General features: G+C 43.4%; 1 protein-coding gene across 1 annotated transcript; it reads right to left on the bottom strand.

Moving 5' to 3' along the window:
- Nucleotides 1-24,580: 24,580 nt before the first annotated feature.
- LOC126188418 (quinone oxidoreductase-like) lies at nucleotides 24,581-46,732 on the bottom strand. The gene is made up of 5 exons (XM_049930022.1): nucleotides 46,688-46,732; nucleotides 46,065-46,256; nucleotides 45,772-45,982; nucleotides 24,837-25,081; nucleotides 24,581-24,763 (listed from the first exon to the last, which is right to left on the bottom strand). The coding sequence occupies exons 1-5, from the start codon at nucleotides 46,730-46,732 to the stop codon at nucleotides 24,581-24,583; spliced, it is 876 nt and encodes a 291-aa protein (XP_049785979.1).
- Between the last annotated feature and the right edge of the window lie 25,357 nt (nucleotides 46,733-72,089).

The raw sequence follows: 72,089 nt of genomic DNA, 5'->3' as shown, positions 1-72,089 counted from the left end.
TTTATTGTGGTTCAACCTAACGTCTACTTGGTAGAGAAGGAATATAATGTTCAATGTGAATTTCAGACCACAATGCCATTTTTGCTTCTTCACTTGGTGTAGCCAGAAGTGAATAGAATCTGTCTCCCCTATGAAAAACCATCGGCAGAACTTGAAATCGAATCCAGAATATAGGAACATATCATCAATCCAACAGACCACCTAATCCTTTTTCTGTGACTCATTTTTCTATCATAACACCATTGCGGCACACTCGATGAGAATTCTGACACACAGGCTCCCTGTAGTGGTTTGCAGTATGTTCAGTACATTCATTTACTTGGTTGTCCGAATCGCCATGAAGTAGTTGCCTCTGCTACCCGGTGCATACATTTGAATCTATTTTGTAGTCACCGAAGTAAAATAACGTAACTGCCACCTACACAGAACTGCCAACAATGTTGGATGCAGAAATTTAAATAGGAAATGTTTCTTTCCAATTGAGCTTCTCTATTGCGCTATCTGTTTGTTGAAACCGTCGAGCAGTGCAAAAGAAAAGTTGTAAATGTATGTCTCTCAGAAGTCTAGAACCGGCCATATGCATTAACGCACAGCACTGTGGAATGCAGACGTTCTGGAGGAAGTGTTGTTGACTTTTGGACATGTTGCAGCTACGTGACAGCTAGTAGTGTAACGGTAAGCATGGCGCACTGTAGCTAAGACGTCACGAGTCCTATTATATTTGCTGCTACATTTTTTAACACGCAATTCTGCTGTCTGCTGAAGTTATCACTTTAATGCAACTTTGAATATAATTTCCTTCACTTCTCAACCCAAAATTGTCGCATGTGGAAAAGGGCTAACTTCTTCGACATTTTGTTATTTCAAGTTTAATAGACGGCCAGGCAGCAGATGCATCTCGAAGCTTTTGTATTATGTATGGGGAGAGCTCATCGTGCCAAAATAGTCAGAAAAGTTTTTTTGTACATTATCTATCGTCTGGAAGTGGCATTTTATTCTTCCTCAAACCTTTTTGAACAGATTTAACTCTGAACAAGTTTTTACATGCTTGTAATCAATTAACTGCATGTGCATTGTCAGACTGTTATAGATAACATCAGAGAATTCACATATATCGTGGATGGTTAATTTCTCTCTCATGTGTAGTATTGTTTTAACAACACTAAAGGAAACCTTACGAAAATTGTGCCCTGTATTATAAGAAATTAAATAAAACTACCCACGATAACCTTTCGACGAAAGTCTGTTTTAATAGAACTGAGTATCTGTACACAAGCGTGCCTCTATCGAAAAGAATTAGTAATATACTACTCACTTAGATTTCTACTGCGTCTGTGTTTAATTGGTATGGTGTGTCATACTCAAGAGTCATGTAAATATGGCATTTCATAAATACAGTTATGTATTACTAGAAACCCAAAATTTATTTGTCAGCAGCGGAAAGAGGCGTTACCTGTTGTGTAGCATTGTAAGGTTTTCACCGTTGCACTATGAGCTGAAAATATTTTCTTGCAATTTGTTTATCAATTCGTTTCCTTCACACTTATCACCCTGGCATGTGAGCCTTAAGTGAAGAACAATATTGAATTTCATATCGTTGACTGTCGATTCGAATTTCTTCAGAGACGATTGTATTGTGAAGCAGCTTGACTGTCAGAAAGCAGAGACCTGTGACCATTTACACAACTTACTGAGTCGAGCAACCAAGACGATTTGTTGTGTAAAGGTTTTCTTCTGATTTCATCATCATCATCATTTAAGACTGATTATGCCTTTCAGCGTTCAGTCTGGAGCATAGCCCCCCTTATACAGTTCCTCCATGATCCCCTATTCAGTGCTAACATTGGTGCCTCTTCTGATGTTAAACCTATTACTTCAAAATCATTCTTAACCGAATCCAGGTACCTTCTCCTCGGTCTGCCCCGACTCCTCCTACCCTCTACTGCGAATCCATGAGTCTCTTGGGTAACCTTGCTTCTCCCATGCGTGTAACATGACCCCACCATCTAAGGCTGTTCGCCCTGACTGCTACATCTATAGAGTTCATTCACAGTTTTTCTTTGATTTCTTCATTGTGGACACCCTCCTGCCATTGTTCCCATCTACTAGTACCTGCGATCATCCTAGCTACTTTCATATCCGTAACCTCAACCTTGTTGATAAGGTAACCTGAATCCACCCAGCTTTCGCTCCCATACAACGAAGTTGCTCGAAAGATCGAACGGTGCACAGCTAACTTAGTCTTGGTACTGACTTCCTTCTTGCAGAAGAGAGTAGATCGTAGCTGAGCGCTCACTGCATTAGCTTTGCTACACCTCGCTTCCAGTTCTTTCACTATGTTGCCATCCTGTGAGAATATGCATCCTAAGTACTTGAAACCGTCCACCTGTTCTAACTTTGTTCCTCCTATTTGGCACTCAATCCGTTTATATTTCTTTCCCACTGACATTACTTTCGTTTTGGAGATGCTAATCTTCATACCATAGTCCTTACATTTCTGATCTAGCTCTCAAATATTACTTTGCAAACTTTCAATCGAATCTGCCATCACAACTAAGTCATCCGCATAAGCAAGACTGCTTATTTTGTGTTCACATATCTTAATCTCACCCAGCCAGTCTATTGTTTTCAACATATGATCCATAAATAATATGAACAACAGTGGAGACAGGTTGCAGCCTTGTCTTACCCCTGAAACTACTCTGAACCATGAACTCAATTTACCGTCAACTCTAACTGCTGCCTGACTATCCATGTAAAGACCTTTAATTGCTTGCAAAAGTTTGCCTCCTATTCCATAATCTTGTAGAACAGACAATAACTTCCTCCTAGGAACCCGGTCATATGCCTTTTCTAGATCTATAAAGCATAGATACAATTCCCTGTTCCACTCATAACACATCTCCATTATTTGCCGTAAGCTAAAGATCTGGTCCTGACAACCTCTAAGAGGCCTAAACCCACACTGATTTTCATCCAATTGGTCCTCAACTAATACTCGCACTTTCCTTTCAACAATACCTGAGAAGATTTTACCCACAACGCTGATGAAAGAGATACCTCTGTAGTTGTTACAATCTTTTCTGTTTCCATGTTTAAAGATTGGTGTGATTACTGCTTTTGTCCAGTCTGATGGAACCTGTCCCGACTCCCAGGCCATTTCAATTATCCTGTGTAGCCATTTAAGACCTGACATTCTACTGTATTTGATGAGTTCCGACTTAATTTCATCCACCCCAGCCGCTTTATTGCACTGCAATCTATTGACCATTTTTTCCACTTCCTCAAATGTGATCCTATTTCCATCATCATTCCTATCCCATTCTACCTCTAAATCTGAAACATTACTGGTCGTATTTTCACCTACATTGAGCAACTCTTCAAAATATTCCCTCCATCTGCCCAAGGCATCCACCGGATTCACCAGCAGTTTTCCTGACCCGTCCAAAATGCTTGTCATTTCCTTCTTACCTCCCTTTCGAAGACTGCTAATTACACTCCAGAATGGTTTTCCAGCAGCTGGACCCATAGTCTCCAACCTGTTTCCAAAGTCTTCCCACAATTTCTTCTTGGATGCTGCAATTATCTGTTTGGCTTTGTTTCTTTCTTCAACATAACTTTCTCTGTCTACCTGGGTTCTGGTATGTAGCCATTTTTGATACGCCTTCTTTTTCCTTTTACAGGCTGCCTTTACTGTATCATTCCACCAAGCTGTTTGCTTCATCCTACTTTTACACACTACTGTTCCAAGACATTCTTTAGCCACTTCTACTACTGTGTCCCTGTACCTTGTCCATTCCTTTTCCAATGACTGTAATTGACTACATTCAACTACCTGGTACCTTTCTGAGATCGCTGTTATGTACTTGTGCCTGATTTCCTTATCCTGAAGTTTCTCCACTCTTATCCTCCTACATATGGACCTGACCTCCTGCACTTTCGGCCTCACAATCCCAATTTCACTGCAGATTAAATGATGATCAGTGTCATCAAAGAATCCCCTGAATACACGTGTGTCCCTCACAGCCTTCCTGAATTCCTGATCTGTTATTATATAGTCAATGACAGATCTGGTTCCCCTGCCTTCCCAAGTATACCGGTGAATGTTCTTATGTTTAAAAAAGGAGTTTGTGATTACTAAGCCCATACTGGCACAGAAATCCAAGAGTTGTTTCCCGTTGCTGTTGGCCTCCATATCCTCTCCAAATTTACCCATAACCTTTTCATACCCTTCTGTTCTATTTCCAATCCTGGCGTTAAAATCACCCATGAGCAGAACACTGTCCTTGTCCTTTACTCTAACAACTACATCACTGAGTGCGTCATAAAAACTATCCATCTTATCTTGATCTGTCCCTTCACAATGCGAATATACTGACACAATCCTAATTTTCTTGCTAGACACTGTCAAATCTATCCACATCAGTCGTTCGTTTACATACCTTATTGCAACTACGCTGGGTTCCATTTCTTTCCTGATGTAAAGCCCTACACCCCATTGTGCTATTCCTGCTTTGACTCCTGACAGGTAGACCTTGTATTCTCCCACTTCCTCTTCTTTCTCAGCCCTTACCCGAATGTCACTAACAGCTAAAACGTCCCGCCCCATCTTACTTGCAGCCTCTGCCAGCTCTACCTTCTTCCCAGAGTAGCCCCCATTGATATTAATAGCTCCCCATCTCATTACCATTTGTTTGCCAAGTCGTATCTTAGGAGTCCCTGGTTTGTCAGTTAGAGGTGGGACTCCGTCACCTCCAAATGTCCGAGGCATTTTGCTCTGATTGTTGCCAGCATCATATTTAAAGTACCAGGGAAGCAGGTTGCTAGCCTTACTTGCCCCGAGTCCCATTGGGTTTTACCCCTAACGGCTGAGGGACTAACCGGTGGATTTGATAGTCTTTGCCGTATGAGCACAAAGGTGACCACGACTCAGAATATGTTCGAGATGCCCAGCCTTATTCCAAAGTAACTGGTATCCCGACTGTCGGGACCACTTACTTGGCCACTCTTCTGATTTGGTGACAGAATTTTTTCTGGAAAATCGCAGCTCCATAAAATATACCACAAAAAAAGCTTTCATACGCTGGTCCCTACTATGGTTGGAACTGACGACTCCTTGAACCGTTGCAACACGAGACACTGGAGGTACCACAGGGCTACGGACACACTGCTGCTATCATGCCACTCTCATCATGGTATTGGTCGCTCAGCCTCATTACGCATCGTGAAAGATAATAAAAGTTGTCACTTATGTCAAGAATAGCATTTCTTTAGCCAAAAAACTGAATTTACCGTCTCAGTGTCTTAGTTTACATGAGTATTATATAGCACGAGTCATTCAAATGGAAAGGGAATATCAAGAGAATTTAGCGAGTCAATTCAGTACGTACGATACGCGGAAGTGATTGCACTGTCACAGTGTTGCCAAATGTTTGTGACGATATTGCCAATTCTCTGCAGTGCTAGGAACAGCTCTGTAGCGTTATAGGAGGAGAATAACGCGCTCGTGTTATAGGAGAATACGGAGAGGAGCGCGAGGTTTGGTTAGTATGCAACGTTTTCTCCTACCAGTTGTGTCAAACATTCAAGTGTGTAATCTTCCATCACGATTACAGTTTCCCACAAAATATATACGAATAAAGCAATTTCCTTGTTACTTTGTGACAAAAGATTATTTCAGTACAATAAAAAGTCTTTGGAAATCAACTTTGCCCCCCTGTCATGAAAACTAATATAACAAACACTTTGAACCGCGAAATCGATTGCATCTATGCGCAGTCTTGTGATCATACAAGTACAATTTCATGAATTGCACGAGACTGTAGAAAACTGGTGGTGCTAATGGAAGCTGTAAGAAACACAGTTAACTAATTATTCTGTACCACGTAAAAATCAATTCATTTGAAAATTCAGAAGAGAAGAAACTAAAAATTATGCCCATTAAGACAGAAACTAAAGGGCAGATGCGGGCACTGTGCAGATCTGCGTTTTTTCATCTTCAGATCTACACAAATAATGTATACTAACCAGAGTATTCATTGCTTTCGTAATGTTTCCCTCTTGTTTAGTCTTCTAATGATGAACTGGATCCACACCCATGAGTCTGATTATTTCTTCGTATCCTTCCATCTACTATCTTTGTGTGTTATTGTTCGGTGGTAAAAAAGCAAAATATTATGCCTGCTCCCACGAGGTATTAGAACGAGGTCGCAAGAAGGCTAACGAAATATAATCAAAATAAAGAGAGACGTCAATTTGTCTGTCGTCATGGTGTTAAGTCGACAGAAATAGTTGGGTGTTATTGCCTACATAACCGGCATCCCGTTGTCATCTTCTCTTACTGAGATTTTCATATTACTATGAACACAAGACGCCGAGATAATTGTGTATATTCTCCGTGACGAAACATCCCGCACTCCATTCATATTGATCCATTCGTTACGTGCATCGGCAGCAATGAGTGATAGGAAAACTGTTGTGAGGTGCCGAATAACAATAATAGTGGTAATATATAACAAATCAATAATCAAGAATGTTTACTGCATTACAGACGATTAACAAAATAACCAAGAAAAGCTGAGTGTTTAATTGGCGCACTGGGTAGGTGTTCTTACCGCTTTGTTACTGAATTCTGTTCTGGTTGTTTACAGAGAGAACAGAAAGAACCCTGTAGCCATAGATATCGTTAGTACAACGAGGTATTACCTATCAACTATCCATGCTTTACATCACGAGACTAACATGACGTCACTGAGGTGATATTTGAAATACATTTCTGTTTTCTCTCTCTGTCTCTACCTTTCTTTTTCTTTTTCTTTATATTTTTTGAGAAACGCTTTGAGAAGCGCGAATAAGAAGCATGTAGGCATATAACCTGTTTAATGTTATTTTCAAAAATGGCTCTGAGCACTATGGGACCTGACTGCTGAGGTCATCAGTCTCCTAGAACTTAGAACTAATTAAACCTAACTAACCTAAGAACATCACACACATCCATGGAAGAGGCAGGATTCGAAACTGCGTTGCGGTCGCGCCACCCGTCCGGCACAGTTATTTTCATCAGGATACATAATGCAAAAATACAAGTTTTAAATGTATTATTGCGTAATTCCAGTTATTGACAGTCTATTCGTGAGCTTTCTCGCATTCAGTGGGGTGAAACCTGTCACAGAAGCAAGCAAAACACAAATATTTCTTGCACCATGCACAACACACAAACGAAGTCTCGCTGCACTGACGTGTTGACCGATATATTGGACGGAAAACGTATCTGATTCATGTTGCTAAATACAGCTCTATCAGACATCAATTTGAATGCGTACCAAGTGTATATAAGTATATCTTCAAATACGCAGAAAGGCACATAGAGGTATTCGACTGAAACATAGCCAAGAACAAGACTGTAAATTGGGTCGACAGCGTCGTCGTCTACCACCTTGACAACTCGAACGGTGACAGTGCTCGGCCGGTTACTTACGTTTACTGGTATCAAAGCTACAGCATGAAAACACAAAAATGTTAACAACCCGAAGATCATTAATTTTGGAACCCATAGAAAGTAAAGCAGTCATCAGTCGGAAGAGTGGCTTGAACACCACAGTGCTTTAATAGGCACGGTCTATTTGGAGGTGGTATGCCGTTGCTTTCCTTCGACCTTTGAGTTGACTTACTTAGCCAGTTAATAGGGGAACCTAAAATTTAACGTGGCTTTCGGACCAGAGTGCAACTCGGCATTTTTCACATCAACAAACACTGCCCGAGGGGAAATAAGTGTAAAATGGCACATAAAAATCGTGGGACTGACGAGGGATCGAACCTGAGACCTTTGTACCCGTAGTCTTGCTCTTTATCACCTTCCCTCGACGCAGCGAACACTGTGGATCATGTTAGGCATTAAAATTAAGGATCTCTCGTTTGTGAATGCGTTGGCACTTGCGTGTCCCTTAGGAGACCTTTCCTTTGGGATTACCCTCGTATAGGTGTGTGTAAACGCTTTCCATTGCCCACTCAACGAAGACTAGGATACACGGTCTAGCTTCAATATTATAAATACGCCTCAGTTTGTGGATGAACTTAGACTTAGGTTGATATATTGATAATAATTTTGAATATTTAGCAGTGCTATACCCATTGGTGTTAAACTCGTTTAGAACCAATGATTCCAACAGCTACAAAAAAATGGCTCTGAGCACTATGGGACTCAACTGCTGAGGTTAGCAGTCTCCTAGAACTTAGAACTACTTAAACCTAACTAACCTAATGACATCACACACATCCATGCCCGAGGCAGGATTCGAACCTGCGACCGTAGCGGTCACGCGGTTCCAGACTGTAGCGCCCAGAACCGCTCGGCCACTCTGGTCGGCCCAACAGCTACAGGAACACTAATTGTGATACCTCTTGGACAAAATACTTACACAGTGCTATCAGACGAAAAGATAGACCTGACAAAAAAATGTGGGAAGTTTGTTTTACAACTTTCGTACCTGGATAAAGAGCTTTTCCTATTTGAGATATCTGTGAACGTTGCTGCTTAAGACGATTTCAGAAGAAAGTAAATTCCTTAAGTTACGCCAGTGTTTAAAGAAATCGTCTTAACAGCACTAAATCGTGCTGTATGACTCGTTAACCGGACGTACTCTGCCGAATTTCGCTGGTTGGAAGGCCAAAAGCTTACTGACAAATTTCACAGAAGGAAAAGGGGGATGAAATGTCTCCCACTCGAAGGTCATGTTGTTTTCTTTAAATGAGTACAAAAGCAGGTAAAACGAACTGTGAGGTTGTCAGTATAAGCACATTGCTGTTGTCAACATGATGTTGCACCGCCCAGGGCCTGTAATGATAGTGGGCCCGTTTAGGTCAAGCAAATTGTATACAGAAATGGAAGAGAGAGCACCACTAAATTCTGCAATCCGTATGCATTGCATACACATAGAAATTACTGCTACAGTTTGCTTATGGAGTGCAATGAGTGAATTGCGTATTTTCCAATGGGAAAGAGCATTGGCAAACAGTCTTCGCTACATTAGGTTACTTAAACTTGTGTCACTCTGAGCTAGAATTTATGGTCAGCGACTAAGTGTAAGGACAATGAGTCCAATACGGGTTTTGCAACTGTGAAATACTTTCCTACATTATAGAAGCGAATATTAAATTTGAAATAACATTGCGAAAATTTTGGATTTGGATAGCTTAGAATGAAAATCTTTCTGTCTATTGCAAAGGAAAACAATTGATTTTCTAAAACATTCTGTCATACACAACTTGAAACAGGTCATGTTGACCAAATCATATGGATGAACTGGCAGTGACGTATATCGGAAGGCAGTAAGAACCCTTGGCTTTTGGCTTGGCAGTATTCGACAGCCATTTCTAGGCGCAAGTAAATGAAGAAAGGCAGAGCGTTTTTGTTATCAACTAACGTCTTCATCAATTACTTTAATTTTAATGTGATCTACGAGTAATTGCTGATGTTTAATATTAACATGAAACGGATTTCGTAGACAGGGAAAGACCCTGTTCATGGGCAACTACTTCTATAATGACCAAAAGGCCTTAAATGATCTTCAAAGAAATGTGGTCCAGCAGCGGTATGAAGAAAATGATAGTATTAATGACGATAATAATCGAATTATCCGGTAACTTCACACTTCACAGTGGGTTTTCTCGAACTAAGACATTTCCTGAATTAGTGTAAATTTCAAAATGGCTTCACATCGAGGCTATGATGCCTGGAAGAGTCTTTACATCCAGCTAACATGAGAATCGCATAATCTCCGAGTCAGAAGCTTGCTTCTACTTAACCATTTAATAGACTCGCATTTTTTTCCACCGTTACTAATTTTGTAAGCTAAGTACATCATTCGTTATAGCACATTTATGGGGCTGGGAAATGGGGTCACATTGGTTTGGTGGAACAACTATCACAAGTGCAATGCGTGGGTTCAGGCATTTACTTTTAAGGGGCACAAACCTTTGGTAACCTCAAGAGTCCGCATTAAACATCACGTTCCTTCATTACCAACTGGGCAGAGCCGATTTACGTTGAGGAATGACATAGGCGGAAGTCATGGTAAACAGAAATACTGTCGCCAGTAAACTTACTTACATTTAAAAAAAATTATTTTATTTGATGAACCGATAGCCATTTAAAGGAACAAGGCTCTTATTTTACTTGTACTTGATTGAACTAGAGACGTTGAAAAATTTGGTGTTGGACGGTGATTCGAATTCGTATCTCCTCTTTCGAGGATCTGGATATCTCGGAACAGTATAGTTCAATCATTTCGTTCCTTTTTCCAAGATGCAATCTTCTCCAGGTCGCCTCCAAAGGTAATTACGTGGGTCTGAATCCAGTACAAAAATATTCATAATTTCATTTCAAGCCCTATCACGTGCACACCGGCGTGCTAGTGAAAATTAACGTGCATTTTTAATGTCTGTTCATGTGTTGCAAATAATTTCTAATCAAACACCCACACATCTTACTGTTGGTGAGTAAGCAATTGATACTTAAGCTATATTCGTGGACGATAAAGAAGAACGACAGGAGTGCGGTTCGCTGAGGCCAAAATTTTGTATCCTTATTTTAGATTCAAACACTTAGCAGCTGGTAAGAAAAACCGATACGTAACATTTGATTTTACTTAGCTAACAATCCGATTACGTGTTGGGTTCGTATCTCCGTCACAGAACTTCACACAATACGCTTCGTCTTTACAATCATACACACTTTGTTACTTCTGATTGGTTGTATATCAAACATCTTTCGTGGTTAGTTAACAGGGGTGAAAGGGTCTTGATAGGAGTCCCGGTTTATTACAAAAAGTGTCTTCTTTTATTCTCAAGTTAAGGTTTGGTTACGGACATTGGCGAAAATTTCGGTAATTCATGACACTTCAAGGCTAGTCAGCAATATGATATGATTAGATTAGATAAATACTTGTTCCGTAGATCAAGAATACGACATTTCTTAACGATGTGGAACGTGTCATTTTAATGAAAGATTTCTTTACATACCAGTATTTAATTTCTTTAAAAAAAGAGACAGCATTGGTCGTATATTTTTTACTATCGCAAAATCGATTTTCTGTCACTGAGTGACCATCTTCAGTGCTATATTGTATAACTTAAATTAGGATGCACTGTTGTCACTAAGCTTACGGCAATCTATGAGTCTATGTGATTGCCGTAAGCTTAGTGACAACAGTGCACCCTAATTTAAGTTATACAATATAGCACTGAAGATGGTCACTCAGTGACAGAAAATCGATTTTGCGATAGTAAAAAATATACGACCAATGCTGTCTCTTTTTTCAAGTATACCTGTTATCTTGTCGTAATGCACAAGACAACATGGAGTCGCCAATCAATTTAATTTCTTTACAACAATTTTTTGCCCCCTCTCTCATATTTTTTATTTTATCTCTCCCCCTCCCTCTCTCTCTCTGTCTCTCTCTCTCTCTCTCTCTCTCTCTCTCTCTCTCTCTCTCTCTCTCTCTCTCTCTCTCTCACACACACACACACACACACACACACACACACACCTCTCTTTATTTTTATTTGTTTGTTGTGCTCGACTATCGGCGAGGCATGAAAACGTCCTTGAATGAGTTTCCTAGTTTTGAGTACAGTTACGAAATAAATATAAAAACAACTATGAGAGTTACTTATTTATGATGCTTAGTTTACAGTCAGTTCTGAGTATTATTAGTAACTACGCTCCAGTGCCTAAACCTACTTACAGAAATTCTAACCAGACGCGTTACGTATTCCAGGCCGTAGCAGCCGCGTCTTTGAGACGCCAGCTATGGTCACTTCTCAGCCCGCTGTAGGATCACATCGGTTCGTCTTCTTCCTGTTGATACTGTAACTGAGATTTGGCAACAAGGCAAGGCTTGGTTGGAAACTCTGTGATCGACGAGTTACTTCCTGGTGTGCATGGAATTAAACCTCAAATTTCACTTGATTTTTCTTGTGATATACATTGAATAATCTGAGTTATTACCGCTTGAGGTGTAACAGAAGATTGTAAAGTTACGGTTTTCAGCCCAGGACAGTCGTTGCACGTGGAAATCGCAACTAATCTCGTCCTTTAAACAGCAGTTTACGAGTTCTAACCACTATTAGCCGCGCAGGAGGAAAGCACAACACATACCTCTTCGCTAGCTCTGTGGTGACGTGCTGACCTGTGAAAAACTGTCTGTTGTGGTTAGCGGTTCCAGTCTTGCTGACTGAAGTTTTTATTCCTTCTGTGAAAGAGCTACAACCAGTCAGATCAAACATCGATAAGCAAATCGCAAGAAACTACTTTCAGCTCATAGTGCAATGGAGAAAAACTTTAAAAGCTGCACAACAGGTAACGCCTCTTTCCGCTGGTGAAAAGCAAATCTTGGGTTTCTAGGAATACATAACTGTATTTATGAAATGCCATATTTGCATGCCTCTTGAGTATGACACACCATACCAATTATACACAGACGCAATAGAAATCTAAGTGAGTAGTATTTTACTAATTCTTTTCGATAGAGGCACGCTTGTGTACAGATACTCAGTTCTATTAAAACAGACTTTCGTCGTAAGGTTATCGTGGGTAGTTTTATTTAATTTCTTATAATACAGGGCACAATTTTCGTAAGGTTTCATTTAGTGTTGTTAAAACAATACTACACATGAGAGAGAAATTAACCATCAACGATATATGCGAATTCTCTTACGTTATCTGTAACAGTCTGACAATGCACATGCAGTTAATTGATTACAAGCATGTAAAAACTTGTTCAGAGTTGAATCTGTTAAAAAAGGTTTGATGAAGAATAAAATGTCACTACCAGACGACAAATAATGTAGAAAAATCTTTTCTGACTTTTTGGCACGATGCGCTCTCCCCATACATAATACAAAAGCTTCGAGATGCATCTGCTGCCTGGCCGTCTATTAAACTTGAAATAACAAAATTTCGAAGAAGTTAGCCTTTTACCACATGCGACAATTTTGGGTTGAGAAGTGAAGGGAATTATGTTCACAGTTGCATTAAACTGATAACTTCAAGTTAGCCTTTTACCACATGCGACAATTTTGGGTTGAGAAGTGAAGGGAATTATGTTCACAGTTGCATTAAACTGATAACTTCAGCAGACAGCAGAATTGCGTGTTAAAAAATGTAGCAGCAAATATAATAGAACTCGCGACGTCTTAGCTACAGTGCGCCATGCTTACCGTTACACTACTAGCTGTCACGTAGCTGCAGCATGTCCAGAAGTCAACAACACTTCCTCCAGAACTTCTGCATTCCACAGTGCTGTGAAATAATGCATATGGCCGGATCTAAACTTCTGAGAGACATACAGTTACAACTTTTCTTTTGCACTTCTCGACGGTTTCAACCAACAGATAGCGCAATACAGTAGCTCAATTGGAAAGAAACATTTCCTACTTAAATTTCTGCATCCAACACGTTGGCAGTTCTGTGTAGGTGGCAGTAACGTTATTTTACTTTGGTGTCTACAAAATAGAGTCAAATGTATGCACCGGGTAGCAGAGGCAACTACTTCATGGCGATTCGGACAACCAAGTAAATGAGTGTACTGAACATACTGCAAACCACTACAGGGAGCCTGTGTGTCAGAATTCTCATCGAGTGAGCCGCAACGGTGTTATGACAGAAAAATGAATCACAGAGAAAGGATTCGGTGGTCTGTTGGATTGATGATATGTTCCTATACTTATAATCTGGATTCGATTTCAAGTTCTGCCGATGGTTTTTCATAGGGAGAGACAGATTCTATTCACTTCTGGGTACACCAAGTGAAGAAGCTATAATGATATTGTGGTCTGAAATTCACATTGAACATTATATTCCTTCTCTACCAAGTAGACGTTAGGTTGAATCACAATAAAGTGAGGAGTGGAGACATATAGAAACTCTGCCACCAGTAATCTCTCTTATACTAGTTATTTATTTCTAGTGACGAAACAAACGCTATGTAGGGTCACAGGAAATTTATTCCATCTTTTATTTGAGCTTCTGTATGTCGATAAAATTGGTTCTGACCTGGGAATGCAACTCAGACCGCCCTTAACGCGGGATTTGATCCCTTCGTGACAATACAGCTCGACTACAATTTGTTGTTTGTTCAAAACTGCTGATTCCTCAACATCTCCAAATATTGCGCGTGAATGGGTTCGAATCCTGGCCTGGCACTAAAGTTTTCATTATATATTAACAAGCTCTAGCATGAGAACACCTGTCTGCTGGTGGATAATAATCTTGATTTTTAATACATTTTCATTCGTTGTCAACACTGACGATATCTGACGTTTTTGACTCCCAGTGACACACAGATCTATATGACAGATCACTGCAAGTTCAAGGATGTTATTCCGAGCTGCTGGTGGAGAAAAATTCGGTAGCTGATGTCTCTCTGTGTGTAGTCAACAACGATATGTGTGGGGTTGGATTCCAATCAGCACTGAACTCTTCGTCATATTATTCTAGTTCAAACATGCTCACATGTCGCTGCTGTTGTAACAAACCCATATTGAACCTTCGTTTTCTCTAGAATATAACAGCGATAGGTGTCGGGTTGGAGTCCTGAGGAGGAAAAAGCATCTAACTATGCCAAGAAAATCCGATATGTGACAGTTGATTATGCTTCGAAATCAATCCGATTAGTTTTTGGGTTCGAATCCCTGTCCAGCGGAAAGCTTTATCTCACGGTATTTCAAGTAAGTTACTTGTGAAGAAGCAATATTTAATATCTCTCGTAGTTCGTTAACAGGGACAATAGATGCTGGTAGGAATTCGCGTCCGTTAAAAACGTTTACGTTATGTAATTTACAGTTTATGTTTGCAAAATAATACTGTCTAAGATGTCTAGTAAGGAATGACTTATTTTCCGTCAGCCACGAAATCTTTGCTTAGTCTGCATGACCTGGGTTTGAAGCCACATGCAGTACGAGACAGTTCGTCGTGCCATTTGTAGTTCATAGATATTCTCAACCAGTTGCTCCTGAATAACTTGAATTTTTAATGTCACTTTGTGTCAAATAACTAGTACGGTATGTTACTCTGAAGAGGAAATCATGAATACAACGAACTTACTACGTGCATTACCTACCTGACGTAGTAATGAGAGTGGTAACATTTCAGGTATGTCATTTATTGCAATAAATGTGAGCTTTCAAGCCTTAAGGACAGTCTTATCTGTGATAAGGTGTTCCCTGATATTTGTAGTATCGTGGTATTACATTACATCTTGAGTTATTGCGGTAGAGAGCAGTGTTTTCTAGTGGTGACTTGTTGGAACCATTTTCAATAGTCGAACGACTGTACCAAGGAGTGATTAGAGGACCTGCTAGACAGCGGCGTTATGTGGGTTGCATTCTAATCAGGTGAAATGCAATTTAGGTCGTTCGTATACTTTTGCGCATGACTTTACTAACGTTTTCTATTTTCACAAATGAAGTGTGCGAAAACCGAATTAACCACAGAACGAAAACTACGTCTTTATACCGTGAATTTAAGGTTGTCATATATATGCCGTGCTCATAAATTGAGGATAATTGCATACAACGTGGCACTACACAAAACTGGCTCTAATAGCATAGGCACATAGGGAACACAAACGACACAGAGCTGCAAGTCCGCGGTACAGGGGGTAAGTTGAGAAAACCGTCCCGAAACACATGTGCTACAAAACGCCACTGTTTCCTGCGCATGTACCTCGACATCAGTAAGGGATATGATCAACATGCACACGTACACAGGTCGCACAACGTTTTGGCGTAGTCTGGATCAGGCGGTGGAGCAGCTGCTGGGGCAAAGCCTCCCATTCTTGCACTAGTGCCTGTCTGAGTTCCTGAAGTGTCCTAGGGGTTTGAAGACGTGCCGCGATACATCGATCGAGAGCATCCCAGACGTGCTCGATGGGTTTTAGGTCTGGAGAACAGGCACGTCATTCCAATCGCCTGATATCTTCTGTTTCAAGGTACTCCCCCCTCGATGGCAGCTTGGTGGCCCGTGCGTTATCATCCATCAGGAGGAAGGTTGGACCCACGGCAACCCTGAAAAGGGCGACATACTGGTGTAAAATGATGTCCCGATAAACTTGACCTGTTACAGTTCCTCTGTCAAGGACATGCAGGGGTGTACGTCCACCAATCATAATCCCACCCCACACCATCAAACCACGACCTCAATACAGGTCCCTTCCAAGGACATTAAGGGATTGGTATCTGGTTCCTGGTTCACGCCAGATGAAAACCCGGCGAGATTCACTTTCAGACTACACCTGGACTCGTCCGTGAACATAACCTGGGACCACTGTTCCAATGACCATGTACTGTGTTCTTGATACCAGGCTTTACGGGCTCTCCTGTGACCATGGGTCAGTGAAGTGCACCTTGCACGTCTCCGGGCGAATAAACCATGTCTGTTCAGTCGTCTGTAGACTGTGTGTCTGGGGACAACTGATCCAATAACTGCAGTAAGGTCCTAAGCAAGGATACCTGCAGTACTCCGTGGCCGTCTGTGGGTATTGATAGTGAGATTTTGCTCTTCTTGTGGTGTTGTACACTGTGGACGTCCAGTAATGCAGCGCCTGGAGACGTTTCCTGTCTGCTGGAAACATTGGCATAATCTTGAGATCATACTTTGTGGCACACGGAGGACCCATGCTACGACGTGCTGTGTTTGACGAGCCTCCAATCGCTCTAGTATTCTACCCCTCATAACGTCATCAATATGTGTCCTTTGAGCCAATTTCAACACACAGTCACCATTAGCACGTCTGGAAACGTCTGCACACTTGCTCGCTGCACAATTTTAGGCAAACAGTTGGTAGCAGGTAGGTTTTTTTAAATTAAAATACAGAACGTAGGTATGTATGAACATTTTATTTCGGTTGTTCCAATGTAATACGTGTACCTTTGAGAACTTATCATTTCTGAGAAAGCATGCTGTTACAGCATGATTACCTGTAAATACCACATTAATGTAGTAAATGCTCAAAATGATGTCCGTCAACCTCAATGCATTTGGCAATACGTGTAACGACATTCCTCTCAACAACGAGTAGTTCGCCTTCTGTAATGTTCGCACATGCATTGACAATGCGCTGCCGCGTTTTGTCAGTCATTGTCGGTTGATCACGATAGCAAACATCCTTCAACTTTCCCCCCAGAAAGAAATCCTGGAACGTCAGATCCGGTGAACGTGCGGGCCATGGTATGGTGCTTCGACGACCAATCCACCTGTCATGAAATATGCTACTCAATACCGCTTCAACCGCACGCGAGCTATGCGCCGGACATTCATCATCTTGGAAGTACATCGCCATTCTATCATGCAGTGAAACATCTTGTAGTAACATCGGTAGAACAGTACGTTGGAAATCGGCATACATTGCAACATTTAGAGTGCTATCGATTACATTAACCCGCCAAGGTCGCTGATGTTCCACTTGTCGCAGCCATCGTGGATTTTCCGTTGCCAATAGTGCATATTATGCCGGTTTACGTTACCGCTGTGGGTGAATGACGCTTCAAAAATGGATCAAATGGCTCTGAGCACTATGAGACTTAACTTATAAGGTCATCAGTACCCTAGAAATTAGAACTACTTAAACTTAACTAACCTAAGAACATCACACACATCCATGCCCGAGGCAGGATTCGAACCGGCGACCGTAGCGGTCGCGCGGTTCCAGGCTGTAGGGCCTAGAACCACTCGGCCACCGGGGCCAGGCATGATGCTTCGTCGCTAAATAGAAAACGTGCCCAGTGGCAGAACTATACATGTCGTTCAAAGTCGTCGCCATGCTATTCCTGGTACATAGAAATATGGTAGGGGTGCGATCGATGTTGATGTAGCATTCTCAACACCGACGTTTTTCATATTCCCGATTCTCGCGCAATTTATCTGCTACTGATGTGCGGGTTAGCCGCGACAACAGCTAAAACACCTACTTGGGCATCATCATTTGTCGTGGTTGACGTTTCACATGTGGCTGAACACTTCCTGTTACCTTAAATAACGTAAGTATCCGGTGGACGGTCCGGACACTTGGATGATGTCGTCCAGGATACCGAGGAGCATACATAGCACACGCCCGTTGGACATTTTGATCACAATAGCCATACATCAACATGATATCGACCTTTTCCGCAATTGGTAAACGGTCAATTTTAACACGGGTAACGTATCACGAAGCAATTACCATCCTCACTGCCGGAATGTTACATGACAACACGTACTTATACGTTTGTGACTATTACAGCGCAATATATCACAAACCGGGAAAAGTGGTCCAACTAAAACATTCATATTTCTTTACATATTACACGAATATGTTAAAAAAAATTGGGTGTTCCTATTTAAAAAACGCAGTTGATATCCGTTTGACCTACGGCAGCGACATCTAGCGAGCCAACCATAGCGCCATCTAGTTGCCCCCTTCAAACTATACAAGTTTCGTTCTATGTAGTTTTTTCGTTTGATACTTATTTCGTGAGATATTTGGCCCGGTCACTATCAATGGACCACCCTGTATATAAGCTGTATGTAAGATGAGACACTGAGACAGAAAATTTAATGTTTTGGACTCCAGGACTGCCGTGCTTCACGTAAATAACAGCTGTTCTTATCTTTAACGTTGCTTTATGAGGCTAAGCGACCAGTATTGCCATGAGATAGACCTGCTCCCAAGAACGCCTCGTTAGCTCGGTACCTCAGCGTGTACGGTCAGAGGGTTGGCTCCCTTCCTAATAATAAACGTAGTGTAGCATTCAATGATCAACTTAGAGTGTCGAGTGATGGCCATACACACCAAATAAGTGTCGAACGAAATGGAGAGAGAAAAAAATGTAGTCCGGCACATTTACTGAACTTCAAGGGTGGTTCGAGTTGTCGGTTCTAATCGCCGTGCAGACCAGTGAAATCTAGATTCTTGTTTTCTATTTTATTTAATGTAGCTGCAAACTGCTATTATAAATTCTTTAAAAAATCGAAGAAAATCTTATGCATTAAGTCTCCTTAGGAGCTCGACTCAGTAAGCTGTGTTAACTGCCAGACATCTGCTGTGTGAAGTAATTTCTTAAATGTACAAACGTCTTTGAAAAGCTTCGACTCGGCCTACAACGATTCGAACTTTTTGTTCGTCAGTTAGGACACTTAAGTGACGGGACTAGTTACGAAGTGAATGTAGTTCCTCTGCCTAAATCTCTGTAATAGTAATGAGACACCCCTGTAGACGTTCGCTGACACCAGCACTAGAACCTAACTTCCACTCTGGGTAGCTTCAAGAATAGCGAATTTTAGAAGTAATTCAAAAGCCAAGATCGCTTAAATACTGTTTACTGGATAACCCGTTTCAACACACTAAAGATGCCATCATCGGATCTGAATGTAAATTTACGTTTATAAACCACATGGGTACAACGACACATGAGGCCGACCAGCTGATATAAAATCATTGTCAGCAGAAAAATAAAAAATCTTTTCCATAAGATATGTACAACCGAAGTCAGAAGATAAAACTATTTGGTACATGACCGCTGTTCGACTAACAACGGTCGGCATCACACTGCACTTCGGTTTTACATATGTTATGGAAAAGAACGACCATTAGAGCAGTTTTTTTTAATTTTTTGGTGACAATGATTTTATATCAGCTCTTCGGCCTCATGTATCTTTGTACCCAAATGGTTTATAAATGTTAATCAACATTCAGATCCGATGATAGCACCTTTAGTGTACTGAAAGCGGTTATCCAGTAAACAGTATTTAAACGATCTTGACTTGTGAATTATTTCTACAACAGAGTGATCGCCCCACTACGCACTGTGTGGTCAGGGCAAATCAGGGAATTTTGTTGGTTTAAATTTAACAGAATACCTCAAATATCACTTTCGATCAGCGTTTACGTTCGCCATGAAAACACACGGGGACCTCAAAGTGTACAGTGTGCACGCTTTGCTATAGAGCACACACTGATGGTATTCATACAGTTTTTCGCATACGTTTTCGGTAAGAAATGAAACAATGATAGTAAAATGCATTAAACCACAATTATTCACTGTGGCACGACGGAAAAATTGCTCGAAGAAATGCTTCCAAAAGAAAAAAAAAGAAGTATAACGCATAAATAGTAACATTAAACAAGGTAATATGTATGCTGATCGTGTATTATTGTAATACAATACACATCTCATTAAAACGGGTCGTCTACCCCAGTTGCTATCTCGTGTGAAATGCAAATCGTAGACATTTATTTTGGTGCGTCACTCTACAATAGTTTATACTCTCCAGTGCGATGATCGGTAGTTTCTTTCGATAAATGGCGAGGTGCCCCGTAGAGATCTGGCGTATGCGGCTTTAAAGGCAGATAGCCCGCAGAAAAGATGACAGTTGTTGGAGTTGTTACAGGACGAAACTGTTACTACCGGTATGTCAAAGCAAAAAATTGTTGTAGCTGTGCTACCGTTACACTCAGAATGTCAGCATTCAGACGAAAGGCGCTATAAAAATTTAGGTAGCGAGGAGTTTCGACCATGAGATGTTGCAGTCAGAAGATAGGCTGTTTGACACATTTCTTACTCTAGGAGTATTCATTGCATTTAATTTCAGCATTGTACACTTGTGTGTTAACATTTTTTCCCTTTTTGATACTGATAGCCTTTGCTGATTGATTGCAACGAGTACGAGAATGTTACTAAAACTTAAGTTATCAGTGAGTGCTGGAATCTCAGTGGTTATGCCCTCTCCACATTAACTGCTTGTATTCTCGCTAGCTAAACAATGATTCATATTTTGAGGCACTCTTATGTAACGTTTGTCTTTACGGCACTGTTACGGTTTAGGATACTTCTGTAACTGTCTCATTCATTCCTGGTCCTACGTTTCTATACTCTGAGAACTAAACTAGACTAAAATTTCATGTAGGATTGAAAGCTGTTTGCCGGCCACCAGCCAGGCTTTATATCGAAACTACACCTGCAGAGGGTTGATACTGTCGAGGTCAGAAGTCTACAACAGATAGTGGCAAGCAGTTTATGTTTTTTAAAACTCTTTACTGTAGAAAGAGTATATTAAGTGGAGCGTATCAGTAGGTTATCTACAAACAGCAAACAAATGATGACATAACTAATTTCCGATACGCAATTCTACAATACCATTTCCACTGATTCCCAATTTGTTACTGATGAAGTATAGTATCCTGAATTTATTTTCACTCTTTTGCCTCTGAAGCTTCGTCATCCAAGTACGTGTCCATGATTTTCGATCAGCCTTTATACCTTTGTGCAAGTGCTTCAGAAAATTGGTCTCACCATCATGCAGAATATTTCCGAAGCAAATTTACTAAGAATTTGTAAGACTGAAAGATGTTTGAAAAATACACTCCTGGAAATTGAAATAAAAACACCGTGAATTCATTGTCCCAGGAAGGGGAAATTTTATTGACACATTCCTGGGGTCAAATACATCACATTATCACATTGACAGAACCACAGGCACATAGACACAGGCAACAGAGCATGCACAATGTCGGCACTAGTACAGTGTATATCCACCTTTCGCAGCAATGCAGGCTGCTATTCTCCCATGGAGACGATCGTAGAGATGCTGGATGTAGTCCCGTGGAACGGCTTGCCATGCCATTTCCACCTGGCGCCTCAGTTGGACCAGCGTTCGTGCTGGACGTGCAGACCGCGTGAGACGACGCTTCATCCAGTCCCAAACATGCTCAATGGGGGACAGATCCGGAGATCTTGCTGGCCAGGGTAGTTGACTTACACCTTCTAGAGCACGTTGGGTGGCACGGGATACATGCGGACGTGCATTGTCCTGTTGGAACAGCAAGTTCCCTTGCCGGTCTAGGAATGGTAGAACGATGGGTTCGATGACGGTTTGGATGTACCGTGCACTATTCAGTGTCCCCTCGACGATCACCAGTGGTGTACGGTCAGTGTAGGAGATCGCTCCCCACACCATGATGCCGGGTGTTGGCCCTGTGTGCCTCGGTCGTATGCAGTCCTGATTGTGGCGCTCACCTGCACGGCGCCAAACACGCATACGACCATCATTGGCACCTTGGCAGAAGCGACTATCATCGCTGAAGACGACACGTCTCCATTCGTCCCTCCATTCACGCCTGTCGCGACACCACTGGAGGCGGGCTGCACGATGTTGGGGCGTGAGCGGAAGACGGCCTAACGGTGTGCGGGACCGTAGCCCAGCTTCATGGAGACGGTTGCGAATGGTCCTCGCCGATACCCCAGGAGCAACAGTATCCCTAATTTGCTGGGAAGTGGCGGTGCGGTCCCCTACGGCACTGCGTAGGATCCTACGGTCTTGGTGTGCATCCGTGCGTCGCTGCGGTCCGGTCCCAGGCACCTTCCGCCGACCACTGGCGACAACATCGATGTACTGTGGAGACCTCACGCCCCACGTGTTGAGCAATTCGGCGGTACGTCCACCCGGCCTCCCGCATGCCCACTATACGCCCTCGCTCAAAGTCCGTCAACTGCACATACGATTCACGTCCACGCTGTCGCGGCATGCATGCTACCAGTGTTAAAGACTGCGATGGAGCTCCGTATGCCACGGCAAACTGGCTGACACTGACGGCGGCGGTGCACAAATGCTGCGCAGCTAGCGCCATTCGACGGCCAACACCGCGGTTCCTGGTGTGTCCGCTGTGCCGTGCGTGTGATCATTGCTTGTACAGCCCTCTCGCAGTGTCCGGAGCAAGTATGGTGGGTCTGACACACCGGTGTCAATGTGTTCTTTTTTCCATTTCCAGGAGTGTACTTAACGTTTTCCGAGAAATAAGCGACCATGATTATAAACTTGAAATTTTAGTCAGAGTGTAACGAATTAGATTATTTGCTACTGCATCTACGCCTATCCTCCGCGAATCACCTTATGGCGTGTGCTCCAGTCGTGAATGGGTCATGGAAAGATCGATTCATGTTGACCCTCAGCTACAAAGGCGTCGCAGGTGACCTAGGGATAGGAATTAAAATGGGCACTTAGTCAGCTAAAGCGCAGACGTAAGTTAACAAAACCATGAACTTTGAAATTTTGCATGTGTGATGGTTATGTGAAATACTTACACGTACCGTTTATGTAGACTACAAATGATGTAGTGTGGTAAGTACTCTGTAAAATCTTTATGATATCAGAGAGAGAGAGAGAGAGAGAGAGAGAGAGAGAGAGAGAGAGAGAGAGAGACAGAGACAGAGACAGAGAGAGAGAGAGAGAGAGAGAGAGAGAGAGAGAGAATGAATTTCTACGTGACGGAAGGGCAATTCCCCTAGAAAACTCAAAAACACGACTGTGGGGAAAGAAATATAAGAGTAACACATATGCAGGCATCAAATTTAGAATTTACATAACCTGCCGTTACACTCGAACCTGTGAATAAATTCTCCTGACGCCGTGTGTTACGCGTGAGAAACGTATCTGGCGGAGTACATTTATTATTTGCATCGTTGTATTTAGAAGCAGACATTTACAGTGGACACCTTGGCAGTCACTGAACCGTATGACAAGTAAAAAACACGTATTTCGTCAAAGAAATACTGTCAGATTCAAATGGGAACGTAGGACTCTATGCAATATTAAATTATATCCTCCGGTGTAGTTACTAATGGACCACCGCAGTAAATTCGCTTTAAGAACGAACGTCAGGCGCTTTATTGTCGCAATATCGAGTATTTTCTTACCACTTGCCGCTGGCCATCCGTTCCGTTGCTCCGCAACCTGGCTGTATAAGCAAAGACAAGAACCGATAGCTTCCATTGGAAGGTGGGTAAACTATCGAACAAACGGGTCACATTTCTTCCAGACTACTGCATTTATTCGGCACCAGGTCCTCTGTGTGTCCGAACAAGATTCAGAATACTCAAGATTACATTCTCTAAGATCAGGTAAAATAGTGTTCTGGTATCATCCTGTAACATTTAAAATACTCTGAGCCTGATAGTGAACTATAATCAAGATATAGGCCTAACCACTTCGTTTGGAACCTACAATTCCCGCATTGTCCTGCCTAGAATGTGTTAGTTCCAACGTTTGTTCTCATACTGAACCAGCCATCTGTCACTGTACGGCGTCAACTACGTAACAGCTCATGTGTAGCAACTTAAAGCCCATCTTCTGGTAGATTTTCCTCTAGCGCTGAAGGCGACATAATTGTGTGCAAAGTTAAGCAGCAGGGAAAGAAAATGCAGGTTCTGAAGAAAACGTTACGGGGGATTTGGAAGTTTTCAATTAAACTATCTCGCATTTATAACATTTTATTATGCTGTTAGCAATGGGTGCATGAACCAAAAATGGAATAAGTGTTCAAACCTTACAGGATAGTAATAACTGTTGCGATAACTTCGTTAGAGCCTCACCAATTATACGGTCTACAGGAACGCGGGAAGTTTAATTTTAATACACGCAGTGCTGTGAAATACATCCAAGCGTTGAGAGTTTGTCCGATTCATTAATGGCCAGGATCCCTTTCGGCAGGTGGTTGACAACGTTGCCCTTCTGTATTTTGCTGCTTGTTTGGCCATAGCGGCACCATCTTCACGTTTCGTCGAGCCCCGCCTGCTCGTCTTTGCATTCTGGACGCCCGAAGCAACCCGGGAGAGAGAATGCCGGACCTGAGACAGGAACTGGTGCGTCCCAGACATCGGTCTTCTTATCAACTGCGAGGAGAACTTTGCCACAGTTCTCTCTCTCGCAGAGTTGCGTGAGTCCGTCAACAACCTGCAGAAAAAAAAGAAAAGTTTCAGACAGAGTTTGCAATTTTTCACCAGAGTCCGGTCGCAAAGCAACTTACCCTTTCAAAAGGTTGAATGGAATGAACGCAAGGCGTTATCTTTCCACTGGAATGCATCTCAAATATTCGATCAAGAACAAATCGTATCTTCTTTGGATAAGTTTGTAGCAACCTGCCGACATTAATACCTACCATGGTGTGGTTCTTCTTTATCATTTCTACAGTTGTTACCAGCTTGCTGTCCCATGTCGGCCGAATCAATCCCCATGCCGCGGCTTTTGGATATAGAGCCGAACTGTTTGTGCCTGAAACAATTACACCGCTTTCTTAATCTTAATTTACTGGCTACAAGACATCTACATGCGTGACGTCTAACATGCTTCTTTTTTATCTATTGATGGTTGTCATTTTTACACTTCCTTTCTCTGATTCTGATGGTTAATGGCACTAATGCCTATTTGATTGAATTATTTAGGTTATTTAATGATGACCACTTTGCTATTCAACATTCGTCAGATATTAGCTATCATGGTTATTTTTCCAATACGGTTATTAGCTGGCCGGCCGAAGTGGCCGTGCGGTTAAAGGCGCTGCAGTCTGGAACCGCAAGACCGCTACGGTCGCAGGTTCGAATCCTGTCTCGGGCATGGATGTTTGTGATGTCCTTAGGTTAGTTAGGTTTAACTAGTTCTAAGTTCTAGGGGACTAATGACCTCGGCAGTTGAGTCCCATAGTGCTCAGAGCCATTTTTTTGGTTATTAGCTTGTCACGTTATTCTAGCACGTTTAACGTTTCTTGTAATTTTACGTTGGATACCTAGGGCTATTATTCATGTTAATTCTACGTAAAAAAGAGAGTTAAATGGATCCTCGTCGCTTATACTCTCACATAATTGTAGACAATAAATATGTAGGGCTACTGTTTCCATTACATTCACTCTACTGTTTTTTGTTGTTTATGTTAGGTGACCGACGTGCTTATTTTAAGGTTGCATGTAGTATTGTTCGATCGTATTATCTTTCATTATAACCTGAATATTTTACTGCATTGTTGTTTTCTTTTACTTGTATGCATTAATATTTATCATCTGTTTTGTTAATGTAATAAATGTTTCAAATGGCTCTGAGCACTATGGGACTTAACTGCTGTGGTCATCAGTCCCCTAGAACTTAGACCTAACTGACCTAAGGACTTCACACACATCCATGCCTGAGGCAGGATTCGAACCTGCGGCCGTAGCGGTCACGGGGTTCCAGACTGACGCGCCTAGAACCGCACGGCCACACCAGCCGGCCTTCATGTAATACTGTTCGCGACATTCTGTTTTGTCTTTATCTGCTGTGTTGTAACTTTATTGCATAGGACTGAAGCTGAAGTCAATGGAACTTTGAAACATCAGAGTAACAGCTGTGAGTACAGTACTATTACAGTGCATCGACCTGCCCACTCCCGCGCTCCTCAACCCAGAATTCACTGATTTGAGAATGCGAAGATTTTAGGAAACGGTGTTGCTGTTATGCTTGCTCGCGCGTAATTTATGAGTTTGCGAAAGGCTAATTTTCGGTGCTTTTCCTTTATTAGTTCGGGTCACCTACTTCGATTGTTGAGATTAAGCAAAATTATCTATTCGTATAGCTTGCATTCAGAGTTAGAGGCATCACTCCTTTACCTTTCTTTCAATTAATATTATGGCAGAGAAATATTTTTTTAAAAAAGAAGTAATTTATTTGTAAAGATGGTTATAAGTGTCAAGGAATTACCATTATTCCCAATATTGGTTTTGAATGCTGATCTCTTGTACATCATTCAGTAAATGCGAATCTTCCACGGTCTCGACACGAAAACTGTGTTTTGTAGTCGTGTTTTGCCGCATTGCACTTCGCGGGTTACAGTGGCTAAAAGGAAAGGTTGACCTAACGTGCTAAGCATAACTTCAAGTCCTTGCACTGCACTTGTGTAAGGCTTTCTTTCTTTTGTCTCAGCTAGTCTGCTGCTGTGCTGCATTTCTGATGTTCACCACTGTTGAGCAGAACCAAGTTTCCGTTGCTACAGGTAAGTCGTGCAAATCTGTTAGGGCCAGCTGAATATTACCAGCTAGGACACAGTTAATCATTGCACAACAAAATCATTGCACAACAAAATCATTGCACAACAAAACCATTGCACAACAAAACCATTGCACAACAAAACCATTGCACAACAAAACCATTGCACAACAAAACCATTGCACAACAAAACCATTGCACAACAAAACCATTGCACAACAAAACCATTGCACAACAAAACCATTGCACAACAAAACCATTGCACAACAAAACCATTGCACAACAAAACCATTGCACAACAAAACCATTGCACAACAAAACCATTGCACAACAAAACCATTGCACAACAAAACCATTGCACAACAAAACCATTGCACAACAAAACCATTGCACAACAAAACCATTGCACAACAAAACCATTGCACAACAAAACCATTGCACAACAAAACCATTGCACAACAAAACCATTGCACAACAATATCATTGCACCACAAAATCATTGCACAACAAAATCATTGCACAACAAAATCATCGTCAGGATCAGTTTCAGTAAAGTTCAGTTCAAACTTTACTTCTTTCTCAAACTTATTCTTACAGAGGAATGTTACATTCGCACTTGTCATTTAATGTTTAGAACCTTATTCAGTCAGTTTGTGTAGATAAATTTACTGTAAACTTCTATAGAAGCTGTCTAGACATTTACTCCTTCAAAGTTCGACTCTTAATTTTATGAAGAATTTTTACTCTGTTAGCTGTTTGAGTTGGAACTGCAAGCCACGTGCTGCGACGTCACGCATGGTAGCACTGTTCACTACACTGCACGGTACAGAATCTCTCAGTAGGACTATTTAAGATACGGTTTTACGTTTGCTAATTTTTGGCAAAAGTTAATTACAATACAGTTTTACCATTTTAGACATTCAGTTATTCTTTATCGTATACCGTTTATGTGGTGTCACCCCCAGACACCACACTTGCTAGGTGGTAGCATTTAAATCGGCCGCGGTCCGCTAGTATAAGACGGACCCGCGTGTCGCCACTGTCAGTAATTGCAGACCGAGCGCCACCACACGGCAGGTCTAGAGAGACGTACTAGCACTCACCCCAGTTGTACAGCCGACTTTGCAAGGAACGGTTCACTGACAACTACTCTCTCATTTGCCGAGACGATAGTTAGCATAGCCTTAAACTACATTTGCTACGACCTAGCAAGGCGCCGTATTCAAGTGATATTGAGATTCTATTAATGTATCATCAAGAGCGATGTTCTACAAATGTGGATTAAAGTTAAGTATTGCACAAGCTACGTACTTTTCTTTATAGCATTCATTACGTATCCTGTTTCAGACCTCACGCCAGCCTGCGTGAGTTTAAGCGCGTGCCTTTCGGCTTCCTCTCATTGTGTCTAGGCTGTCTTGTCTAGACAACGTATTTGGCGACGAGGATCAAAAAGGGTCTTCTTCTTTCTACTTGCTTTGTCCTAATTTACTTGTGTCATGGCATCGCCACATTCTCCGGATGTACTGTCCGAATTTTATCGCTTGCAGAATCAGCAGACGCAGGCCTTATTGGATGCCCTTGGACAGCTCGTCCAGGGTCAACGTGCACTGCAAAACGATGCGGCCGCCGCCGCTCCACCGCTACAGCAGCCACAACACGCAGTTGCACCACCTTTTCGTCCGTATCAGGCGGAAGTGGAAAGCTGGACGGAGTGGTCACGCCAATTTGGATTCCATCTCGCCGCCTACAGAATTCAAGGTAACGAGCGGCAGCCTCACTTATTATCGTGTGTTGGCGTCCAGACGTACAGAGTGATAGTGAAATTGTTTCCCTGACGCGACGTAGCAACTCTGTCCTACGAAGAAATTTTGTCTGCTTTAGATACTTATTTCAAGGAAACAGTCAATGTAGTTGCAGAAAGGTATACGTTCTTTCGTACAAAACGTACGGCCGGTCAGACTAATCGGGAGTGGGTTGCAACATTGCAAGGTCTTACTAGGGATTGTGCTTTTGAGTGTGAATGTGGACTCCCTTATTCAGATACTATGGTGTGTGATGCAATAGCATAGAACGTTTCTGATGTTCGCATAAGGGAACAGATTTTGAAACTTGTCAATCCCTCCCTTCAACAAGTGATGGACATATTGGATAGGCAAGACACACTTGACTCTGCTCAGAAATCATTTAAAACTTCGCCAGCTGTGTGTCACTTTAGCCAGACCACCGGGCGAGCTGCACGGAACGGTAAACAGCCCTCGCGCACGTCCACGCAGCCACGTGTGCCACGCAAGCATGCAAATGCAGTGAAATCATGCCCGCGGTAGGCTACTAGACATTCGCGTGAGAAATGCCCGTCACGCCAAGCTATTTGCTTTTTCTGTAATAAAAAAGGCCATGTTTAAAGTGTTTGCCAGAAAAAGCTCCGATCGGACACACACAACCATTCCAGGCCCTTTGCTTCGCGCCGAAATCGAACCAAGAATACTCAGGCTCGTGAACCTTCGCCCATGGATATTCATGTAGTTAATTCCACTCCGCCCAGTGCCACTCTCTCTAACAGTGACTGTGTTCGTCCCACAACAAGTGTGCGTCGACATCGACTGAAATCACGTCCAGTCGCAAGTGATTCTGTACCAGTGTCTGTTCACGTTGCACAAAACAGTCGCTCTTGTCGTCAGCAGGACAATAAACTTTTTGTAGACTTGGACATTAATGGCAACGTGATCCCATTCCAGCTCGATACCGGAGCTGCAGTTTCATTGCTCAATAAAGACACGTACAAACAACTGGGCACACCTCCGTTGCGTGCCGCAAATGTTAAGTTACATAGTTATTCCGGACAGCATATCCCTGTGTTAGGACAGTGCAGCCTTCTTGCAACATACAAGGAACAAACAAAACTTGTGTCTTTTTACGTCCTTCGTTCTTCTTCTGCAGTGAACTTGTTTGGTTTAGATTTATTTCAGTTGTTGAACTTGTCTATAGTCAATCAGGTCCTATCAGTGAACCAGACTGTGCCTTCAGCCAGTGTTTCTCGTCTATGTGAAGAATTTGCAGACATTTTTGCACCGGGCCTTGGTTGCGCTAAGAACTATGAAGCACATTTGGAACTGAAAGTAAACGCGCGACCGAAATTTTTCAGAGCGCGCAATGTTCCCCACGCATTGCGTGAGGGGGCGCAAGAACATTACACGATTTGGAATCACAAGGTGTAATTGAACGTGTGCAGGCTTCTCTCTGGGCATCACCCTTAGTAATTTTGCAAAAACCTTCGGGAAACAGTGAATCCACAACTTGTGACTGCAACTTCTCCTTTACCCCGCCCAGAAGATCTTTTTGACAAACTGTGCCCAGGTAAATACATATTTTTCGAAGTTGGACCTCGCAGATGCGTACTTGCAAATACCGGTGGACGAAGAATCCCAGCGCGTATTGGTGGTTAACACGCATCTTGGTTTGTACCGATTCAAAAGACTGCCATTCGGGTGTGCATCCACCCCTGCATTGTTTCAGCAATATTTACAAACTGTTTGTGCGTCGGTCCCTACTGCAGCAAACTATCTGGACGATATTGTGATCTCCGGAAAGACAGAAGATGAACATTTAGCCAACCTCCGAACATTATTTCAGGTCTTGCGACAAAATGGTCTTCGCTTGCGGAAGGACAAATGTGTGTTTTTTGCTCGTGATTTGCCATATCTGGGACATGTACTCAATGCCCAAGGCATACATCCCAGTCCCGAGCACCTCCGAGCCATACAAGACTTGCCTTCGCCGCAGAATTTGAAGCAGCTACAGAGTGTGCTGGGTAAAATAAATTATTACCATCGCTATATCCCCATGCCTCTTCCATTTCAGCACCGCTTCATCGCTTACGCCGTAAAGGTGTTCCGTTCGTCTGGTCAACGGAATGCGAACGCGCCTTTCGCCAGCTGAAATCGGCGTTGCTTTCTAATACTTGCCTTACGCCTTTCGATCCCCAGAAACCCATTTTGTTGATGGTAGATGCATCGGATTTCGGTGCTTGCGCACAAAGATGGCTCGCATGATCGCCCTATTGCCTTTGCGTCCAAATTGCTCTCGTCAGCGCAAAGAAACTATTCACAGATAGAGAAAGAAGCTTTGGCTCTCGTATTTGGTGTTACAAAGTTTCATGATTTCTTGTATGGTCGTCACTTTACCATCATCACAGACCACAAACCTTTGACATCGCTTTTTCATCCGACCAAGCCTGTACCTCCACGTACAGCGCAGAAATTCATTCGCTGGTCTATTTTCCTCTCGCAGTACCGCTACGATGTATTGTATCGGTCCACTGCTACGCACGGAAACACCGATGCGTTGTCCCGTTTGCCTGTTGTTGAGGATAGAGCATTCGATTCTTCTGAACTTGCTTGCATGTTCATTGATGCGGAAACCGATGACGTGGTCGAATCTTTTCCGGTTGATTTTCGTCGTGTAGCTACAGCCACAGCTGCAGACCCTGTCCTTGCTACCGTTCTGCGTTTTGTTGCTACGCAATGGCCCTTGTCAAAGTCACGGATCGAGGATCCGTTGGTTCGCCGATTTTTTGCTCACAAGGAGAGACTTTTTGTACGACGTGGTGTTTTGTTGTTGCGTTCTGATAATGATCAGTCCACGGTCGTGGTCCCACGTTCATTACAGTCCTCTGTCTTAAAGCATCTCCACCAAGGACATTGGGGTATAGTGAGAACGAAACAACTTGCTCTTCAGCACTGTACTTGGTTCGGAATCGATGCTGCGATTACGAATATGTGCTCTTCTTGTATGGCATGTGCCGAACAACAATCCGCACCACCGCGGAAATTCTTTGCATGGCCGAAAGCCACTTCCCCTTGGCAACGCTTACACATCGATTTTGCTGGTCCATTCTGGAATGCTCGATGGTTGGTTGTGGTCGATTCATTCAGTAATTTTCCTTTTGTTGTCCGGACGTCTTCCACGACGTCACCAGCCACCATCCAAGTGTTGTCCGCTATCTTTTGCATTGAAGGTCTACCACAGACTATTGTTTCCGACAATGGCCCACAATTCATGTCCGCAGAATTTCAGTCGTTCTGCCAGGCCAATGGTATTCAACATCTGACGTCCGCACCGTTTTCACCACAGTCCAACGGTGCCGCGGAACGTTTGGTCCAGACTTTCAAGTCACAGATGTTGAAATTGGAAGAGTCACATTCTCGGCTGGACGCGTTATTGCTCTTTTTGTCCTCGTATCGCTCTCAGCCCCGCGATGGTCGCTCGCCGGCTGAGTTGCTCCATGGTCGTCCTCATCGAACCTTGATGTCTTTGTTGCATCCGCCGCATCAGGTTCCTGTGCAGCGGCAGACGCCTGCTTTTGCTCCTGGCGACGTTGTATTCTATCGCAACTATCCCGGTTTACGGCGTTGGCTCGCAGGGCGCATTCTTCGCTGCCTCGGCCACGCGATGTATCTGGTTTTGGGGGCCTCTGGTGAGCTGCGCCTCTGTCATCGCCTGGGTTCTGCCGCTCCGCGTCTGCTTTCAGCGACGGTGCCGTCCGGTCAGCGCCCTGGGGTCCCATCTACTGGCTCGCCTCATCCCCAGGTGTTACCGACACTGCCTTCCATTTTGCCACATGGCGACGCGCCACCGCCGCCGCCGCCGCCGCCGCCGCCGCCGCCGCCGCCTGTTCTCCCACCGGCGGAGCACGCCGTGGACGCGTCGCTGCATCTGCTAGTGCCAGTGGTAGCATGTGACACCTCACCGCAGCCAAATTAGAGCAGTCTATGAATAAATGGACGACTTTGAGGTGGGCTCCGCATTGGCTGTGAGGGGGATCCCCATGTCAGAGAATGTGGCCATGGGTCAGCCAAGGGTGGGTGATGTGAAAACGACAGAGGACGGTTGATTCCATGTGAGAAGCACGCAGGGAAGACTGCCACATGGTTGTGGTCTCCTTAGTTGTTCTCAGTTTGGAGAGATCAGGACAGACTATTCTGAGTTCTAGACTTCCAGCAATCTGTGTCATATAAGTGACTGGAGGTCCGATTCTGGGACCCTCATATCCAGAACCAGCCAACTGGTCAGCACATTCATTTTCCGAAATCTTAAATGACCAGGGAGTCCAAATGAAAACGACTGGCTGCCCAGCTTGATGGATGTCATAGACAAGATCCTGAATAGCCCTAATCAGAGGATGAGGAGAGTAGCCTTAGTCTATAGCCTGAAGGCCACGAAGAGTGTCACTATAGATCAGGATACTCTGGCCTGTGCAAGAACAAACAAGCCTAAGGGCTAGTTTAATGGCCATCAATTCAGCAGTGAAAACACTGCCGACATTTGGCAGATAGTGGAGTTCACTGCACAATGCATATGTGTATCCAAAACCTGTTCATCCATCGACTGTTGAGCCATCATTGAGTACTTCTGAACCCAGAAGGATAGGAGGCAAAAAATCGCGTGGTTAATGGCATCTTTTGGCCCAAAGGATAATTAGTGACAAATCTGAGGATGGGCCACAAGATATGGAGGGCGGGGAAGGGGGGACACATGATGTTATATTTCTGACGAGAGGCGACAGTGGAGGAAACTGAAGTTCTGGACAGACACTGGAGGTGTGCAGCAATTGTGAACCCCAGTCCAAGTCGCTGTTGTGGAAGGTGGAGCTACGTTCCAGGGAAAAGGTCATGGTAGTTGGGATGTTCAGGGAAGCTAATGAATGCGTTTAGCATAATTCAGCAGCCATTGTTGGCACTCAAGCCCCTACTAATAGAATGTTTACATGGCTACTTCAGAGGACTCCTTTTGCAAGTCAGACTCCACAATGATAAATGAGGTTTAGAATGGTGATGTGAACTATTTCAACAAAGGAAAGAATCAGTGCTTCATAGATCTGCAAAAAGGTAGTCTAACTGAGGTAGTTCGTGTTGAGCCAACAAAGTTAAATGAAATGCCCTCAGTACTTTCGCTTAAGTTGGAGAGTGTGGGCAAGCCTTGTCAGCCAATGATCTGAGACCAATCCCAAAAAGCGGTTTATCTCAAATATAAATAATTGATTATCTAGGCAAAGCTTCGGATGTGGTTTTTTTTTGTGGTTTTAGGGAGCACAACTTCAATGGTCATTAGCGCCCTGACTACTCTAAGAATGCACCGCGAGGCACAAGTTGACAACAACAACTAAAAGGGAAAACACTATAAAAGACAGACTGACAGGCATAGCATTAAAAAACAGCATCATCAAATGTCCTTAGAGAGGTTTGTCAAATTGATAAAACGAAGAACACGAGCAGCTGCTCGTGGGTCATCCGCTAAAATGGCATCGAAAGTACTTGGCAAGTTAAGATCTAGACGCAGTGTGTTAAAATCGGGACAGGACATTAAAATGTGTCGAACCGTCAGCAAGTGCCCACATGGGCAGAACGGCGCCGGCGCAGCCGTCAGCAGATGGCGATGGCTGAACCGGCAGTGCCCAATTCTTAACCAGGCCAAAACTACCTCCTCCCGCCGAGAAGGGCGTGAGGAGGACGTCCAAGCCACGGGAAGAGGTTTTAAGGCCCGGAGCTTGTTGTCTGTAAGTGCAGCCCAATCGGCATGCCACAGCGATAAAATGCGCCGACAAATGACCCTGCTAAAATCGGACGAAGGGACACAACAAGAAGCTGTCCGAGGCTGGAGGACCGCAGCCTTGGCCGCGGCATCTGCAGCTTCGTTCCCAGGGATACCGACATGGCCAGGAACCCACATAAAGCTAACCGGAGAACCGACGTCCACCAGCTGCTGAAGAGAGCGTTGGATCCGGTGTACGAAAGGGTGAACCGGGTACGGATCACTGAGGCTCTGGAAGGCGCTCAGGGAGTCGGAGCAGATGACATAAGCAGAATGTCGGTGGCGGCAGATGTAAAGAACAGCCTGGTAGAGGGCAAAGAGCTCAGCTGTGAAGACCTAACAATGGCCATGGAGCCGGTATTTGAAACTTTGTGCCCCGACAATAAAGGAACACCCGACCCCGTCATTGGTCTTAGAGCCATCTGTATAAATGAAAGTCATGTTGATGAACTTCGAACGAAGTTCCAAAAAACGGGAGTGGTAGACCGAGCCGGGGGTAACCTCTTTTGGGAGCGAGCTGAGGTCAAGGTGAACGCGGACCTGAGCCTGGAGCCAAGGTGGCGTGTGGCTCTCGCCCACTCGAAAGGTTGCAGGGAGTGAAAAATTAAGGTGTTGAAGGAGGCGACGAAAGCGAACTCCAGGGGGTAGCAGGGCAGAGACATACAACCCGTATTGACGGTCGAGAGAGTCGTCAAAAAAGGAACGATAAGACGGATGGTTGGGCATTGACAGTAGCCGACAGGCATACCGACAAAGCAGTATATCGCGCCGGTAGGTGAGTGGCAATTCGCCAGCGTCAGCATGAAGACTCTCTACGGGACTAGTATAAAATGCTCCGATCGCAAGTCGTAAACCCCGATGTTGTATGGAGTTGAGGCGGCGTAAGATGGATGGCCGTGCAGAGGAGTATACGAAGCTCCCATAATCCAGCTGGGATCGGACGATCGACCAATATCGACGAAGTAGGACGGTTCGATCCGCTCCCCACGACATACCACTGAGAACACGGAGGACATTTAAAGAACGGGTACAACGGGCGGCCAAATATGACACATGTGGAGACCAGCTAAGTTTCCTGTCAAATGTAAGGCCTAAAAATTTGGTTGTCTCCACGATTGGGAGAGCAACGGGACCGAGTCGTAAGGACGGTGGGAGAAACTCTTTGTAGCGCCAGAAGTTAATACAGACCGTCTTCTCGGCAGAAAAACGGAAGCCATTGGCGACACTCCAGGAGGAAAGACGGTCAAGAGAACGCTGAAGACAGCGCTCCAGGACACGTGTACACTGCGCGCTGCAATAGATGATAAAATCGTCCACGAAAAGGGAGCCTGATACATCAGCTGGGAGGCAATCCATTATTGGATTGATCGCGATGGCGAAGAGAGCGAAGCTCAAAACTGAGCCCTGTGGCACCCCATTCTCCTGGCGAAAGGTGTCGGACAGGGCAGAACCCACACGTACCCTGAACTGTCGATCCACTAAAAAGGAACGAATAAAAAGAGGGAGGTGACCGCGAAGGCCCCATGTATGCATGGTGCGGAGAATGCCCGCCCTCCAACAGGTGTCATAAGCCTTCTCCAAATCAAAGAACACAGCCGCGGTCGGGCGCTTCCGCAAGAAGTTATTCATAATGAAGGTCGACAAGGTAACCAGATGGTCAACAGCAGAGCGGTGCCTACGAAATCCACATTGTACATTGGTAAGTAGGCGTCGAGATTCGAGCAGCCAAACCAATCGAGAGTTAACCATTCGCTCCATCACTTTACAGACACAGCTGGTAAGCGAGATAGGTCGATAACTGGAAGGCAAGTGCTTGTCCCTCCCCGGCTTAGGAATCGGGACAACAATAGACTCGCGTCAGCATGCGGGAACATGTCCCTCAATCCAGATGCGATTGTAAGTACGAAGAAGAAAACCTTTACCCGCAGGAGAAAGGTTCTTCAGCATCTGAATATGAATAGAATCAGGCCCTGGAGCGGAGGACCGTGATCGGCCAAGTGCGTTTTCGAGTTCCCGCATGGTTAATGGGGCATTATAACTTTCACAATTCGAGGAGCGGAAGTTAGGTGGCCTAGCCTCCTCTGCCTGTTTGCGGGGGAGGAAGGCAGGGTGGTAATGAGCGGAGCTCGAAACCTCTGCGAAAAAGCGGCCGAAGGCATTGGAGACAGCCTCAGGGGCCACAAGGACGTCATTCGCGACCTTCATTCCAGAAACTGGTGAGTGGACCTTAGTGCCAGATAGCCGGCGCAGGCTACCCCAGACAACAGAAGAAGGAGTAAAACTGTTGAGGGTGCTTGTGAAAGCAGCCCAGCTGGATTTCTTGCTTTCTTTGATAATACGACGACACTGAGCACGTAATCGTTTATAATTGATACAATTCGCCACTGTAGGGTGGCGTTTAAATGTGCGTAAAGCACGTCGACGAGCACGTAAAGCGTCTCTACATGCTGCGGTCCACCAGGGGACCGGTACGCGACGTGGAGAAGAAGTAGGGTGAGGGATGGAATATGCAGAAGCAGCGAGAATGACTTCCGTGAGGTGTGCGACCTGACGATCGCAGCTTGTGAAGGTTTGCCTTGGAGATGGTCCAACTAGAGGAGCACGGAGAGGGGGTATGCTGCAGGAGATGGATAACACACGGAAGTGTAAAAGTGGGGAGAGTAATGCGGATGGCAACTGCCTGCAGGCCGGTGTGCAACGTGATGGGATCGTAGTAATTATCATCCCGGACCAGCAACATAACCCCTCCATGAGCTGGGATACCTACCACAGGGGGTAGGTCAAAACGCACAGATGTGTAGTGTGCCAAGGCAATTTGATCGCATGGGCGTAGCTTCGTTTCCTGGAGGGCTACGACGAGCGGACGGTGCAATCGGAGCAGCAACTTCAAGTCCTCTCGGTTGGAGCGAATGCTGCGAATATTCCAGTGAATAAGTGCCATCGTAAGAAAAGGAAGATGAAAGAAGGGGTCACCTCGAAGGCCGCTGAGGGCCTGGCTTCGAGCGAGCACTGCCGCCGCTATCAGTAGGCGGACAGTCATCGTCCATTGGGTCTATAGGTTCATCGGCCATCTTGGGAGGATGGCCGGGAGGGGGAGCTTCCTCCGCTGGTGAACGGCCAGATGTTCGGCTACCAGCGGTGCGGCCAGGCGAAACGGATGACGGCCTGGGGCGGCAACCGCTGGGTGGCGCAGGAGAAGAAATGCGCCGTGGCGGAGAAGGAGAACTGTGCTTCCTATGAGCCTATTTGGAAGGACGTTTGGTGGAAGTACCGGTCGAAGGCTGGGAGTTCGAGGTACGTACGAAGTCTGCACGGGATGGTTCCTTCTTGAAGGCCCGTGCATCTGACTTCGGGGTCTTCGTCTTAGCAGAAGCTGATGAAGGGGCTGGTGTCTATGGGGTGATGGGAGGAAGAGGAGACGTCGACCGCGCGATCTTAGCACTGGCCGAACGGACGACTGTAGTGCTGAAGGTCAGATCGCATGTCTGGGTTGCTACCTCCCTGGTAGTCCGAGGAGAGGCGAGGACAGTACTGTATTTCCCCGCTGGGAGCAGCGCGGGCTTCCTACTAGCCAATAGCTTGCGAGCAGCCGAGGTGGACACTTTTTCTTTGACCCGAATTTCTTGGATACAGCGTTCTTCCTTATAGACAGGACAGTCGCGGGAGGATGCGGCATGGTCACCCTGACAGTTCACACAACGAGGAGACAGAGGTGGACAGTCACCCTCATGGGCATCCCTTCCACAAGTGACACATTTAGCCGCATTGGAACAAGACTGTCGAGTGTGATTGAAACGCTGACACTGGTAGCAGCGCGTAGGTGTCGGTACATAGGGGCGAACAGAAATAACCTCGTAGCCCGCCTTGATGCGCGATGGCAGCTTAACACTATCGAAGGTCAAGAAAAGTGTCCGGGTCGGTACAAGGTCATTGTTGACCTTTTTCATGACCCTATGGACAGCCGTCACGCCCTGCTCAGCGAGGAAAGATTGAATCTCCTCGTCAGTCAATCCGTCGAGGGAGCTAGTATAGACTACACCACGAGACGAATTCAAAGTTCGGTGGGCCTCCACCCGGACAGGGAACGTGTACAGGAGTGTGGCCCGAAGCAGTTTTTGTGCCTGAAAGGCACTCTCAGTTTCTAGTAATAAGGTACCGTTACGCAACCTGGTACAAGATTTGACAGATCCGGCTATGGGATCTACGCCCTTCTGGATAACGAAAGGGTTGACAGAGGAAAAATCCTTTCCGTCCTCAGATCGAGAAACGACGAGGAACTGTGGGGCAGGCGGTAGTACTTTTGTCACTGGTGGCTGGTCACGTTTCAGTTTTTGGGCAGAAGTCGAAAGAGATGGAGTAGAATCCATTGCGGAGGAATCCCCCATGATTGCCAGCGTCTCCGATGGCGCGCTCCTTCCTTGTGGGGACCCCCTCAGAGGGCACTCCCGCCTTAGGTGAATGTTTACACCTCAGGTCACACCTCCCGAGAAACAGACGGAGGGACCAATCGGCATGGTCAGAAGGTATCAGCTCAGGCAATCACACCTCCCCGGGCCTGGCCTTTACCAGGGGGTACGCGCGTGCCTTACATGTCTACCCAGGGCGGGGACTTACGCGTTACCCCGTCACCGGCTACGCGTGCGAACGCGTGGGTCGGCCTTCAGGCACGCACAGGGAGGAAGGAAGAAGAGGAAAAAGAAGAGAGAGAGGGAGAAAGAGGACAGACTGTCTCAAACGCCGAGGCGGAGACCAGAGAAGGCAAGGAGAAGAAGGCAATGAGAAGGCAAGGAGAAGAAGGCAATGAGAAGGCAAGGAGAAGAAGGCAATGAGAAGGCAAGGAGAAGTCAAGGGAAAGAGTAAGGAAGACAGTGAGTTGGAGAAGAGCAAAGAAAGGAACCAACAAAAGGAAGGAAGAAACGAGAAGTGAAAAACCAAAAAGACCACAATTATAGGTCGTGGAACCGTCCGTCTCCAGACGCAGGCACTAACTACCCCCGTGAGGGGGATGGACTCCTTTTAGTCACCTCTTACGACAGGCAGGAATACCTCGGGGCTATTCTAATCCCCGGACCCGCAGGGGGAGCTTCGGATGTGAATGGCCAGTAGAACGGCGACAGAAATGCATGACACGACTCTTGGCGACTGAAAACCGATTGCGGTGGGTGAGAGCCCATGACTGCATCTTCCTTAAGGAGATGCATCCCTTTAGATGCTCAGCGACACACACACACACACACACACACACACACACACACACACACACACACATTGGGGCAATAATAAAGGTAAAACTTGTGATCATGTAAGTAGAGTGATACCGAAGATACCACAGCCACTGCTAGACCATTGAAGCCCACCAGAAAGAGGGGGAGCAGTCAGTACAGAGCCCCACAGGACCCCTTTCTCTTGGGTATGGGGGGAGGGTACTACGACGCGCAATATGTGGTGTGAAAGGAGTCTCTTGAAAATTGAGAGTGGACCCAGAGGCCCAACTCATGTAGTGTAGTAAGGATGTGGTGACTTCATGTCATGTCCTAGGCCTTCTGTAGGTCGAAAAAGACAGCGTTGAGTTGCTGATGATGTTCTTAGGCCGTCCTGGTGGTAGACTCCAGGTGAATCAGATTATCAATAGTGGAGTACCCTATGCAGAAACTGTCCTGAGATGAAGCCAAGAGAGCTCAAGACTCAAGGAACCAACCCAGGTTTGCTCGCCATGTGTTCAAGCAACTTACAGTGTCAGTAAGGCCGACCGGGCGACAACTGTCCATCTTTAACAGGTTCTTACCAAGTTTCAGTGCCGAAACTATAGCACCTTCTCGCCACTGAGATGGGATCTCACCATGTTCCAAATGCAACTGATCTGGCAAGGATGTAATACTGAGAATCTACTGAGAAATGTTTCAGCATTTGGTTGTGGATGCGGTCTGCCCCTGGGGTCTTGGAGCAATGGGCTAGGGCACTGGAGCGTTCCCTTTCACTGAACAGGGCATTACATTGCTCCAGGTGGTGGGTAGACAAAGAAAAGTCCATGTGCTCCACCTGCTGTTTAATATGCTGAAAGGCGGGGTGATGGCTCTTGGAAGGAGATGTTTGAGCATAATGCTCAGAAAAATGTTCAGCTACAGTGTCTATATCAATATAAACTCCACCATGTAAGGAAAAACTTGGTGCACCTGCAGCGGAGTGGAAGCTATAGTGGCATCTGATCTTAGCCCGTATCTGTGATGGAGAGGTACATGATCCAATGGTGGAAACCTAGTGTTCGAAGTATTCTTGCCTTATTTGTTTTTTGAGGTAACAGCTGCAGACACAGAGCCATTCGAAGTCAGTGAGGTGCTTCAGATGCCAAGCTGGCCACCAGGATCCTGGAAATGAGGGTCACAGAACTGGACCTCAAGACATTTGTATGCCATAGATTGCTGGAAGTCCAGAACTCAGAATAGTCTGCCGTGACTTTTCCAAGCACACTAAGGACAACTAAGGAGACCATGACCATGTGGCAGTCTTCCCTGCATGCTTCTCACAGGGAATCAACTGTTGTCTTCACATCAGCCACCCTTGGCTCCTGATTATGGTGTTGGGGAGTCCACCAGCTATCTCGAATGGCCCAGCAGACTCTGTAGTCTACCAGGACACTGTCATCCAATGGGGCACGGTGGGTCCTGAGGAAGAGGGGTTTTCTTTGTTGGCTGCTGGAAGAGTGGCTGCCATTGTATGCTTAACAGCCTTGTGATGAAGAGCTAAGGACGACAAGAGAAGTGAACCCATTCCAGTCAACATTATGGACAACCTGTCAGGGTGAGCATCCAGGGGAGCAATGCTGAGGGAGGTACAAGGAAATCAGGATGGGGTCACAACCACACAGGTCATTGTCGACCCTCCAGTGGATATATGGTATAAGATCAGGGCTGCACAACGAGCTATCAATGGCCAAATAAGTTTTGTGTACCACACTTAAGTGCCTGGGCCATCAGAGTTTTAGAGGCAAAGATCAAGCCAAGGTAGTAAAGTTTCAATATCTTTACCAGGGGCAGTGATCATAGTACACACCACAAAACATTATGGACTTTGAAGTCGCTCAAGACTAGGACAGGAGGGGGATGCCGAGAGAATAATGCAGACAGCACATCCTGGGACACATCATCATCGGGAGGGAGATCAACATTCCAGATGGTAAAGTACTGAAGTGCCCTAATGTGAACAGCCACAGCCTCCAAACGTGTATCAAGAGCTCAAGGTCACTGTATACAGAGTCCAGCGTATACATACAAGCTCCACTGTCAAGTTGGTATGTTTCTTAAAGTAACTTCAGCAGCCACAAACGGCATGGCCTTTAGTTCCAGCAAACCACATATCCTGGATGGCAGCATGGAATGCAGTGCATGTGTTCAAAAGCTGCCATACCTCAACCAGGTGGTGGAAAAATCCGTTACAGTTCCACTGGAGGATCCAGTTGTCTGAATGCTGTGGAGGCATGAAGCCAACAGGGTGGGAGGCAGGTTAGGACCCAGGTTCATGTGCTGCCACCAGTTAAGACGTCAGGGGATCGTCTTACTTCTGCAGCACAATGCCTGGGATGATCTGCTGCCTCGGGGACCACCAGTATCTCCACCTTGGGCATGAAAGGAGTACATGCAGAGTCCAGTGATGTGGAGGCCACTGGAGTCTCCTTCATCTTGGAGAAATTTTCTTGTCCTTCTTATCCTTCTCCTTAGCAGATGAGGCCTGGGAAGGTGTCCTTGAATTGGTTTCAGGGACAGAGGAAGAATGAGAAGCCGACAGCAGGCAGCATGCTGTTCTTTCAGTCGCCGGCTGGTGTCTGGCTGTGAACCAGCAGGAACCATGGAATGGAGAGCTCCAAGGAACCTCTTCCTAGCTGGAGAAGTTGGAGGAGGATGACATGCCTCTAGCTGGAGTATGATGTCCAGTACCCCCAGCAGGTGGGGAGCCAGTGCTCCTCAAGTGTATGTAGTGGAAGCACCAGGAGCACCCCTGAGTGCCTGAGGGGGAGAGGGGAGGGGGGAGAAGGGGCAGCTCTGAGGGCTCATTGTAAGACGCTCAACAGAGAAAAGCATGGTCTAAAGAGAGGGAGATGACATTGCAGCTGTAGTGTAAGATTGTGGCATTTGTATGGGGTTAAAATGCTCATACTTTTTCTCGCCTCCAGGTATGTGAACCTGTCCAGGGTCTTATACTCATAGATTTCCATCTCACAATTAAAAATTGAGGAATCTGGTGAGCAAGGAGTATGACGTTCACCACAGTTTACACAGGCAGGAGGTGGGGGGTTAAATGCACAAGGAATGTTCACGTGCATTTGACACCTACAATCCCTGCAGAGGTGGCTGTGCAATGGGGAGATGCACATATGAACTTGATATACATGAATCTTCTCATACAAGGAGGAGCACAGGGTTTCGTATCACACTGGTAGACCTTCACCTTGATCTTCTCAGGGAACTTATCACACTCAAAACCCAAGATGAAGGGCCAGGTAGCAACTCTGTTTTCCCTTGGTCCCCTATGGACACTACGGATGAAATGCACATCCCATCACTCCAAGTTGGCTCACAGCCAATCGTCAGATTGCAAAAGAATATCACAGGGAAATATGATGCCTGGACCATATTGAGAGTCTTGTGGAGAGTGACAGTCATGTCACCCAACGTTTCATGGAAGACCAGTACCTCTGACTGGGCAGGAGATGACAGTTTAGTCAGGAGGGAACTGTTCATCATCTGAGAGCTGATTCCACTTCCCTGTATTTGTCTTCAAAGTGTCCCACAAAAAATAAAGGCCAAAAACCTGCCCTTCAGTCCTGGTACATACCAGGAATTGCGGAAGGATTTTGCTCCTTGTCACCTAGTCCTGCATTCCTCCCATGGCATGGCATGGCATGGCAAGAGAAGGGAATGCATTGGGGCCATATTTTGTTACATAACATGAGGCCTTTCCATTTGAAGGACTGCTGGGTCCATGTGACCACCAGCAGGAGGAAGTGTCAGTCGCTTCATGTGAGAACTATCCACCATGATACAACCAACTCCAAACAGGGGCTCTCCCCATGGGGGCCTTCCAGGTAAAGCAACGGATATCAGGTTAGTAATCCATTCGCAGGAGTCCCCATGCCTCTGTCATGATGGGCACATACTCCATGGCATACATGGGGAGTGAGAAACACAGGCAACCTACACAATGGGATGGCTACTTTCCTGGGTTCTGGGTGTATTACAGCGACAGGAAGGAAGGGTTAAAAAAATGGCTCTGAGCACTATGGGACTTAACATCTATGGTCATCAGTCCCATAGAACTTAGAACTACTTAAACCTAACTAACCTAAGGACAGAATACAACACCCAGTCATCACAAGGCAGAGAAAATCCCCGACCCTGCCAGGAATCGAACCCGGGAACCTGGGCGTGAGAAGGAAGGGTGTCAGGATGGAGGGGCACAGAGGTGATGCACACACACCACAGTGAACAACTTTCCCTGCACGACACACACTTCTGTAAAATCTGGCAGCTCAAACCCAATGATGTGGGCCATATAATGGTTAATGGAAGGTTGAGATAGTGCCGAGAGTGAAACTAAAAAGGACCATCCGACAATGTCAGAAGAGGTAAGATACAGCCGAGTGCCGGTTTGCAGCACAGAAAGAGGAAGTAGTGCTGAAAAGACTGGAGCCCCACTGGAGGGGGGGGGGGGGGGGGGGGGAATGGGAGGGAGAGGGAAAGGAGGAGAGAATACATGGGCGCTGGTAACTTCGTCGCTGAGCGCCTCTAAGATATTTCCTCTTGGATTAAGAGGTTGACGCTGAAGAGGAATTCGTGGCGGACCGCATCAAACCAGTAGATTGATAAAAGAAGTTACTCGTTTTTGATGCGACGCAAACTCATCCCGTGCTCATGAGTCGTATCAGCATTGTTTCTCATTCAATGTGTGGTTGGAGGGTACTAGCTGACATCCTCATTTGGCCACTCATTCTTTCAAAAAACCTTTTTGCACGAGGGAACTTTCGGTTTCTGTGGAGGGGTCTCCAAGACTGCTCGAGAATGCTCACAATGCGCAACGTTGGTGCATACTGCACATGCACAATAGAGCACCATCACATTTTGATGCTTTTGTAAGGAGATGTATAACGTGTCAATACAATCCGAGATGGATGAGAAGAGCAGGGTCTGTACCTTGGCCTATAAGATCTGCTGACCGCAATGTATCTTATTTTTCTGTACGTCGTCATCTCAAAACGGAAGTGTACAGCACTCCCGTTAATACGGCTGAAACGGAACAGGAATTGTGCAGCCTTGTCTATCTTTGCGAGATGGCTGCAGTATTGCATCCACATGCGAAAACTACACGTGGAATACTTTCTTCAACAGGGAGAAATATACAATAAATCGAAATGTGAAACGTGCTGATGTGGGATCACATTTCTTGTTAAGACAGGCCATTTGTGACGTTTGAGTTCTAACTGGGTCGGGTCGTAATCAAAACGTTTACATTTCGAATAAATTTGTGCTAACTAGAACAATATTTTGTAGTGACGTCAATTGCGGGTAGTAGGCCAAACCACAAGTTTGCATTTACCTCAGCACACGACTCATTTCTCATTTACATATAAAAGTGAACTGGAACGGTTTTGCTTCTGCTATCATATAATTTTACCCCTGTCAGTTTATCCACAATTTATGATAGATGCAATACAAAAAGATAATTGAACATAGCTTCAGATAGAGTTATTAATACGTAAATGGCTGTTTTTGCATGGTGTGATCCTTTGAGTTTCTTCTTTCTTTTTTTTAAGAAAAAAAGAAAAAAAACTATGTCGTTGTTGATTGTTCGTCGAGATCTTACCTATTGTAATCAGCCTTCCAGAAGGTGTAAGCATTCTGAAGTCTCGATCGAAATGTTTTCCTCCGCCGCTATTGATAACAAGGTCTACGCCTTTAGGATAAGCTTCCAATATTGCGTCCACGTACTTATCCTCATGTCGATAGAGACAGTCCGCACCCAGAGACAGTAATTTTTTGTGCTTTGACTCTGAAGCTGTTCCAAAGATTTTGACACCAGGTACTGTTCTTGCAAGTTTAATCACAGCGGTGCCAACACTACCTGCAACAAAACACTTAGTGCTCCTGTAATGCAACTGACCAGTCGGCCTATCCTTCACTAGGTCAGAAAAAGAAACAGTACGAAAGATAGAAAGAGAGAGAGAGAGAGAGAGAGAGAGAGAGAGAGAGAGGAAAAATTACCTTTTCACTGTCAATTAAGGTTTCTTTGTGTATGGTGACCTAATCCTAACTTCAATGTAAGTGTATAACATAGTTAACTGTAGGCAACAATGCTCTTCTTAATAACCGTACCTCCAATGGAATCCATGAAAATGGTTTTTGTCCTCTTGGGGCAGCCAAACTCAAACAGACAGAGATGAGCCACTACGAAGTTAAGACCGAGGCTGACTGCCGTTCTGAGGCTCATGGCGTCCGGGACCACGAAGCAGCACGCCTGTGGCACGTGGACGATGTGGCGGAACAGACCGCCCTGCATTCTCAAGCACAGGACCCGCTGCCCCACCTGCAATAGAGTTTACTACAAGCTTGCTTATTTCTCTCAGTTAACACGTTTGTAAATACTCTATAAATCTTGACACTCATACCTGGAGGTCTCTTACGCCATTACCCACGCCCGTTACGACACCGCAGCACTCACTGCCCATAATCACAGGGAATATGTCATTCCTCATAATTCCCAAGCGCAAGTAATTATCCGTGAAACTCAAACCACAATAGTAAACCTCTACTTCGACATGGCTGTCTGGAATACTATTCTCAATTGGTGTGTCCTCAACCTGGAAGTTAATTTTAAAATAAGGTTATGTATGTCGTTAAACGTCGATGGTTTATTGTCACATTGTGCTGTATCCTCAGTGAAAACATTACTTGGTATCCTGAAACCAAGAGGTTTTTGATCTGTTGACTCCAGAGAATATACTACAATCGTTACGTTTTTGGCAGTCAGTGCTATTAAGTGGTTCACTCTTCTATTTGTTGCATATAAGGGAAAATATACGAGTACAAATCTTGACAATAATACACAGTATATACTGACTCATTCTATTCAAGAAAACCATGCGTTTATTTCTTTTAGATCACAGGTTTTCTACTATCGGCAAATATTCAAAATCGACAAATGGATAGAGTATCCACTGTTGGTCGTAGGAGGCTGTAAGTTATAAAATATGATCATCAGAGTTATATCTTTCAAGAAGAAGTCATATACGTGAGGTTCCTTAAGGACTGCCGCAGCCATAAGAGCCCACGCCATTGTTTTATCAGTACTCAGTAATCAGTGAAGGAGAATTTTAGCAGAAAAGAAAGGGAACACTATACATATCTTATATTGCAGAGGAAAATTAACGATTCCAAAATTTGCTGATTAACCTTTCAAAATTTTTCGCATGAGAAGGATTCTAGTCCCATGCAACAGTTCTACCGACGTAAGACACTATGTAACTACCAAAACTGTCGTACTTTATAATATATATAGATGATGTATGTTTTAAGATACTGCACTTGCCTTAATGCTTTCCATTTTTCCATGTCTGTGTAATGTAACTGACTGGACCATACGAGTTGATTCACCAGCCTCAATCTGAAAATTACATACCAATTAATCAATATGAAGGTTACCTACATTTTCCATAATAATGAATCTGTTGTTTCGTACAGTTTAGTTGGGTTCCAAAGATCAGCTCGACTTTGAAAGAGCCGAACACTTTTAACTGATGTCTGCTTTATAGATCTACTTATGTCAAGAAACAATACCTCAGTACATTTTTTTAAATGTAATGTACGTGCCAGATATTAAAGACGAATTTACATATACTACTAATTTTATACAGGAATTGTTATAACTGATGTAAACTGATTGTAGAAGTCTTCTTGAAAAGCGTTCATCTACCCTCTGGAACAACGTAAAATACGTTGTGGACATGGCATTAAATTTTCCACAATTTCCAATAAAAGAGAGTTTTAAGGAAGCACAACACCTAGTCTGCGAACAAAAAAATGGCTCTGAGCACTATGGGACTCAACATCTTAGGTCATAAGTCCCCTAGAACTTAAAACTACTTAAACCTAACTAACCTAAGGACATCACACACACCCATGCCCGAGGCAGGATTCGAACCTGCGACCGTAGCAGTCCCGCGGTTCCGGACTGCAGCGCCAGAACCGCTAGACCACCGCGGCCGGCCTAGTCTGCGAACGTATGCGTGTATTTCCTAATCCCATATTTCTTATGCGCTCCACCTAATGTTTCGTCTTTAATAACATAGCATAAAGTATTGCTGTAGTCCATAATTTGAGTATGAGAAAAAGTTTGTGTTTATTTCTTTAGCGAAACATCATGGAAGTAAACGTAGCACGCACTGCAACGCATGTGGTTGAGTTAACGGAAGGCGAATTCTACACATTGCTTCAGCGAAGTTAATGAAAGTTGAATATTTTGTTAGGTTTTTATCCACTGTACGATTACGATCGAGTACGCTGGTACTATTACTTGCGCTGCCGTTACTGAGCTGTCCCTGTAACAGCTCCGTTTGTCATTAGCGTTATGGTTGCCAATTCGACAGGAGAACTTTACATCTTGTAGACCTCTGTAGCAGGATTTCCCATACTATTTCGCGGAACACTGCTGTTCCCCGGGAAGTGAATACGGGCTCCGCGAAAAATTATTATTAAGAAGGCGTTTTCTTTTTTCGGTATTTTGCTGCTACAAACTGTTTTTTTTAATTTATTATTGTTTCTGTGTCATTAGTTATGACTTAAAACTGACGTATTCACCGAATAAAAACGTTTTTCCTCATTTCTTCAAATTTTATTAGCCTTAGAAATAGACAAGATACATCAGAGTACCGGGATTCTCAACGTGTTCCGTCAAAGTTTGGAAACCTCTTTTCCAGAGAATAAGTATATTATACTTTGCCTTGGTAGCTGCTACTGTTACGTCTGAGGAACTAAACTTCCGCTGTTTGAGAGGGCTGCATGAAAAACAAGTAATCGTAGGACATTGAACCTTACATTTGTGAGAACGTGCGGAAGTAACGAATAAAGCATAGAAAGAAACATTTTAAATTCCACATCAAAGAGTAACATTTGTTAATTACGTACCATGTTTACGTTTCAGGTTAGACGCATGCTCAATGTGACAACCGTCTACAGACACGGCAGCCTGGAACCGCACCAGAGGTTGATCTACTACTGCTAAAAACTTCAGTTCTGTTGTTGGCTACCTCCCTCTCTATCATCGCCTTGCACCGCCAACTTGTGTTATCGTTTCATTGTCCTTCACATAAGACCACCGTCAGAAATCACTCTGGTTCAGATCTGGTGATCTTGGTGGCCACGCTGTTTGGAATGATCGACCAATGGTTTAGTTTGTTCCAAATGTGTTACGAAGCACCCGAGTCACCTTACGAGCAATGTGAGCTCCGCCTCCTCGTGTATCAAAACAATGGAGTCCAAAGCACCTCTCTCCCATAGAACAGCGATCACATGTTGGCGAAGCAGATCACAGTAACCTGTGTCACTCACACTGCATATTCTTTGTGTCTAAGTTCCTACCACGTCGACGTACCACTACCGGCACCTAACGGCAAATCATGTCACTACCACTACTATCGACACAAATTGTGCAGTGCACATTTTAAGTATCATTCCTAGAAAGTTGGGTACCCGTAAGGGAAATAGTTTCAAGCAGAGAAACTTTAATTTTAACCACCCTGTGTAATTTTACTCCGAAAGCCACGCCATGTTCTTTGTCGGAGAGTATTTCTAGTATCACTATCTCCCGCCACCCCCTCCCCCCGCCCCCCCCCCCCCCCTCCACACCATTCCTTTGCGTTCTATTCACCAAAGGCACGTAGGAAAAGAATTGTCGGTTAAACTCCATATTAGGGTATATAATTTCTCAAAATTTCTACTCGTAATCATTTCGTGAGAGGTATGTTGAAGAAAGTAATACATTGTCAAGGCTTCTTGTAAAGTAATCTCTCGAAGTGTCAAACACCAACGTCTCTGCGTACGCACACCGCCTCATGTAGCGTCTGCCGGTGTAGTTTATCGATCGTCTTCGTAACTCTTTCCCGCCGAATAAACGATCCCCTGACGCTTTTCGTTGGATATACTTTCGCTCTTGTATTAACGTTCTTTGGTAAGGGGCTCAGACTGATTAACAATACTCGAGAATCCATCAACCGATTGCTTTGCAAGCCGCTTTGTCATACGGGGGTCGCAAAGATCCTGCAAATGTGTGTTTCTAATGCGGTAGCATTTATGTTGCTTTGGACACAGGCAGTTTGCCTTTATTACATCATATGACTTTTAAGCTCCCGCCAATTTATATTTTTTGCTCTTGTTTCATTGCAGTCATTTAGTCGGCGGCGATCTGTCATAGATATGTGGTGCTTAACACTGAGAACACTCTTCGCTGCAAAATCTGATCGTAATACCAGAAACGAAAACGTCTCTTTACGAATGTTAAAGTACCTCAAATTTAAGTGGAAAAATGTTGCTTTCAAAGGATAACAGTACATACCATTCTTATTTCTTGTATCAAATTCTACGCTAACACTGCCTCACGATATCTAGAGCAGCCAATGCACGTATTAACATTTAAATTTTAGTTTCTATTTAACATTGAAGACTACAAACGCTTTATTGATTATCTCAGTCTATCACGCTGAAACGAAAGCCTTTGTAACAGCTCAAATACTAGAGTGTTCCTCCAAAAAGATGCTACTGATAAAGAATCAAGATAGGGGTTTCTCCACTGATTTTGTAATTACACGCAATCCTCCCACGCCTAAATCGAATAAATACTCACTCTTGCTCTAGAATCCATGGAAAATTTCCAGACTTGTATTTCGTGGCATCTGCAAACTATACAAATGACGTTTGGAGCTACGCAGCTACACGCAACTTTTCTGCGCTAAGCCCAAACAACTACTGGCTCCCCGCATTTCTGGCGCATGACCGCTGGCTCTTGTGCTTTGTCGAGCCTAACCACAAGACAACGCCCCAGACGGGAAAAGACGCGGCCAGCTCCGAAAGTTCTAGAGAACCAGATGTTCTTATGCGTCACGAATGACAATGTCATACCGAGTAGAAGCACCCCTTACAAGTCTGACGACCTCTATTACGGACACACAACGTCGTGATTCCAATACAACATTAATTTATTACTCTCCAAGGAACGTACATCACGGAATATAAAACATTAATTCAAGGATAATCAATATTTCCAGAGTGTCTATAATTACAAATATCAACCCGCAACACCCTCCCCACCCTGGTCAACTTCTAGAGGAATGACCAGTTCAACGGGACGTGAGATTATGGATCATTCTGAAGTTCGTAAGGTTACAGTTCGTATTTTCCAATCTCTTCCTTCATGAAGATCTTCTATCCGCGCCTTCCTCCAGATGTGTCGTGACGAACATCCTCTTGTAGAAGAACGACATCACCCAGCTGGAGTCTTCCTGAACCTGGTCTTGGTTGATGAGTTTCATGGAAGTTTTTGAGCAGGATCAGATATTCTTTCTTCCAACTGTTCCAGAAGTGTTCTACCATCTTCTGCAGCCGTTGAAATTCCTTGGACACGTCCTTTCTAACTGATGATTCTGGACCAGTAGATAGTGTTGTAAGTCGATCACCTACAAGGAAGTGTGCGGGCGTCAGTGGCTCAGATTCCTCTCCCCCTTGCGTAACTGGTCTAGAGTTTACTGCTGCTTCTATGCTGACCAGGATTGTGTTGAGACCTTCTTCGTCCAACTGTGACTGTCCAAAAACTTTTCTCAGGGAGCGTTTGATAGATCCCACCATCCGTTCCCAGAATCTTCCCCACCAAGGCGCGTGAGGGGGCGATGAATTTCCAAGTGATGGCTTGCTGGGCGAGGCACTTGTGCGTCTTGCTTGCCATGAGAGCCTGCCAGAGCTCCTTCAGCTCTAAGTGCGTGGCATGGAAGGTAGTAGCGTTATCAGTGTAAATTGTGCTGGGCACTCCTCGTCTTCCGACAAACCTTTGTAGGGCTTTGTAGGGCTCTGTTAGTTGACATATCTGAGCATAGTTCCAGGTGTATGACTCGTGTTGTTCGCGCATGTGAATAGAGCAATATACGCTTTCTTCGTAATATGTCCTTGTCTGACATATAATGGACCAGCAAAGTCAATACCTGTTACTGTAAATGGTTTCAGTGGTGAGACTCGTTCAGCTGGTAATGGAGCCTCAGTTTGTTGTACAACGTGAGCTTTCACCATCTTACAAGGTAGGCAACGGTGTAGAACATGTTTAATTGCCTGTCGAGCTCTAAGGATCCAAAATTCTGTTATCAGTTCAGATAACACTATGTTTACTCCAAGGTGATGCAAACGAATGTGAGTCTGCTGCATCAGTAAAGGTGTGAAATGATGATGTCCTTCAAGAAGAATCGGGTGGTGTTGATCTCTGGGTAATTCTGCAAACTGCAGCCGTCCACCGAGAAGAATAAGACCATTTTCCAAGAATGGGTTATAGCGAGCTATCTGAGAATTACGTGGTAGAGACGTGTTGTTGTTTAGTGCATGCAGTTCGGGCGCAAAATGTTGCTGTTGAACAACTTGAATCCAGTAAGTGCGTGCCTTGCCAAATCTGTTGCTGTTAGTTCTCCAGATGTTCTGTTTTCTTTCAGTAAGTGCCGTTTAAAGCGAAGTACCCATCCCCCAACTCTTAACAGCTTGAAGTAGCTACTGTACCGTGTAGTTGTTAAAATAGGAATCGTTGTTTGTACCATGAAGACTTGGTCTGTTAATTTCTTCTTCTCTGGCAAGGAGTGCTCTTCCGTCTGTAAAATTCGAGGCCACTGTGTTCAGTTCTTTGTTAACCAAGCAGGTCGATGGTACCACACAGAAGCACGGTGAAGTTTCTCTGCTGTGGTACCTGTGTAGGTTAGATCAGCTGGATTTTTGTCACCAGGACAGTGCCTCCACTGTGACGGATTCGTTAGTCGTATTTCCGTAACACGGTTTGACACAAAGGTTTTCCATCGATTAGGGTCATGTTGTATCCATCCTAAGGCTACAGTTGAGTCAGTCCACAACGTTGCACGACTTGCATTATAGCTCGTGGCCTTACAGAAATAATGAAGTAGTCTTGATCCAAGAAATGCCGCTAGAAGTTCCAGCCGTGGAAGAGTTATTTTTTGATGGGAGCTAGTCGGTCTTTACTGCAAACTAAATGGACTGATACCATATTTGTTGTGGTGCACCGTACATAAAGGACTGCTCCGTAGGCCTTTTCTGATGCGTCGCAAAAGACATGGATTTCTGGCCCTGTGTTTTCAGATACACCAACCCATCGGAGCATTTTTATGTGTGAACATGATGGCAATTTTGATACCCACATTCGCCAGCGTTTGCTAAGATCAAGGGGTAAAAGCTCATCCCATTCAATTCCTCTTGACCAAATTTCTTGAAAAATTATTTTTGCAGTGAGGGACACAGGCGACAACAAACCCAGTGGGTCATAGAATCTAGCAGTGTTTCGTAGTACTTCTCGCTTAGTGGCAGGACGATTTATAACATTGTCGATAACATTGTTGTGAACAACACTCAGCGTATCAGTCTGTGTGTTCCAGTGGACTCCCAGTACCTCCGTATCTGTAGTGTTTCTGACACCTTCTGATTGCCAATCAATTGGCTTGAATTTGTGGCCCACTTTGCCATTGGTAGACTGATCTGTCCCATGAGTGATGTAACCTCATAATATAAGTTAATTACGGCATTGTCATCTTTAGCACCTGCTACAAAATCATCCATGTACATATTATCTTCAACAAGTAAAGCAGCTTGCGGAAAATTCGTTTTGTGCATTACAGCAAGTTCTTTCAGCGTGGCTGCATGAAGAAACGGTCTGCAGGTAAGTCCGAAAGGTAGCCGGGTGAAGCGGTATGTAATCCTTCTATCAGTTGTAATATAGTTTCCTTGTTGATCTACGATTACTTTGTACCAAAAAAACTCGTGAGATCTCTATCTTACCTGTGAAGAACTAACTGTAGAAATGCTTGTTTGATGTCGGCAATTAAGGCTACTTGATGCAGACGATATCTCAGTTATATTGAAAGAATGTTAGGAAGTAAATTAGCCTATTTCTAAAGAGTCATTAAATGAACGTGCATTCTGGTCGTGCGACGAACCATCAAATACAATCCTCCATTTAATGACACTTTTCTTTATTTACTGCATGATGTGGCAAATAAAATGTGTCATGAAATTTCTGTGCAGAAGGGGTGACTTCCACATGTTTCTTCTTGATGTGTTCTATTATTTGCACCTCATAAATTTGTTTGTTTCAGTTTCTTGTCCGTCGTAAATTTTTCCTCTAGTGAAGCAAATCTCTTCTCTGCTTGCTGAAGATTATTAGATAACATAACGTTGGGTTTCTGGGGAAAGACAACACTCTTCTTTTGTCTTCGATGCAGTAGGATTTTGAGAAACCTTGCAATAACGCCAATTCCTTCTGATTCAAAGTTGTTGTTTCATCTTCTGTGATCCCCATTGTTTCTAAATTCCAGAAACGTCGTAGAATTTCGTCTATTGTCGCTGTCTCTAAACTGATGTAGTTTGTCGTCACAAGGTTAGCCGTGGTGATTGATTCGCTTCCACTAAGAATCCAACCTAGAATGGAAGGTACCAGAACAACTGATGACGTTAGTCGAATCGGAGGAGAATCTTTAACGATTTTCCAATAGTAGCTTTGAGGGATGAAGTAGTGAAGGCAGCAGAGGATCAAGTAGGTAAAAAGACGAGGGCTAGTAGAAATCCTTGGGAGACAGAAGAAATATTGAATTTAATTGATGAAAGGAGAAAATATAAAAATACAGTAAATGAAGCAGGCAAAAAGGGATACAAACGTCTCAAAAATGAGATCGACAGGAAGTGCAAAATGGCTAAGCAGGGATGGCTAGGGGACAAATGTAAGGATGTAGAGGCTTATCTCACTAGGGGTAAGATAGATACTGCCTACAGGAAAATTAAAGAGACCTTCGGAGATAAGAGAACCACTTGTATGAACATCAAAAGCTCAGATGGAAACCCAGTTCTAAGCAAAGAAGGGAAAGCAGAAAGGTGGAAGGAGTATATAGAGGGTCTATACAAGGGCGATGTACTTGAGGACAATATTATGGAAATGGAAGAGGATGAAGATGAAATGGGAGATACGATACTGCGTGAAGAGTTTGACAGAGCACTGACAGACCTGAGTCGAAACAAGGCCCCCGGAGTAGACAACATTCCATTGGAACTACTGACGGCCTTGGGAGAGCCAGTCCTGACAAAACTCTACCATCTGGTGAGCAAGATGTATGAAACAGGCGAAATACCCTCAGACTTCAAGAAGAATATAATAATTCCAATCCCAAAGAAAGCAGTGTTGACAGATGTGAAAATTACCGAACAATCAGTTTAATAAGCCACAGCTGCAAAATACTAACACGAATTCTTTACAGACGAATGGAAAAATTAGTAGAAGCCGACCTCGGGGAAGATCAGTTTGGATTCCGTAGAAATACTGGAACACGTGAGGCAATACTGACCTAACGACTTATCTTACAAGAAAGATTAAGGAAAGGCAAACCTACATTTCTTGCATTTATAGACTTAAAGAAAGCTTTTGACAATGTTGACTGGAATACTCTCTTTCAAATTCTAAAGGTGGCAGGGGTAAAATACAGGGAGCGAAAGGCTATTTACAATTTGTACAGAAACCAGATGGCAGTTATAAGAGTCGAGAAACATGAAAGGGAAACAATGGTTGCGAAGGGAGTAAGACAGGGTTGTAGCCTCACTCCGATGTTATTGAATCCGTTATTGAGCAAGCAGTATAGGAAACAAAACAAAAAAATTCGGAGTAGGTATTAAAATCCATGGAGAAGAAATAAACACTTTGAGGTTCGCCGATGACATTGTAATTCTGTCAGAGACAGCAAAGGACTTGGAAGAGCAGTTGAACGGAATGTACTGTGTCTTGAAGGGGGATAATGGAATGTAGTCGAATTAAATCGGGTGTTGTTGAGGGTATTAGATTAGGAAATGAGACACTTAAAGTAGTAAAGGAGTTTTGCTATTTGGGGAGCAAAATAACTGATGATGGTCGAAGTAGAGAGGATATAAAATGTAGACTGGCAATGGCAAGGAAAGCTTTTCTGAAGAAGAGAAATTTGTTAACATCGAGTATAGATTTAAGTGTCAGGAAGTCTGTTCTGAAAGTATTTGTATGGAGTGTAGCCATGTATGGAAGTGAAACATGGACGGTAAATAGTTTGGACAAGAAGAGAATAGCAGCTTTCGAAATGTGGTGCCACAGAAGAATGCTAAAGATTAGATGGGTAGATCACATAACTAATGAGGAAGTATTGAATAGGATTGGGGAGAAGAGAAGTTTGTGGCACAACTTGACCAGAAGAAGGGATCGGTTGGTAGGACATGTTCTGAGGCATCAAGGGATCACCAATTTAGTATTGGACGGCAGCGTGGAGGGTAAAAATCGTAGGGGGAGACCAAGAGATGAATACACTAAGCAGATTCTGAAGGATGTAGGTTGCAGGAGGTACTGGGAGATGAAGCTTGCACAGGAAAGAGTAGCATGGAGAGCTGCATCAAACCAGTATCAGGACTGAAGACCACAACAATAACAACAACAATAGTAATCTGCTCCGATAAGAATCTCGATGGGAAGATCTTCTGTACAATCCATTAGGTCCGCAAACTGAAGTCCCGGTGTGCGTACAAAGGAGTATGTGCTTTCAAACGCTGTCATAGACGTCTTGGAATTATTCCATGTACCCTGTAGTGTGAATTCTACGGCTCTACGATGCGTTGAAGTCGTGGATGGCGTTTCAAAGGCGTTGACAGATAGGTCACGACGTTCTATAGTTCTTAAATCTAGCTCATCAATCAGGAACTTGGAAATGAAGCTTGACTGACTACCGCTATCCAGAACGCAGCGAGTGAGTTTGCTTAATCCTGCGGGTCCACTGACCCGAACTCGAGCTGTCTGAAGATAAGTAAAACCCGCTGAACTTATGTCGATTCTCCCTACAGATGTAGAGCTAATTTTCTGAGAAGATGAGTAAGAAGCAGCAATGTCAGTACAGATAGCTTTTTGATGACTTTTCTCGCACTTAGAACACGAGACCTTGCCCTTCTCACTGCAGTTTCTAGCATTATGACCTCGGTTTAGACATATAAAACAGCGATTATCTTGCTTTAGTTTATCGATACGTTGTTCGCTGTCAGTTACTATGTTGCAGTCTTGGGCCCAATGAGTGTGAGCTTCGCAAAATACGCAATATGGTTGTACCGGTACTTCTCGTTTAGGCTTACGCCTTCGACCATAAATATACTAGACTGGCCCTGACGTCATTTTCGTGGCTCCAACATCTCTGGGCTGAAGTCACGTGAATGTTGGCAAAACATGGTTGTTTCGTGTTGCGCTTATGGCTGTACTCAGCGTTTTGTCGGAGAAATGGCATTACATTTCACGTGTAAGTGTGTCTAAGATAGTGCAGATGCGTTTATTGAAATCTGCTGAAGTCACTTATATGTTTTTTACACTTGAAATAGAGTATCACGTAAATTAAAGTGTTGAAAGTGATGCCTGTAAAGTCAGAGTCGTATTACATTTTGGAAAGTATCTGTGATAATTCGGTTACAGAAGTAAGTATAATAGTTTCTCGTTCCTACTCATAGGTTCTGTAAGGATGAAAACCGAAGGCAGCTTTGGATACAGGCCTTGAAACGGAAAAACTTTAAGCCGTTTGCACATACGCGCCTTTGCTCGAAGCACTTCGAGGAGAAGTGTTTTGATAGGTTAGTTATTATTTACAATGTATATCTATAATTTGTATTTACAGTGTCCGTCATTTTTAAACCTAGGCTCCAAAATTATTTTCTGAAACTGCAAAGTCTCACCTTTCATCTAAAATATCATTTTTTTTAAACTGATAGTTTAAACTTTTGTAAAAATAGTGGGAACTGAACCTTTGAAGGGCACCTAAAATTGATACTCTAAAATGGACCTGCTCCTAAAGTAAACAATTTTGACACCTATAGTTGACATAATTCCCATAGCCCATTTTATTTTATAAGTGACTAAAGCTCGAAACGTGGGAGGGGGAGGGGGAGGGGGAGAGGGAGAGGGAGAGGGAGAGGGAGAGGGGGAGGGGGAGGGGGAGGGAGGGAGACAGAGAGAGTGTGAGAGTGAGAGAGAGAGAGGGAGAGGGAGAGAGAGAGAGAAGTGTGGTGGGGTGGAGGGCGGAGCTTTATAGTTACGGTATGGTGATTACATATAATTTGACTGTTCTGCAACTGAAGCTTCGTCAGTCTGAATTGGCTGAGACTCTAGTAATTAAAGATGGAATGAGTTAAGTTAGACGTCTGACTTTTAGTGGCGCTGTTATAACCTAAGCCCGAATTTACAACTGTAGACGGTCCAATAGTTCACAGCATGCTTAACACCAGTGGAGACGAACCGCAGAAACATTCAGCACTGAGAGGTATCATAAGAAGGCAGAAGCTCTAGATACCGAAAGCAACTCACTAAATTTTTACTGAAGGCAGACACTCTGTAAACGACGGAACCTATCCAGTTCCAGTAAAAATCTCTTCCATTAAACAACCTGAAGCGTCGTCAAGTAATAGAGTCCATAACACAGCCAAAGTTTGCTTTCGTGCATTGACCACTTAATCGACGTTGTGAAGGTGTAATCGATGGTTTTGTCGGCACCATTTAGCGGACTAACAGCTTCCTGGATTTTATTTTTTCGTTTTTTATTTTACTTGTTTTTTACCGAACCCCAAAATTCTGAAGTTTTTAGAGATGCACAATGAGAGTAAGTAAGAAGATTAATCTTGAAACTTCCTGGCAGATTAAAACTGTGTGCCCGACCGAGACTCGAACTCGGGACCTTTGCCTTTCGCGGGCAAGCGCTCTACCATCTGAGCTACCGAAGCACGACTCACGTCCGGTACTCACAGCTTTACTTCTGCCAGTACCTCGTCTCCTACCTTCCAAACTTTACAGAAGCTCTCCTGCGAAACTTGCAGAACTAGCACTCCTGAAAGAAAGGATATTGCGGAGACATGGCTTAGCCACAGCCTGGGGGATGTTTCCAGAATGAGATTTTCACTCTGCAGCGGAGTGTGCGCTGATATGAAACTTCCTGGCAGATTAAAACTGCCGGCCAAAGTGGCCGTGTGGTTAAAGGCGCTGCAGTCTGGAACCGCAAGACCGCTACGGTCGCAGGTTCGAATCCTGCCTCGGGCATGGATGTTTGTGATGTCCTTAGGTTAGTTAGGTTTAACTAGTTCTAAGTTCTAGGGGACTAATGACCTCAGCAGTTGAGTCCCATAGTGCTCAGAGCCATTTGAACCATTTGATTAAAACTGTGTGCCCGACCGTGGCTGTGGCTAAGCCATGTCTCCGCAATTTCCTTTCTTTCAGGAGTGCTAGTTCTGCAAGGTTTGCAGGAGAGCTTCTGTAAAGTTTGGAAGGTAGGAGACGAGGTACTGGCAGAAGTAAAGCTGTGAGTACCGGACGTGAGTCGTGCTTCGGTAGCTCAGATGGTAGAGCGCTTGCCCGCGAAAGGCAAAGGTCCCGAGTTCGAGTCTCGGTCGGGCACACAGTTTTAATCTGCCAGGAAGTTTCATATCAGCGCACACTCCGCTGCAGAGTGAAAATCTCATTCTGGAAACATCCCCCAGTCTGTGGCTAAGCCATGTCTCCGCAATATCCTTTCTTTCAGGAGTGCTAGTTCTGCAAGGTTTGCAGGAGAGCTTCTGTAAAGTTTGGAAGGTAGGAGACGAGGTACTGGCAGAAGTAAAGCTGTGAGTACCGGACGTGAGTCGTGCTTCGGTAGCTCAGATGGTAGAGCGCTTGCCCGCGAAAGCCAAAGGTCCCGAGTTCGAGTCTCGGTCGGGCACACAGTTTTAATCTGCCAGGAAGTTTCATATCAGCGCACACTCCGCTGCAGAGTGAAAATCTCATTCTGGAAAGATTAATCTTCCTTTGATGTCTTGACACCAGGTTCTTTAACCAGGTAGTAGGTAAAGCTGAAGCCATCACCTGTAATGCTGGTTTTCCCACAGCTTCAGAATGCATTAATACAGCCATTTAAAGAGGAGACGGCGAGATGGAGAGGGCTACGGTTAACGTAGTCTGAGTAACAACGGGGCAATTGGGCATTTTTTTTTTTTACATTTAGAAACTTTATTGAAAGTGAAACAAGTGCTATTTGACAAATATCTCGCGGACTCACAGGAGACTGAGTCCTAAAGCTTTGTATACTCTTACAGTTCTGCAGTTGAGCCACTGCGCCACACAAAATACACTTGGGAAACTATGACAGCTTCTAAAGTAAATACCACTATTAATAACTTAGTCTTTTAGGAGCGCCGCTATTTTTACGTGCTTCAACATAGTCAAACTTAGTACTTCATATTTGATTTTCCGACCAGTCACATTCACGGAAACGGTACTGGAGTGGTTTACGAAACATAAATGTAGACCACTCCATCTGACCAACCAGCTGTGGAGTCCATTTTTTTCCATGTACCCCGTTTCACTATTCGGCTTGGATAGGGAATTGGAGAGTAAAATTTCACGTCCCCTCAAAACGGTAAGCTACTTGATACGGAACAGTACCTCAGTTATATCAAGACAGTGAAGGATATCAGCAGTGCTCCTTTAAAAGATCCATGTCGGATTTTATTTCTAATGCCTTCTATACAGTCAGTGCTGCGATGTTACAATAAAAGATTTCTCACCTTTGTGAAGTGAGACTGTACTACACAGAAATGCTTTTTGTAAAAATATCTACTTAGACGATGTACCCTCAGCTTTACTGATTCACTTCAGAGAACCTTGTATGACAATATTCCACCTGGTATTAAAAGCATGTCACACAGGAGAAATACCCTCAGATTTTAAAAAGAAAGTAATAACTACGATTCCAAAGAAGACAATTGTTGGAAGGACTGGATATTACCAAACCACCACTTAAGTCTTGGTTGCAAAATACTGACACGAGTTATTTAAAGAAAAATTAAAATACTGGCAGAATTCAACCTTACGGGACATTTTTGACGAATGTACGAACACGCTATGCAACTGACTTAGAAGATAGACTGAAGAAAGAGAAACCTACGTTTATAACATTTGTACATTTAGAGAAAGCTTTGACAATATTGCAGGTATCAGAGATAATGTGCGGAAAGCGAAAGGCTATCTGTAATATGCACAGAAACCAGACTGCAATTATATAAGCTTAAGTATATGAAAAGCGGGCAGTAGAGAAGGAAAGAGACAGGACTGCAATCTCTCCCTCTTTTTATTCAGTCTGTACATGGAGCAAACAGTCAAGAAAGCGAAGGAGAAATTGGTAGAAGGATTTAAAGTTTATGGGATAGAAACAAATACTTTGAGGTTTGCTAGTGACAAAGGATCTGTAATATCAATTGAACTGAATGCGTAATGTCTTGAAAAGTGGTTGTAAAATGAATAAAAACAAAAGCGAAATACGGTTAATGAATTGTAGTTTAGTTAAATCAGGTGATTCTGTGGGAATTGATCAGGCAAAAGTAGTAAATTAAATTTGTTTATGGGTCAGTGCAATAACCAACGATGGCCGAAGTAGGATACGAAATTCAGACTGTAAACAGCAAGAAAAGAGTTTCAGAAATGAGAATTACTTTAACACGAATATAAATTTAAACATTAGGAACTGTTTGTCGGAAGTGCTGCCTTGTAAAGTGGTGAATGGTGGATAACACAAACTTAGACAAGAAGAAAATACTAGTATTTAAAATGTGATGCTACAGGAGACATTAAGGTGTTACGACGACGACGACGACGACGACGACGACGACGACGACGACGACGACGACGACGACCACCACCACCACCACCACCACCACCACCAAAACAACAACCGACCACTTCCAAGAAGTAATTCTAAGGTTTTTTCTGCGTGTTCTCAATTTTTATCCATATAGATTCTCTACTTCGAGAACTACAAACAACATTCTTTCTGAGAACTAAAAAAGGTAAGTGTTAACTAGCAGCAGCGAAATTTATATTATGTAGGGTTTTAAGACTATTGTGTGATAGTATAGAGCTCATTAAGGATGTTCGCCGTTGGTTCCAGTGCGACTGTAGCAAGAAAGAAAGAAAGAAAGAAAGAAAGGAAGAAAGAAACAAGGAAAAGTTTGCATCGAGCTCATTTGAGTAGAGCAGTAGCTCAGTAGGGTTAGGTTAGGTTAGGGCAGAAAACAAGTGGTCTTGTCTCAGATAACTTTCTTGTACGCATGAAATGACGGAAAAATTAGATAAAAAGAATAGTACGGCTGCGGTCATCCTTTTACAAATACGACTCCAGTTTTTAAGTTGTTTTTCCCTTGATTTATAAAGCATGAAAATACCCATGTAAGACGCATTTTAGTTCTAAAGACAAAGAAAATGTAACAGTGGAAGCAAAAATAATCTTCGATAGGAGCTAACATTATTCATATTATCCTTACAAGAGAGCTAACAGCGCTCATTCTACGTAAAAGTCTTAAGAATGGGAAAACAATAAAAAAGTAATATATCTTCGTTAACATGCAAATGAGCTGAGTCACATGCAAACCTGCACTTGTGTCCAGTGTCCGCGTCATGCCACAACTGTTGGGCGGTGACACATTAATGTATATAGAATAGCATAGACGCTAAGTTGAAAACTGTTTTATCTTACCACTAAAGGTGCAAAGAATCGTAGAGGATTAACTTCCATGGCTCACTGGACTTTTTCTGAAAAAAAAGTAAATATTCATTATATATTACACTTCGTGCTACTTGTGACAATAGCGTAGAAAATACGTCTTAACTACAAACGATGTACATACCAGTGCCTACAAGCAATGTTCACTGTGGCACGGTACACACATTTATTTAACAACCGCATGACAATATACAAGAAGCCCACTTATTCAAAATGTAAAATTATAATCTATAGCTCACCTTCAATTCTGAGAATGAGATACTTAACTGTCAGGAGTACTACATTATCCTACCTCTAAGAATCTCCATTACAACATTCAGATCTCTGTTAATCTAACAACTTGTAGAGCCTCTTTTTTCCATCAAAGTCTTCAACGGTTTCCCCTATGTGTTAATGTTGCTCCCAAAGCGTACTGAATTTTTTTCTTTTGTATATATACAGGATATCGGAAGAACTGACCTAGCACGAAATCAACGCCCCATTTAAAACCTTCCCTAATATGTGACTGTAATGCAAAGTTGGTGGACCCACTGTTGCAAGGGATCATCATTAGAGTGATGTAAACGTACGTCATCTTGGTAAATTTCGATTCCGATAGTGTGCGAAACGGTAGTCTACAGAGCAACATATCAGTCGCATGGCCGTGTAAGTTTTAAAATGGTTCAAATGCCTCTCAACACTATGGGACTTAACATCTGAGATCATCAGTCCCCTAGACTTAGAACTACTTAAACGTAACTAACCTAAGGGCATCACACACAATAGCAGCAGCGCGGTTCCGGACTAAAGCGCCTAGAATCGGTCGGTCACTTCGGCCGGCGTGTAAGTTTTATTGAGGTCAACGGCCACGGGAGATTACGACGTAAATGATTCCAAAGATACTACCCGAGATTTAATTCAGGCTTAAAATACTATTGTCAAACTAATTCACCTGCTTGTTCTTGAAAACGTGATGCTGAGAGCTGTCCATTCTCCCACGCACGTAATAATGGCTTACGTTGGGCGTACTGTATTAGTGTTATCTGTCAATATTGGATGAGTAACTTTGCAGGTTGGAGGGGCCGGCCACTCAGAGCTCTAATCAAACAAAAGCAATGACTGGATCTAATGCTTTCTTGGCAATACCTTTTCATAGTGGAAATGGCAACAGCGGACTTCATTCAACTGCTGCGAAATCTGTATGACAGAATACTTCACATCACTGTTCTCTGTAACCATGCTCTGTTCAAACCTAATCACTTCTCTTACTCATTCTCACATAAATATTCTATCGTCGTGGCTCATTTTTCTGGTTCTTGTTTACATTTAGATCCACAATCCGACACGTTACACAAAACGGACGTTGAAGCCCTTAGGCCTCTAAAACATTCCGTTCCACATGATACTGTGTTATAAAAATACCTACCTATCATTCATATAATTCTAAACAAATTAGACATTAGGACGGCAGCATAATTGAATTAATTAGAAGAGAAACGCGGGAAGATTAACGATTGAAAGAAACGTTATGCAAATTAATTGTGAATTAATCTTACTTTGTAGCAGAGTGCGTGCTGTTTCAAATATTTCAGGAATATAAAAACTGTATTGTGCGCCTAAATGTCAGACCTTGTCTTGCCAGCATCATAAAAGTATTACGTCCTTACGGCCCAGGAAACTTTACAAGCCACCTCCACACCTTAAATGTCGTTGCCTGGCTCACAGTTTTAATCCGTGGGTAAGTTCCAAGCAATCGTGTATTACCAAAGTAAAATGTTCCTTAGAAAATGGGTCTCTAAGAGTAGTTCATATAAAGTGTGACAAAAATGTTAAAATACGTTAAAGCCGCGATTTACTCCTTGGAGCCTGGCGCATCCGAGCACTCGAATGCAGCCGATGTAATACGACAACAGTTACCGATGGAATAGGTATCCCGTCAGGTTCATATAGCATCGCAGATGGAATTAGCATAAAGTAAAATACTATTCTCAAAGATATTTTTCTTCGTAACATGATTCGCTTGTAGTGAACAGTCAATGTACGTGCTTGTCTCTCGTCTGCTTAACTTGTAATTTCGCTTTCTTTATATGAAGCAAAACATGAGAGCTTGAAAACGACAAACGTTTCTATAGAAAAGAACCCAGCCTGAAATTTTAAACGTTTGCTATTTCAAAACATTTTTTTCACATTGGCGGGAAGTGTAAAAGATGCAGTTTTATTATACGTTTTCGTAACTTCAGAGTCTGCGTTTTTTCTACTGTAATAGGTAGTACTTTGCGACATATTTTAACTTTAATTTTTGGTGCAAGTTTTTATAACGTCATTTTCGTGGCGAACTTTGACTTATTTCAGAGTGCCGCCATTTTGTTAAAAACTATTTTTTTTAATGTCCCTATGTATTAAATTAGAAAGTATCATCATTTTCAAAGCAGTTTTTGAAATTTTGTCCTAGATTGGAAACAGTGGCGTTGAGAGCTCCTACTAACAGCCCTCTCACTCCGCGAAGGCCTTTCGTCGAAGTCGTGTGGTGTCCTCTGGATGCAAGTTTTTTATTCTTTAAAGAATTCATAATACAATCGTAAGGGTGTACGATAAAGTTCTAAGGTCAGTTTTGTAATTTGTTTGTTATTTTGTTGAAAACATCGTGAGTGTCGGTTCCAAAATAGAGCTTCACCCTGGTCTACTCCTTCAAACAGAACTTTGTTGAACAGACAACTGATATTAAATGGAAGTGGCAGATTGTGTTATTCAGTAACTCACAGCCGCTGTGAAGTAATTTCTCTGAACTTGAGATTGCGTGACAGTAGAACTGCTTAACGAACAAAATGTTTAATTTTTGCATCAGTTCTGACCTCATACACGGAGTGCATGTTTCATTTTTAATACTGAAGCAAGGTACTATCGAAAAGAAACATGCTAATCTTATGAAACAAAGAATGTAAAACAGAATAAATGATATACTGAAGAAAGCAATGGCAAAAATATTGTAATATGTGTGCCCTATGGCTGAATAGGTGTCATACTATAAATACAAAGGGTCGGAGCTCCTTTCTCCACCCGTTCCGCCACTACTTCGTCTGATAGTGAATGCGACAGGTAGACTTGCAACATGGTTCAGTCCACGCCAAACCGCGTCCTCCTGTCCAGTCATACTTAACAGAAGTCAGTATTCTTGTCGCAGGAATGGAAGGTCATACGATCTCTAATAAGGGTCTGTGCTTTGTAAATCTTCGGGTAGAGGACGCCTTCAGTTAGGGAAATCCAAGAATATGACTGACTAAAAAAAAAGTTGGCATAGTGAAATTAGACGAAAACCGCCATCGGTGGGCGACAGCGCCGTATAAACTGAAGCTTCGTAACAGTTCTTCGAGCAACACTGAAATGCAGACGGACAACAACAGCAACAACGCGGACATCACAATGCTTTAAATACTCACACTAAGAGAAGAGTGACAATAACATCTGCGGCTACTTTAGCGCTTTGCAATGTCTGTTTTATAGTAAAGTGAGAGCACGAAAGCCTCTCACTTATTTGGTGCTAATAGTGTGTCACTTATTTTGGAGCATAATATTGTCATCAGATACATTATTATTGATAAAAGGTTGTGGCGCTTTCATGTACTAGTCCAGACTCTTTAGAATATTTACTCGCGAAACGCCTGAATTGATCTGAAAGTGACTTCCAATCAGTAGATCATTGCGGTAATGTTAATGTACCCGTAACGTCTCGTGAAAACTGCTCTGTGCCAATAAGTCTAAGGCAGAAAATATGTGACAAGAGATTTTCATGCCGTTGAGGTTAATGAAATGATAAGAAATGGAATTGTTGCTATTTACTGTATATATCTCTTAGTCCTGACAAGATTAGAGCCATTAAGCACGTTTCTTGCAAATAACAATGCATCCTACAAATTTTACATATTGAAAGTGATCTACATGTAATATAGAATCCAACATTTAGAATTAACTGCGACACAAATAGTGAGAACAATAGCAAATCCAGGAGAGAAAAACAGTTTATATTCTTTGTTGAAATTTAGAACAAAGATATTACAGGTGAGCACATTTAAACTATGAGCGTTAGTAGCAATGGATGTAAGAGAAGGTTTGAAAGAGGGAGAGAAACAAGTAATGCAGCTTAGGACAGCAGGACGTGGCATGACTGGGAGGAGATGACAGTATTTGCTTTACTGTTTGACAGAGTGAAACTTCCCTTAGTTATTCAGTTTTAGGGGAAAATGCTATGAAGCTGAAAGGAGAAAGTGCTTTGGATGCCTATTAAACAGAATTGGGAATCGCATTGTGCACAGCGGGCGGGGTAGATTGTTCCAGGGGCAGAGCCGCAACGAACTAGGAGAATGAGATATGAGAATGTTCTTGTTTTAACTATGGGCTTAGCTAGGATTCTAGGTTATTACAAGCAAAGCGAGCACACGACCAAAAAAAAAAATAGTTCTCAATTTATCGTTTTCTGGTTCGGTTCTCCCTGGTGCAGGTGACTGTCAATAGCATCGATATACCTGAAAAAACGCATGGTACACACTGTGCTGTCTTACAGTGTGTTTATTCACATCCGGGAGGTTACGATCACGAACCATCTTCACAGTGGAGAAATATCTATTGTGTTAGCTTCACATGTTATACATGCTATTCAACCAGAACAGTATACCTCGTGGCTGACTTGAAAACGTCAGAAGATTAACTCTCATGGCGGCTGATGGTTTCAAGTCAGCTATGGTGTACTTTTCTGATTAAATAACATATGTGACAAATTGTCACAATATATATTTTTCCACTCTGGACATGGTCCGTGATCGAAACTGTTTGGCAATAAATATGTTGTAAGACAGCACAGTGTGTATCATTCACTTCTCTAAGTCTTTAATGTTGCGAGCATTAGGTGATGAATTAAGTTGACTACGATGTAAGGATGTAGACAGTGTGGTACGCGGAAGTTTGGGTCGGTCGAGGGAGCGTGAACGGATAGCCTAAGTGATTACGGTGACCTCTCGCGAAAAGCGGGATATCCGGGTTGGAGTCCCGGTCCGCCACAAGTTTTCAAATGCCACTATTGGATAGTAGATCTATACCTAATACAGTTCAAGTCAAGCAGTCTTGTTAGTGAATTAATTTCGAAGTATTTCGCAGAATATTATTATTATTATTATTATTATTATTTAGTAGTAGTAGTAGTAGTAGTAGTAGTAGTAGAAAATCAAATGCTAATATTAACACTAGAATGCAACACGCTCTCATTATAAATTTACATGGGCTTCATTTTTCTGAATACTGCAGAGCAATACGTATTTGCCAAAGGTAAATGACCACCAAAACAGTATTAACAGAAGATAACTAAATGTTTTGTTATGGTCTTCAGTCCGAAGACTGGTTTGATGCCGCTGTCCATCCTATTCTATCCGTGAAAGCCTCATCATCTGCGAATAACTACTGCAACCTACATCCTACTGAATCTGCTTGCTGTATTCATTTCTGTGTCTCCCTCTACGGCTTTTATCTGCCCCCCCCCCCCAAAAAAAAACACTTTGTCTCTGTCTCTCTCTAATCCTAAACTGGTGATGCTTTGATGTCTAAGAATGTGTCCTAACAACCCATCCCGTCTTGTAGTCAGGTTGTGATAGAAATTTCTTTTCTCCCCAATTCCATTCAGTACCTCCTTATCACTTATGTGATCTACCCGTCTTATCAGCATTCTTCTGTAGCACCACATTTTAAAAGCTTCTATTCCCTTCTTATGTAAATTGATTATCGTCCTTGTTTCACTTTCATACTTGGGTACGCTCCATATTAATACCTTCAGAAAATACTTCCTGACAAATCTATGTTCGATGTCAACGAATTTGTCTTTCTCCGAAACATTTTTCTTGTGATTGCCAGTCTACGTTTTATATCCTATCTACTTCGGCCATCACCAGTTACTTTTCTGCTCAAAAAGTAAAACTCATCCACTTCTTCAAGTGTCTCATTTCCTAATCTAATTCCCTCGGCATCACCTGATTTAATTCGACTGCATTCCGTTATACTTGTTTTGATATCTGATCTGAAGTTACAAATACGCACGATCTCGCTCGTTAAATAATCTTTAATCATAGGCTAATCTTACCAGAACAACAGCTGACTTCCGTTCGCATGCTATCACCAGCGATAAACAGCTGACTGCACTAGCGCCCGTTTGTTTGGAAGACAAGGAACTTGGGCACTTATCGAATGCTGTTGCAAGACTGACTGGTGGTTTATCACGTGAGTGCTAGTTGGATTTCCTCCAGTAGAGGAAGTTCCATCCACATCAGGAAACGGCGGCCAGTAGACTAATGTATATCACGCGGAATTCGAAGATGGTCAAAAGCTGATTCTGAAATACGAAACTCTTATTTCCTCGTTCGCCATTAATTGTATAAGAGGCTATTTCGAATCAGTCATCCATACCTCTGAGAGCGAAATCGAAATTTGATTTGTCAACCAGTGAATTCTTCAGCTGTCCTTTCTAAATAAAAATTACCAGTAACAACCTTTTCTTTTTACCTTATGAATTTGCAGGTGGTGTCAACATGGTTTGTTAACCATATGTATTATTATTTCCCTATATCTGATAGCAGTATTCTTGTTTATCCCTTACGCGTTATATGGCGTACAAACACGTCTGAAGAGATCACAAATAGGCCGACGGATATAGTGGGACATCCTACAGTAAAAGGAAAAGTGAAAACGAAATTTGTTCAGAAGTTTTACTGGTAGTGCCGTGTACATCTCACAAAAGAGCAGAAGTACAACTGAGGCATTTTTAACAATGAAACAATTATTCCTATAGTTTCTTAGTGAATAAAATACTTATTTTGTGAAATAATATTGGTATTTATTACCACGGGCACGTTTTCGTTTAGCTATGAGAAGTTTTCAGTGGATGTTTTGAAATATTTCAGTTTCCTCATATTAATTATTTATTCAAACCTGTTCATACCTTGATGTTTGCATAAAATGCAATGGTACAAAGAGTTAATTTTACATGTCTTGACGATCTAGCTTAGCAGGCATTCAGTATTTCAAGACCTTAATTGTGAAATTGCTTCTGAGGCGCTGGACACTTTTTTGCAAGATCGGGGCTGAAATCCTCTCCTGTCAAGTAGGTTTCTATGTTCTCGGTTTTCTTAAATCGATTACAGTTAATGGCAGCACTAACCCTTTGAAATGAACACAACCGATGTTTTTCTTAATTCTTGTCCTATACAATGTAGTGCTATGATTATACTGACCTCGTCGTCCGCGGGACTTATTATTAAAAATCCTCTTACATTTCCCTTGCGAACGTTTGTCATTGTAATTATTCGGTTCTGTGAAGACTGTGTGACGTTAATACGTCACTGATGATCTGTTCGCTAGTATAATTTCAAGTGCAGATCAGTTGGTCTGATCACTAGTACAGTTTCCTTTTCATTCGCTCACAGTACATAAGAAAATCTCTTGTTACAAGAAAAACTAACACTTTCAGCGACAATGAAGCAATATAGATCACAGACTGGAAATTTATGGTAAGGACTATGGGACCAAACTGTTGAGGTCATCGGTCCCTAGGCTTACGCACTACTTCATCTAACTGAAACTAACTTACGCTAAGGACTCGTACTTCCGACGGAGGGAGCCGCGCGAACCGTGACAAGACGCTATAGATCGCAAGTCAAGCGCAAAAAGCGTTTTCTGTCCATTAAAACTTTCATGTAGCTACTGTGTAAAATGTTCACCACGACTAATTTGTTGTTTTGATGCAGTAGTTTCAGTGTTCACTGACACTGTGTTAAGGAGCATAGAATAGTTCACAGATGTGTGCCACTCAACTCCCATTGAGCAACAATTTCGCCTCGTATGAGCACTGGAAGCATTATTTTACATACTGCAGTAAATACTGTTAAACAGTGACCGCCCGCGGCTGCCACTAAATCTATATCATTTTATAAACTGAAGTCCCCAGTCGCGTTTTTATGTCTGTATCTTAGGAATAATCTCAGGAACTACTGTAGAGATTTTGATAAGACTTTCACTAATAGACTAATTTACACCAAAGATTTGTGTGTATAATTTATTACCGGCGCGCCAGTCAATTCGTTCGGGCGTAATTCGTTAGAGCTACCGCTGCGAAGCCGCATTGCGCATATATGTGAAAGCTCTCGCTCTGCTTTTGTGAAGGCTTATTTGTAACTTTTTTGGTTATTTTGATAACCAAGTCTTTTTAAACTTTTTAAACTTGTTTACCCTTTCCTCCTTTTTCTCAGTTTTTCTACTTGAATGAAAAACTGTGATAAATGACTTGAAATAAAATTTACGATAGGCCCTTTGCAGATGCTGTGTTGCACATATTTATTCCCGTAACGTTTATGTTATCATGATGCAGTCTTATAGAAGACTTTGGTGTACATCCAGCAGGAACTAAAGCGATGAAGAAAGAGATCACAGGATCTGAAAATGTGAGACTGGATTTATCCAGGAGCTGGATAAATGAAGAAAGAGATCACAGGATCTGAAAATGTGAGACTGGATTTATCCAGGAGCTGGATAAATGCAGCAATCTCTTCTTTCCTTCAGTTACGATATTTCAAGTTATCTCGAATCATATTACAAATCCGTATGTAAAAAAGCCTTCATGTTGACCATTTACAGGTTGTGTTTCGTTTATTAATACATGTATGAATTCGTAATCCCTACCCATTACTATTTACGTACTACGTAAATTGATATTCTTCTACGGAATAGAAGCTGTCAAAGAAAAACATTTTCAGTTTGTTTTCAAATTTAACTTTGCTATCTGTTAGACGTTTTATATCACTGGGTAAGTTATGAGAAATTTTGGTGGCAGCGTTGTACACTAGAGTCTGTGGTGATGGCAACCTTCAAGTGGAATAATGAATGCCATTTTTTCTTCTGGTATTGTAATTATGGACGCCATTGTTCCATTTCAGCTATAGTTGCTTATTTACAACGAACTTAATGAGGGAATAAATACACTCCTGGAAATTGAAATAAGAACACCGTGAATTCATTGTCCCAGGAAGGGGAAACTTTATTGACACATTCCTGGGGTCAGATACATCACATGATCACACTGACAGAACCACAGGCACATAGACACAGGCAACAGAGCATGCACAATGTCGGCACTAGTACAGTGTATATCCACCTTTCGCAGCAATGCAGGCTGCTATTCTCCCATGGAGACGATCGTAGAGATGCTGGATATAGTCCTGTGGAACGGCTTGCCATGCCATTTCCACCTGGCGCCTCAGTTGGACCAGCGTTCGTGCTGGACATGCAGACCGCGTGAGACGACGCTTCATCCAGTCCCAAACATGCTCAATGGGGGACAGATCCGGAGATCTTGCTGGCCAGGGTAGTTGACTTACACCTTCTAGAGCACGTTGGGTGGCACGGGATACATGCGGACGTACATTGTCCTGTTGGAACAGCAAGTTCCCTTGCCGATCTAGGAATGGTAGAACGATGGGTTCGATGACGGTTTGGATGTACCGTGCACTATTCAGTGTCCCCTCGACGATCACCAGTGGTGTACGGCCAGTGTAGGAGATCGCTCCCCACACCATGGTGCCAGGTGTTGGCCCTGTGTGCCTCGGTCGTATGCAGTCCTGATTGTGGCGCTCACCTGCACGGCGCCAAACACGCATACGACCATCATTGGCACCAAGGCAGAAGCGACTCTCATCGCTGAAGACGACACGTCTCCATTCGTCCCTCCATTCACGCCTGTCGCGAGACCACTGGAGGCGGGCTGCACGATGTTGGGGCGTGAGCGGAAGACGGCCTAACGGTGTGCGGGACCGTAGCCCAGCT

Source organism: Schistocerca cancellata, chromosome 5 (assembly GCF_023864275.1).
Source record: "Schistocerca cancellata isolate TAMUIC-IGC-003103 chromosome 5, iqSchCanc2.1, whole genome shotgun sequence".
Taxonomy (NCBI): domain Eukaryota; kingdom Metazoa; phylum Arthropoda; class Insecta; order Orthoptera; family Acrididae; genus Schistocerca; species Schistocerca cancellata.
This window is presented reverse-complemented; position numbering and strand designations above follow the sequence as displayed.

Coding starts and splice junctions, on each gene's coding strand:
- LOC126188418 (XM_049930022.1), bottom strand. CDS start 46,732: ATGGCGTGGGCTCTTATGGCTGCGGCAGTCCTTAAGGAACCTCAC. Junction 45,983..46,064: donor ATGGCGTAAGAGACCTCCAG/GTATGAGTGTCA, acceptor ACTCTATTGCAG/GTGGGGCAGCGGGTCCTGTG. Junction 25,082..45,771: donor TTTCATGGATTCCATTGGAG/GTACGGTTATTA, acceptor TAATTGTTTCAG/GCACAAACAGTTCGGCTCTA.